General features: G+C 38.5%; 1 long non-coding RNA gene across 3 annotated transcripts; it reads right to left on the reverse strand.

Moving 5' to 3' along the window:
* Window positions 1–43048: 43048 nt before the first annotated feature.
* On the reverse strand, window positions 43049–60524 carry LOC148127418 (uncharacterized). 3 transcript variants are annotated; one of them, XR_015742377.1, is made up of 4 exons: window positions 59937–60524; window positions 50885–50972; window positions 47740–47977; window positions 43049–46382 (listed from the first exon to the last, which is right to left on the reverse strand). It is a non-coding gene; the product is annotated as an uncharacterized LOC148127418 (long non-coding RNA). The 3 variants fall into 3 exon arrangements; XR_015742376.1 differs by lacking the exon at window positions 50885–50972; XR_015742375.1 differs by lacking the exons at window positions 50885–50972; window positions 59937–60524 and adding an exon at window positions 56396–56551.
* Between the last annotated feature and the right edge of the window lie 3254 nt (window positions 60525–63778).

Consider the following 63778-nt stretch of genomic DNA (forward strand, 5'->3'; position numbering starts at 1 on the left):
GGTGTCATTATTGCATTTTTTACAGTTAGATCCTATTGGGGGTGGGATGGACCTTGAGTCTTTTAGTTTGTTGTTTGCAAAATTGTAAAAAGCATGGATGGAATTGATAAGTAGAAGGTTTTCCTCTTGTTTAATGTGATAATTGGCAACCTGACCAGATTTGTTTTTCCACCAAAGTGATCTCTTTTTGGATTGAAGTTTCCTTATTGTTATGGGTAATCTGTTTTTTTCTGGTTTTTGGAGTTGTTATTGGTACATATAGTTTGATGACTCTTTTGACTTCAAGTAAAAATATGTTGTAATGGTCTTCAACAGTATTGCATCCAGTGAATAGAAATTGCCAATCAAGGGATGAGAGATTGTTGTCTATAAGATCATAGTTGCCTTTTTTGAAGTTATAATTGGGGATCACATCATTGTGTTGAGACAAAAGTCAATCTTGCTGTGGTCACTGTTGGAAAAGGGTTCTTTAATTTGTATTCCATAAATTGAATTCAAACTATTGAAGAAGATGAGATCAAGGCAGTTGTTAAGTCTAGTATTGTTGGTTTCCAGTCCCAGGTTTGTTACGACATTGTAGAAGGTTGCATGTATGGGTTCAGTTTTATATTTGTTTAGGGTTAATGTGAGGTAGATTGTTAATGTGAGGTAGATTGAAGTCACCAATAAAGATAAAATGTGTGGGCAGGATGTTGCCCATGTTAGTAGTGAATTTAGCTTGTTTACATGTTCGATGCCATAATCAGGGGCTCTGTAACATAGTAAGAATCGAAATGTGATATTTAAGGACAGTTCACAGATGACAGTCTCAGGAAGAGCAAGCTCCTGGGTAACTTGGATGTTTTTTAGGCATAAGAACTTTTTATAGAAGATAGCAACACCACCTCCTCTATGGATTTCACAATCTGATCGGTAAACATGATAGTCTCTTACTGTGGAAATGGAGTCAGGGAGAGATTCATTGAGCCATGTTTCACAGACAAATATGATGTAGAATTTAGCCATATTTAGTAAGAGGAGAAATTCAGGTATTTTATTTACAAGGCTTCTTGCATTGTGTAGCTTGCATTTAAGGCCAGTTGTAGTTGGAATTGAGGTAGTTAGGGGCATGCGTGCCTAGTTTTGAGTGATGGTGGGTTGGATGAGGTAGGGTTGGATGTGAGTTGACAGTAGTGAGGATTGTATTTGCACAATGCTGGAAAATGAAGAAAGAAATGCCACGAGATGAGGAAATAATGAAGAAGATACTAGAGTGTGCAGAAATAGACAGACTGGCATTAAAAATGAAAGAAGGAAGATACAGAATATTATCAAACATGGAATCTATTTTATCAGTGGTTGGAAAAATGGGGTGGAGATTAAGAATGTAATATGTATTGGTAAGCAAATTTAATACCCAGATTACACTATGTTTATTAAGCACTAAGAAATATAACTAATAAAAATTAATAATAAAACAGAAGTAGAATAAAACCTACAGTAATGCAAGGAGGGAGGGAGAGAAGCTGTAGAAAAAAATGAAATATTCAAAAGTAGTTGGGGAAAAGATTTACTTGATATCAAAAATAAACAATGTAGACTTTGGACAAATATCTCTTGAGATTATATTCATTCGGGTGTAGTTGTATGATTCTGAACATTATCTTTAAATTGGAAATAACTAAATACAATTGAATAAGATATTGCTGAATTTTTAGGCTATTGTGCAAATTCCCTGCACATTGTTTACTTCAATTTAAAAAAAAAATTGTTTAACATTTTTGACAGATAGTTGACATTGTGTATATCATCATTCCTTTAATTCTCTTCTCTTAATTCTCTCTATATAAGATATATATACACATACAGATGCCCATCCGTGGGCTTGACAAAGTGGTAACTGATCTCTGAGCTTCACTTCCAGGATTCCCCACATTTCATGAAGAATTTGAAGAGATCATGCATATGTTGCTTCACTAATGGTCTCACAACCCTTAGGCTGTGAGCTGCTGGAAATTGAAGATCTGCAGCATATGGAGAGTCACATATGTTTTAGATCTATGTCTAGTAATATTTGAAAAGTGATATTTGACTTGGAAGTAAAGCAGAACATAGATTGAAAGTCAATCCAGATCCTACATTACACACACACACAAATACATAGGTACCAATCACACTGCTAAACACCTACCTCCCATTGTCTTATGCCTAAAAATATTTACCCATGTAGTAGACTCTATTAATATTTACAGGGGTGTCAAACTCACATTGTCACATGACATATCAGGACTTTACCCCCAGTTCACTAAACTCGGCATGGTTATGGCCACTGCATGACACATCCAGCCCATGGGCCATGACTTTGACAACGCTGCTATTAACCTTGTCATCTTTTCATTTTTCTCACCTCGCCATCTTTCCTACTACCTTCTTCCATTGATATCTTATGATTTATCTTATGATTTATGATTGTATCTTATGGTTTATGATCTAGACTTATCACTTCGCATATACAATACACTTAGAGCTTATGCATTAGGGACAAATTCCTTGTGTGTCCAATCACACTTGGCCAATAAAGAATTCTATCCTATTCTACTATTGGAATCTTCTCTGAATATTTAAAGAGAAATCATGAAGGATTGTTTTTCTCCCAGCATTTCAAGTGAATACTTAGAAACCTGTTGTTGTATGTCTTCCTTATAAATGTTATAGAGATTAATGAGGCATATTCCCAAATTACATAGACAGCATAATGCTGTACTTACATATTCGTCTGAAATAGGTAGGATAATATAAATTACTTTACAATATTTCAATATGGATGACAAGTATTTGCATTTTGAATGTTCCTAAGCATTTCTTTTTGTTTTATATTTTTAATCCTACTTTTATTATTTTTATAAAAAATTGAAGATCAACAAACATACTCTGGATCCTCCTATTTTTCTTACAACAACAAGCTTATAAAAGAGTCACTGGCCCAATGTCACCCAGCCAGTTGTCATACTAAGGCTTTCATACCTATGTCTTCTGATTTCTAATCTGTTAGCAATAGCACTTATATAGCATTGCACAGTGCCTTACAGCCTTCTCTAAGTGGGTTAAAGAGTCAGCATATTGCCCCAACAATCCGAGTCCTCATTTTACCAACCTGAGATTGATGGAAGGCTGAGTCACTCTTGAGCCAGTGAGAATCGAACTGCTGGCAGATGGAAGAATTAGCCTGCAATGCTACATTGTAACCATTGCACCACCAGAACTCTTAACCATTGAGGCTGCAACTGTTACAGTTCTTTCCAAAACTGATTTTCCATTGCTGAGGTTTGACAAGGATCTTTGACCTCATTGTGGGTGGAGGAATAACCGGGTTTCTGTCTCCCCTATCTCAAAATGTGGTATTTGCAACACCAGAAGTATGTAAAAAACGATAAAAGGAGGTGTTCCATAGGAGAACCATGAATCTCCTGGATGCCAGGGGCAACTGTGCCTACAATGTTCCCTCAAAGCTCTTCAAAACTAATACATGTTCTGAAGGTGGTGAACATAAATTCATTTTCCCCATTCGTATTAATACTGCTCAAGACAGAGAGAAAATAAATCACTACAGAACATTTGCAATACATCATAACTTCATATACTTGGAATAGAACAAAGCTAATTTTCCATTCAAATTTGCATAATGATATTAATATCTGATGCTGAGTCATTTGAGAGAAGTATGCCATTCCTCAATAAGCTCAGATGGCATAGATGGCACTAAATCTAGGCATATTCTTTTTTCCAAGATTTTTAAATTAAACACAACGTCTTCTCCAATTTTAAGACCCATATATTAGATCAATAATATTGGGGGATCTGAATCTAGGAAGCAAATTCTTCCACAGGGTGGGTACCTTGGCAAAGAAAGCACATTATGTGAATCAGGTGACATTGATTGACAGAAGGGACCAGTGGTGGGATTCAAATTTTTTTGCTACAGGTTCTGTGGGCATGGCTTGGTAGGTGTGGTGTGGCTTGGTGGGCATGGGTTGATGGGCGTGGCAGGGGATGGTTACTGCAAAATTCCTTCCCCACTCCTGGGGGAAGGTTATTGCAAAATCCCATTCCCATCCCACCCCACTAACCTGCTTTCCAGCTCCATTCTCCTGTGCAGGGAAGCAAAAGAAGAGCCAAACGATCAGCTGGGACTTGGGAGGCAGAGAATAAATGGGGGTGGGGCCAGTCAGAGGTGGTATTTGCTGGTTCTGAAGTACTCAAAATTTCCACTACTGATTCTCCAGAACTGGTCAGAACCTGTTGAATACCACCCCTGGAAGAGACCCAGAGCTTGCCAGATCAGGTGGGACAAACAAAACTAATGGAACAAACAGAACTAATCAGGCATTGCACAGAACTTTGTGCAATGAAAGTCTTCATAGGTGTTAATTTTACCCAGAAGCCTCTGAGGACCTAAACCTCACAGCCACTTGGTCTTAACTAGCATTGAGCCAAAGCTTGTACTTTCTCAATCACACCCCTACAATCTACAGATCACTATTTTTTTTTACCTTGACATGCTGGATTGGGGAATTCTGGGAACTGAAATCCATGCCTCTTAATGTTGCTGGTGTTGAGAAACACTGTCTAGACAGGCAATAAAATCTTTATGGAATCACTTGATTAACTATGGTAGAAAAATGAAAGAGGGAAGGAGGGAAGTCTAAAATTAGACTAAAGCTGCCACACTGAAGATGAAGCAAGCTCATAAGCAGTATGGACAACAGTTAAGAAAATATTATTTAGAGAACTAGTTAAGAAGGAACCAAGTCATTAAGGAAACAAAAGGGAAAATTTCACCTAAACCATACAAAAGAATTGTGTACTAGCTGATTAGATAGATAGATAGATAGATGATAGATAGATAGATAGATAGATAGATAGATAGATAGATAGATAGATAGATAAAGAGATATATAACTGTGAATCAATGGATAAGAATATAAGCTGACCACATTTTATGAATTTTTATATATTATACAATTTTAGGGAGTACAGAATTTTATTGTCTCCAGAATTAGGGAAAGAGAAATGGATTATTAGTTTCCAGGCATCTCTGTATTTCAGCATAATATACTTTAAGTGATTCCTGCACAAACATAGCTTCACCTAAAGACAGTGTGAAATGATTGATGGAAAGTCAATGACTTGTGTGCATCTGCAAGCAAAAAATAAAAAAACCCCATCCACAAATCATATCCTTAGCACTAAATAGCCACGATATGATTGCAAAGTCAACCAGAATGATACCAAAGATGGGGAATGCCCTGTGACTGTTTCTAAACTTGCAAATTGTTTCTTGCTTCTTGAAGCATCAGTTGTTCCAAAAAAATGAATAAAATATGAGATGGCAGGATAGTCTAAGGAGAAAAAATTCCAATCATGATTTCTTGAAAGTTTAAAAATAGAAATGATGTTGTGATTCAATATTGATAACTGGAAGGGATGGGAAAGCTGAAGCATCTGTAGAACTATAATGCTTTCTTCTTCTTCTTCTTTTAATCATTTATTGGAACTTCTGTAGCTTCTGTAACCTTGCCATTAGCAGCCAAGTGCAGAGTGTTCCCAATTGAAAAAATGAGGTAGTAACACATTTGTTCATTGAAATAAGCAAGTAATACTGCAGGATGACAGGCAAATGTGCAGAAATTAGTAATGAGTAAATTTTCTACTTCCCGGAAATCTCAGGGCCAGTAAAATTAAGGCATATCATTGAGCTGAAACCTGGAAACAACTGAAGCTGCTGATTCTGCTGCCAATATGTGTATGAAGACTGATAATTTCAAATGGTTTTGTATATAATAATAACTGGAATACCAATTGAACACCATTGGCACTGGCAAAATCAGCATCAGCCAATTTCAAAAGGCAGCTTTATTCAGACCAGCTTACTTCCTGCGATGACATTTTTAACACCATCAGACAGGAACATCTACTTATCCCAAGTCCTTGGAAGGGCTTAAAAGTGGATAAAAATGCCAAATACAGTCTAAACATCTGGATGGATGTGCAACAAACCATAATTCCTCTCCCTTCTCCTTCAGATTAGTCAACAATAAAATAAAGAGCAATTTTGCTGTTCTGATACACTAACTACTGACTGTATCACTCCTGTCCAAAGACCTACGTCTGACCACATTTTATAAAATAGAAAACAAAGAAAGAAGGGCTAATCCAAAATGGTCAACTTAATTTAGCCCTTCTCTCTCAAGAGGTAATTGGTGTGTCTACTTCAGTTCCATGCTGTTAGCTGTGACCACTCAACTGGTTTCAGGGGGAGGAGGAGGAGTACAATTTATTTCAAGGAATTTGCTTTTTCCTTCTATTTTTTTCTTCCCTTTTCTCATGAAATATTCCTATCTTCTATATGGCAGATGCCATATAAATTTAAATGGGGTAATAGAGAGTAGCACCCAAAGGATCCTCTTTCTCTGGTTGAGCTGCAAGTAACAGTCAATCACTTATCATCATGGACCTATATCTCACTGGCAAAAAATAGCCGTAACAATAGCACTTAGTCTTATATACTGCTTCACAGTGCTTTTACAGCCCTCTCTAAGCAGTTTACAGAGTCAGCCTCTTGCCCCCAACAGTCTGGGTCCTCATTTTACCCACCTCAGAAGGATGGAAGGCTGAATCAACCTTGAGCCGGTGAGATTTGAACTGCCAAATTACAAGCAGCCAGCAGGCAGCAGAAATAGCCTGCAGTACTACACTCTAACCACTGTGCCGCCATGGCTCTTCTCATTCATATAATTCTCAAAGACTCGTAAAATTGTCTAGATCATTAGTAGATCTTTAACTTATAGGGCTGAGTGAGGATGGTCCAGATGTGAAGGTCTAATTAGAGAACTTTATTGCTAAAAGGCCTATGCACAGGAATCTTCTCAACAAATGGTTAGCACCTGCTGGAGCTAGTTAAGGCTCAATGGAATCCAAGGGGGAGAGGTTTGGAAACAGAGATTCTAGGCTGATCCCTTTTTTAACTCCACTGCCAGTTTTTGTCACTCCTCCCACATAAAGAACTTATCCCATGGGGGGGGGGGGGGGGTGGGGGGCTGAAATATGCTCGATGGTTGGTTCACTGCTATACACCTATCTGCTATTCTCGGTTTGGCCATTTGAGTCACTGTTGCAGGCCTGGGCTTCTTGGTTGAGATTATGGCACAAGACTCCAGATTGATATGTGACCGTGAAAAAGACAATGCATATACCAGCTTTAAAAGCATCTAATCCTACAAAGGCATAATTCGGTTGCTCAATCAGTTCAGTTGCTTTGACCTATGTCAGGAAAACTGTTTGCAGGAAGAAGCAATGGCACATCAACAGTCAACAGTGCATGCCAACCAGGGTTGGGATCCAACTAGTATAACTACCGGTTCTGTTGCTCTGCATACCACATGCATGCACGAGTCGTGCGAGTACAATTTACGACCTGCTGAGGAGCCCAGACAGCTGAGCAGTGCTGTGTTCAAGTGCGCAGTGGTTGGAAAAGCTCTTTTTTCCTGCTTTTTCAACTACAGCTGTGTCGTGCAAAGCAGCTGCGATTGAAAAAGCAGGAATAAAGGTCAGGTAAGAGTCCAGGTGGGCGGGTAGGCCAAAACAGCAGCAGACATTGAACCGGTTCTATGCCTCCTGCTCTTCAGAACTCCCGGTTCTACAGAGGTGGACAGAACCAGTAGAATCCCACCCCTGATGCCAACCCAAATGAAAGGATGCTAATGAACTTCTCTGCCATTTTGTCTTCTTCTAATAGAGTGTGATACAGTCCATTTTCATCTTCCTGTGAAAATGTGTTTTCTTCTTTTTTGTTGTTTCCTTCCTGCGAATACAACAAAAATATATTCTGTATGTTACTGAAACAAGGAGGAACATAAATGTAAACTAAGGGGGAGGAAAGAAAGAAAGAAAAGTAATGGAGGGAGCCTATAATAACAAAAACCCCACCGGTAAAATTGTTGCCTTCAACTATGATGCATTGCCAGTCCTTTGTACTGCAAGTCATTCTGAAAATAGAAACTTTATGTTTAATTGATGGATCAGTAATGATTTCTGGCTGAGGGTAACATCTCCCTTTGAAGCTGATTGATCACTGTGATGAGCTTAAAATTTTATACCGCAACAAACCTTTTGTACTGATAAACAAGGAGGAGGGACAAAAATGCTCCAGACTGTTCCCATTAAAGGGAGGATTAGAAACTTAAATATGTTTGGGACATAGTTTATGTGCTCCCCAGAAGCTGGCATAATGAACTATTTCTTTTAATGGCAGATTATCCCTGTTTCTATTTCCTGGAGTGAAGACCTTGCAAATTGATGTATCTGTCCTCCGAGGTTTACAGAGAAGCATTATGGCATTTTAAAATATTAATATGAGAGTACATTTAGCTGAAAGTAGCTAGGCTGCTAGTCTCTGGTGGCTCTCACACAGGTCACCAGAGACTGCTTGTCTCTCAAGACAAATGATTTGCTCTAAGTGTATCATTAAGAGCTGCCCCCTTTTTTTGTTTTTGGGATTTATGAGGATGCTTACCTACCAAGTTATGTCTTTTTCCATAAAAAATAGTATTTTTTTTTCAGAGGATGGGTCTTCCTTTATTCCTTTTATCTACCCCATCAAGGTGCCTAGTTTTGCCTACTCTTTTACTTTAAAATACTGGTCAGTGTAACAAAAATATGAAGGCAGTGCTGTTCAGATCCCTGCAGAAGATGAATTTGGTATATATATATATATATATATATATATATATATATATATATATATATATTCTGTAATGGGAGGCTGTAATTCTCTCCCCCCCCCCCCAGGTGTAAAAAAATGAAGTTATCCTTTTAATGAGCTCTATCAGGGAAGGAATGAGGGGAGGAAGGAAGGAAAGAAGGAAGGAAGGAAGGAAGGAAGGAAGGAAGGAAGGAAGGAAGGAAGGAAGGAAGGAAGGAAGGAAGGAAGGAAGGAAGGAAGGAAGGAAAAAGGAAAGGAAAGGAATCAATACTCTTAGACCACATAGAATCTTCCAATCAGGGAAAGCAAAGCTCAGTAGTATTTCCACAACATTTATTTGTTTAACATTTTTCTTTTTGTGACAGATGACATGATGAATTAGCCTCTGACCTTTCAAATTCCATTCCTGAGTTTTACCAAGTCAACTAAATATTAATCAGAAAGGCATTAGGAAGACAGAGTTCATTTATGCTGTGTGATCTATGCTTTTCAGCTTGCCATACCATCTATCTTAGACCAGGACCCTTTTCCATTTTTTTTTTTTTGAGAGAGGAGATGTGAAGGACACTATAGAGGTTCAGTTGTGGTACAAATTGTGTGGGTTTCATGTTAGCTTTTGTCAGGAACAATTTGTAGTAGTGGTGGTGGTGGTGGTTATCTGTGTACAATTTTGATGGCTGCTCCTATTCCACATTATGCTACAGTGGAAAATTTCACAGATCCAGAGAAAGTGTTTTATTAGGTACATTTCTCATTGGATGAGAAAGTGCATTTTTAAAATAATATCAATTTATATTATAAATCAAATGGGAGCCAGTTTTATTTAGTGGTTAAGGCAATAAACTAGAAAGTGAGAGATTGTGAGTTCTAGTCCTGCTTTGGAGGTGGAGAGTACTAGAATGACTGGCCCAATTGGATTAATTTGGGCTAGTCACTCTTTCTCAGAAGAGGCAATGGAAAACCATTTCTAAAAGGCTTTGCCAAGAAAACTACATGGATTAAAAGATCGATATGGAGGAGGAGGAGGAGGAGGAAGAGGAAGAGGAGGAGGAGAGGAAGAGGAAGAGGAAGAGAAGAGAAGAGGAGGAGGAGGAGGAGGAGGAGGAGGAGGAGGAGGAGGATGTTACAATCTTTCCAGTTCTCTTTACCTTGATAAATTGATTTGTCTTGACAAGTTGCTCCTGAATCATGTGTATGCTATTGTTGAATACACTTTACTCTATAATTGACTTGATTGTAGTACAAGGATCTCACCTGATTTCAAGACAAGATACTGAAAGGAATCAGTACCTTTCTAATATATCTATAATAAATATAGGATGGAAGTGGTTCAGATCTGTCAAGCAGCCAATATTTCAGCATTTCTATTTTGTTGAGATCTTAGGGTTTAAAATTTCATTCTTGTTGGTGTATCATTTCCCCCCACAAACTAACCATGTCATCACCTGAGCTGTCAAAATTCTTGATAAGATATTGCCAATCCCCAATTCTTTGCAGTTCTTGACTGATAATAGCTAGCTAAGGAAATTCATGGAAGAGATGACTATCTCTTTATCAAACAAAATTGTTTCAGTGGCTCTGTAAAAAGCACTGCAAGTCATGTAACTCCCCTCTGAAATACTACTATGCATGCAGAAAAAACTGTGACAAATCTCTTCTTTGGAACAAGGCACAATACCAGCAGTGTATATTCATGGTTTCTTAGTTGATGCACAGCCCATAAACTCATTGCAGTCAGATCCATTTAAGACTGGTTCAACAATAGAGACTGCCTGTATCACAAAGTACGTGGTCCTCTTAATTCATTTTGAACTCTCACTAGGATTTCATAAAATCAATCATGGTCTCTAGAAGTCAAGTGTCTGATGACATTATAGTTCTCTCACAATATCTGTGTGAAATAACTGGGAGGGCTCATCTGGATATTTAGTAGGAAATGTCAGGAAAAACCAGGCAATGTCTCATTTATTTCTGTATGCTTCCTAATTAAATGAAGGCCTGGAAAGACTGAATCATTGTCAGAGTCCAGTAATGGGCTTGAAAAGAATTTAAAAAATGAAACAATGAAATGCTTCCTTGTCCAGGAAGGCTGGATTTAACCGCTACCTGTTAAAGATGAGCTAGAAAGTTCTCACAGTGAATTTACTGAAAATAAAATATATGTTTAATGACACAAAATATTTTCACTAAAATTGGGTGAACTTGATGTTATTTCTCCTGTACAAGGACTGCTATTAAAATATGTTTTAGTAACATTCTGTTTAGACTATATGTGGCAGAAGAGGTTGTTATAGAGAATAGCAACAATTCAGATGGCTAAGTGTCTTTAGATGAGGAAACCTAATATATTCCAGAATTTTGAACCCTGGTTGCAATCAGCCCTTGTCGGCATCTGGTTGACAAGGAGTGGTGATAATTCTCTGCAAAACTTTTCAAGGACACCGGATTGCCTATTCATACCAGTTACTTCAAAATGCTACCTTTAATCTTTAAAGCCATTCTTTGTTCTCAACTTGCATGAGAGACATGTTTTAAGAACTATTTTGTACAGAAATGCACTTCTCAGAATTCATCAATATCACAACTCAAGGTTATTATACAAGTAGCATCCTCATTCAGAATATCCATCAAGGTTGCCATTATTTGAGTATCATATGAAAACATTTTATTTGACATCTAATGTATATGAAGTCACTGGGAGAGGTCAATATGATACCATGTCCAATTTGACCAAGTGAAAGAGGGGATGTGGGTAATCCAGGTCAGATTAATATTCCACGGTATATTCTGTTCCACCTTTTACAAAGTTAGAGAAGATGATATCACTATTCTCTTGTTTTATTTATTAATTTATATCCCATCATTATTATGTTTATAAATAATTCAAGGTGGCAAACACACACAATATTCCTTCCTCCTCTTATTTTCCCCACAACAACAGTCCTGAGTTGGGCTGATAGAGAATGACTGATCCAGGGTCCCTCAGCTCGCTTTCAGGATTAAGGCAGGATTAGAACTCAGGGTTTCTAGCCTGGTGTTTTAACTACTAGACCAGACTGACCCTTCTTTCTCATTTAGTTTAATTTGGAATACATTTACAAAAAACATCACCCCAATAATAAGATTTTTTGATGTGATTATTATAACTATCACAATTGTGCATTTCTGCATCATTCTTAAATCCAGTACTATCACTACTTTTGAGAATGTGTATTCTTGTAGTTGTCATCATCACCTTGACTCTGGAACTTTTTGTTCAATGGTTAAGAAGTCCTTAATTTCAGATTATTTTTTTCTCAATCACTTTACCAAGGGCTTAAATATGTTTTGAATATGTTTTGTAGAGTGTTGGTGATAACACAAAGAATAATTTTTATTTTCGCTAAGCTTTCACTTACAGTAAGCCTTTCCACAATGCTTGTGTTAATCTTTGATCAATACTGACCTTTGTATCCATGTTTTGAAAGAAGGAACAATACCCTCTGAAGTATTCACATCCAATTTCTCTAATTTGAAAAGCAATTGATGCTTTCCATTAAGTGTAAAGTGGGTCACCCCATTCTGTTGTCTTACATTCTGTTAAAGTATTCTATCCAATTTTCCTTCAGTGAAACAATATGTGTGAGTCTCTATGTTTCTCTGTCTGCTCCAAAGGCATACAGAAGATCAGTTTTGCTCCTAGAAGTCACTTCGTCCCTTTCTGAAACTACCGGATTATTAACACAACAGGTATAAATTGATTCAATAATACCTACCATGGAAAGGCCCAAGGCTTTCTTACCACTGATGAAGATTAGGCAAAAACTGCACCTATAGTGGTCTAGTAATTAAGGCACCAGGCAAGAGAGCAGGAGATCATGAGTTTAAGTCCTGCCTTAACCATGGAAGCCAGCTAGGGAATTTGGGCCAGTCACTCTCTCTCTCAACCCAAGCCACCTCACAGGATTCTTATGAGGAAAATCAGAGGAAGATGTGTTTGATATGTTTGCTGCCTTGAGTTGTTTGTAAAAATAATAAAAGAAAATAGGTATACAACCTGAGCAGACAGACTCTTTAAGAAATCATAAGCAGGTGGTGCAAATTTCTTTGCTTTTAACTTCAAACACACAAAAAATAAAATCATCTTTTAAAGCAATAACAGTGGTGCTGGGAAGCTTATGCCTCAGCAGTGAAAACTGAGAATAATTTTAAAGTGTGTACAGAGCTGCTTTGTAAAAATTCATATTTCCCAGATTTTGAATATTGCAGTCTCCAGAATTCCCAGCTAGAGTAGCTGTGAAATTCAGAAAACTTTTTCAGAAAAAGCCTGAAATACAACCAAGTTTTAAAAAAGAAAAATGAATGTTCAAATTTTTAATTAGTAGTAATCAATGTTTGAGGAGATTAATGTTTATAAAATAATTTCCAAACTTTATCTAGCCCTGTTTTTTCCAAGCCTCTTCCTTTTGCTCTGCTTCTGTTTCGAGAATCCTGCTGCATATTATTTGTTAGTTAGTTTCCAGAAAGAGGATATATAGATAGCTCCTTTTCCACAATGCTTGTGATCCATGGTCTTAGGTTTTTAAAAGTTGCTTTGTTCTTTGTTATCACCATCACTTCAGTGTTGTAACCCATATCATATTCATATGTTTGTATTTGAATTGAATTTGATGTGTACTTTTAATTTCAACAAGAGGAAAGAAGGAAAGAAGGAAGGAAGGAAGGAAGGAAAAATTAATGATTTGATATATTGCAACACATGTAGGATCAATTTATATAGTACAAAGAGAAGTCACCAAAAATGATGTTAAACATGCATATTTGATTTAGAAAAAATATTTATATGTTTAGCTTCCTAATCTGAATTTTTACCAACTGATGATAACTTGTCAGTTATGTAAATTAACCATAACCAAGTGACCAATGCAATTTAAAATGGTTATTTGCCTCTTAGATCTAATATCATCTTTTCATTGCATTCTTATGACCAGAAAGCAAAAATATTTACATTTATTTTCTTTTGCTTATAAAAGTTTTAACTTCCACTAGTGTTGGATCTGAACATAACAGCACATTGGTTAACCTTATTAAACTTCATGTACTAAATAGTTCTGGATGTGGTCATTCTCTTTTAGACACTGCAATGCATATCTGTTTGTCCTCTTCTGATTTTTATAACAGCGAGCACCTAAGAATCTTAACATGTATAAATATCTCATTTAGACTAACTATTATGCTAATTTTCCTGCCTTTAAAAAAACTATTCTCATTCAATTTGATGGAAATCAAATTATCCTCCCACAGAAGAAAAATCCAGTTAAATTTTATGGATGCAGAGTACAGTTCTTAACAAGGTGGTTAAATTATATGGGTAGATCTTTCAGCCTATCAACTTTCAAAGGATCTGCAACCTCCCTAGTTTTCCAAGCTCAAATAAAATCCTAAAAGAAGACAGAAAGTTTATGTAAACGTTTTAAATAAATAGCAAGTGCCTTAGTTATGAAGTATTTGGGGGGGGGAGGAGGGGAGGAGGAGGAGGAGGAAATATTGTTGTGTACCCTTCGATATAATCTACAATTTAGTGTATCCTTTTGGATTAAAATTTCTGGGATCTGTTTAACAGCTCCTGCTCGCCCGATGTCATGTTTTTATCTCTGTTGCCACAGTCAGTTCTACATCAATAGCTGTCATTTCTGTTAACATACTCAAGTACTAAGAAGATGTTGATATCCAGCCTACACTATTATAAGTCCATGTGATTTAAACACCCACAAAAACTCAACCTTTCAAGATTAAAAGGCAGCAGTTCAAAAACATACTGATAAAAATTATTTCACCCCAAATCCATCTACACTATTCTTCTGGACAATTTCTTGTGATCTGATCTGATAGAGTGCCATTGAATTGCAAGCACAGAGCACTGTAAATAGGTCAGATTTTATTGTTTATTTTAACAAATGGATCAGTGTGCATTAGCATTAGACAAAATGCATAAATATTGATTTGAAAGAATGGTGCATACAATAAAAAAGGAGGCCTCATAACCCTTTTAGAGAGAGGCAGTCATAAAGTCAATCTCCCTCCCTCCTTCCCATACAGAAGAAAACAATTAATGCATAATTCATCACCAGAATTATCATTCCCTCCATTGCTACCTGATAGAAACTGGAATTTCTCAAGACAAGAAATCTGTAGATTAATATTTATTTTCAGACTGAACAGAAACTCATCATCAGGCAATGGAAGGATTTCCCCACTTTATTTGGAAAACAACTCTTTGGTTACAACATGCTTAAGGATGCAGCTGACAAATGTTTGGATTATTCTAAGCATAATGAAAACAAAATCAATATGTTGACATGGGGGGAAGGGTATGGCTGGAAAAGTGGCAGTGAACTTTCTTCAAACAGGCCTTCATTGCTGACTGCATATCCTTTCCTTGTTTCCACTCTCCATCTGACAATATTAATGGTAGACAATTGTATATAATTAAGGACACCAGACAACGTGCACTTTTTAAAAAGGATGTTAAAATAGATGAGTATTATAAAAACTCATTAAATAAAACCCACCTTACGAAGCCTTTACAATAGGCTTCTTGGACCTTTGGGTTTTTTTGTTTTATACTTTGGAATTAAAAATACTAGAGGCTGTACCGGAATGGAAAATACATTAGCCATTAGAGAAAATGCAAAAAAGCTTATACCAACCAATCAATAAAACAAAACTTGTTCATAACTATTGTTATACTGTAGAAGGTGAAATTGACAGATTACCAAGCAAAGTCTGTACAATAAATAGATATCAACATGAAGGAAGGGGCAAGGTACAGGTTTCTGAGATTGGCTTCTTAAAATACACTTTTTTTGTTTTGTTTTCTTTTGTTTTGTTTTGGTCTGGTCTGGTCTGGTCTGGTCTAGTTAACGTTTTTTCCCCAAAGAGATTGAAGTCCACCAATTTTTCTCTTTAAAAAATGAGAGAAAATATTGTTCTCTTAAAAGCAGAGAGTCATCTCAGCTTTTAAGCCAGAGCTGATTGTCTATAAAAATTTGGATGTAGCCTATGGAGTCCATCCTGTGTAATGTTAATTTTTGATTAATAATAAATTTATTTTTTATAAATTTAAATATAAGGGATCAAAGTAATGGTCTGTATGTATTCTCATTCATCCAGGTCATGGTCCCAAAGGTGCTCTGAAAAACTAGAAAGTCCAGTTGCCTTCTGAAAAAGCACCTTTAGGATCAAAGTAATCTTTGCTTTTGTCCATATTCCTTTTTTCTAGTTTAGCCTGTTGTTTGGAGAGCTTCTCCTGACAAGTTACTCATTTTCCATCTATGATCTTTATGCAACCCTGGGTTAAGGCACCATATAGGAAGATAAGTTAAATTAGATGTTAGAGAAATCTTCTCTTTTACCATATGTTTATCCTGGGAATTTTTGCCCAAGATAGTTCTCTCTTTTCTTAATATTGATAGTCTTTAACATTATTTACAGAATTAAGCATGACCCTGACATAGAATTGCCCAGGAATTGTCACGTATGAGAAAAGGTAGGCAATGATTTTATGCCTTCATAAATATGTTAGCCTTTTAAGGCATAACCAGACTCTCCTCTTAGTATTACACAAATTGTTTCCAAAAAATGTATTAAATTAATGCATTGGAGTAATGTACATTATAAGAGTAATATACATTAATCCCCATATTTTGTGCAGTCTAGTTCTGTTGTGTGAACTTTGCTAAATGTGGATTACTTAATTACTTAGAACAAAAAGTTACCCTAGTCTTCACTAGCTTGTTCTCCCAAACTAGAAGACGGTTGTGCATTATAAATCTAAATACAATAGATTTTTCATAATGTATATTTTAAAAAGAGAAAAATATGTTGACCTTCCTTAGATCAACTAGCCACACACATATGCTTTTCTCTTTCTCTTTCCTTTTCCTTTCCTTTCCCTCAAATTCTTTGTCCACTACCATAAAAATTCTGCCAGGAAGACAAGCACCTGTTCAGTGAACCTCAAAGTGACAGAACAAGAGCTTCTTCATCCCAGCTGATCATCAAGCCTTAAAAAGGGCATTGTTTTAATGGAGCACAACAATATCTCTGTAATTCAATATAGAAATATATGTCAAAAATATAGCCTGACTCTTTGGGGAAGAAGCGATGGATTCGGCTGTTTCTATTATACTTACACATCACTCTCCATTGTTACATATAAAGAGGAGGAACAACTAAATAAATGCCAAACGGCTAGGCAATACTGAAAAATATATAGAATTTCCTCAATCTTTTGGCTACCATCTAGTGTTCATCTGAATTTTTACAAGCCATATATGGTGATCATAGAAGATACCTTCTTTATGGGTCTATAGATGCTACATTAAACATTCGCAGGCTGAAGTTGAACCATTTGATTCAAATTAATCCAAAATTTATAGCAATAGCACTTAGACCTATATACCACTTCACAGTGCTTTACAGACCTCTCTAGGCAGTTTACAAAGTCAGCATATTACCCCTAACAACCTGCGTCTTCATTTTATTCACCTCAGAAGGATGGAAGGCTGAGTCAACCTTATCACATATTTGAGTCAATATATGCCAAGCAATGTCTATTCTTTGTGGATTTTATAAAGTGCTTTGTAATTTTTGTTCCCTTTTTAATTTAAATTCTGCCATAATGAACTGAGAGTTGAATATAATTTTAATATTAGACTGGTGACTTTTTTTAGAATTTCCAGTGTCATTTGCCTTATATCAATCCCTTTTAAAAACACTAATCTATTTGTTCCAGGTTTTTTCCACCGAGAAATATAAACAAAACAAAACAAAACCAAAAATGATAAGGTTTTGTTTGTTTTAAATAAAATTTCATCCCAGACAGCAGGAATGTGGTAAGAGATGCTGAGAGTTGGAGTTTACTAATTTCTGAAGGGCTATAAGTCCCCATAATAAATCATAAATATGTATCAGTAGGTTCATATGGATGCATAGATATTTGTCCATAGCTGAACAATAATTGCAACACTTGCTTTTTTGCAAGTTCTTGACTCATCCATTTACAGGCTGAAGTAATAGATGGGTTTTATTCATACTTATTTTACACATTTGGAGGACAAAATTAAACAAGGCTCATACTTACACTTTAGTTTCCATTCCTTTTCATACTACCATGAGTAAAGTGTAAAACATGGAAAATTGGAAACATTGTTGATTAGGGTTGGCATGAATAACCTGTTTGTTGTACAAATGTTATCATGTACTAGCCAATATAAAATACAATATACCTATTGCTTCAAGGAGTTTAAATGTGGCTTTAATTGGAAGGTTGTCAATTAATCTTCACTAATTTTTTTTCAAGCAAAATGTGCTGAGGTTGCTTTAATCTGATTCCTAAATTGTACAAGGGTGGACATAATCATCTAAGAAGCCTCTGTTACAATGATAATAACCTTAGCATTTGAGTTTTCATTGTCCCAGTACTATTACTTAAGTAATAGAAATTAGCTTGCCTTTAAAATTTAATCAATATTATCTCAATACCTGTTACATTATAATTTTGCAATAGTTTCTTTAGATTGTTAAGGTTACAAATTGCTTGAGCTTCTTTCATATTGTTCCAAGTGTGTTTAATGAAAATCATAACAATTGAGCTTTATTGTGCTATTTGGTTGTGCAGTTGCTTGATAATAGCATGCAAGATTGGGATCTTACCATGACAATGGCAAAAAAAAAAATTCAAGTGTGACCTTCAACACTGAACAATCAGCCTGAAAAATGGACCAGAACTGTTTCGTATATAATTAACACTATTCTATGTCAAATCGTTCAGCAGAGATTAAAATACTATTGGGAACTAACTGAATGCTGACTAGCATTACTCTTAGAAAACAGATGGGAACAAACAATAATATTTGAAAATGGTTCATGTATTTCCACGAAACTACTGTACTTGCGTACATAATTTGCTTCAGAAATTATAATAACCAAAATACCCCCAAATCAACAATGATCAGGTTCCAGTAATGTACATGGTCTGTAAATAAGAATGTGAATTCTTTTTTCCGGTAAACTTTGTGGCCAGACCTCTGTTCTAAAATATCTGGATATTAAATCCCTGGTATGTTCAGAAGAATAGGGTTGCATTTACTTCTGAAAATGTATAAGGGTGATTCTTTCTAAATAAAGGGAAGATAACCTGCACACTTGCAGGCACCAGAGAATATTCCCTATTCAGCATGCTGCTTCTTTGCAAAGCTTTATGCATGGATGATATGATTAGTATATGATCACAAGTTCATTCCTGGAAATGCCACAGAGGAAGAGTAGCCTCTACCAAGCGTCTCACATATACATGAACATGTAGAGCATTTTCCCAGGGAAGTGAAAGAAAATGCTAAGTTGGATTTCTTCTCCTCCTCCTCCCCCCCAATCCCCCTCTCCCCCAAAGAAGGACAAATACTAATCAAACTTTATTCCTCTTACTTTCATTCAGCCATGGACTCACTGGAAATAAAAAAGAACCAATTCTCCCCTAGCAGAATCAATGGCAAAAGTGATTTATATTCTATATTTTAAAGTAATAAGATTTTAAAACTTAAATTCTTGATTTAGAAATGCTTGTCAAATATACAAAAGATGTTAAATTGAAACCTGACTATGGCCAAAATAAACGTAAAGTTTGTGTAATATAAATATTTTTGGAGTTTCATTTCAAAGAGATCATATTCAGCAATCAAATATGTCGATTTCAGAACCCTTATTCTTATCCTAATATCATAATAAGGTACAAAAGGCCTAAAATTTCTGGCAGAAACATAAGTTCAGCCACCCTAGAGGTACTAAAAGAAATCAAATCGCCTTTTGCCTACACACTGATTGGTTTTAACTGATTTCACTGAGATTTCTGGGTAGGATAACAATGGCACATTAAGTCCTATTATTCCATACAAATTGGAACATTTCAGATTAAATGCAAAAACACAGATAATCTCTCTATCTCTACATGGTACAACAAAAGACTATACTGCCAATATTATTGTGTAACCATCAAAGTGTCCGCTGGCAGAATGCAATACAGGGGTTTCATTCTAACTGCCGATGTCATCAAATCACTTCAAGACATAGAAATTATTTTATTTGTCCATCCTCTCAGATGAGAAATGGCAGAATTGACAGAATCTGGGCATTCTATTTATTGATTTTGCAATTTGTAAACTATTCAAGAGGATAGTTTACTTTTTTAAAACAAAATATTTTTACAACCTCTTTATAAATATATCGCTAACCAGATAAGCATGTTTACTGTTCACAGTCAAGGTACAGTTAATTTTGCTTTTCTGAACAATGTATTTCTATGCTGTAAGATCTGCAGAGAAAGTTTTCATTTCTCTGCTGTTTTTAACTACAAAAGGCTAAAGCAGAATTCTGAAATAGCTGTTTCCTTCATAGACATTGTTCCAAATCTCTTACTGTTGTCATTTGTGGAAGATCAGGGCATAAATGAATTGATTAAATAACAAATGTGGTTCTTTTAATATAATTTTACTTGGAAGAACAGTTTCTATTCCAAACTTGAATTTTTGTTCCATCTTCATGTCGTTCTGCTTCCAAAGAATAAACCAAATTATACTATCACATATAAAAAGAGAGAAAAGATTTGCATAATATTCATTTGATTTTGATACCAAATTAATTTAATCATTAGCTTATCATTAAATCTAGATCACATTGCATAGATAGAGTGCTTAGTCCTCTCATTTTTAGAACATAAGGATTTTTCAAAAATAGGCCACAAATATCCTGAATCCATTGCTTCTTGAATGCATGGAATAATGTTTATCTTGAAGAAAAACTGCCCAATTCATACAATGTATAACTGGTTCACACTTGTATTTAAACCTATTTTACTTCTAAATTCAGATCTTTTTGATACATAGAGGCTCAAGGAATGAAAGGTCTGTTCAGTTATATTATACTGAGCCTTCCATTTCTACAGGAAAATATCTGAGCAGACTTTCTGTTTTAGGTAATCAATATGTAGAAGATGCCACATATTATCCTGTTAACTATTCATAGATTTACTGGTATAGGCTGGTATAGAATCTTAATAGATTATTTTGAAAAATCATTGATAACTAAAACAGAAATGGGCATTTTCAAAATGCTGTGATTTTTAAAAAACTTTATAATTTAAAGCATCCAAAAACTGTACAAAATACTTTTTAATACCATTTATATTTTTCTATAGCAGCCACATTAATGAAACAGGGTTTACCTATAAGAGCTATCAGCTCTTTAAAAATCAAATAAGGGCAGGTTACATTCCTGCATAAACAAATATTTATTTTTGAAGTGATAAAATATCTTGCCTGATATAAAACACAAAAATTAGTGATTTATATTGTCTTCTCCACAGCAAAACACATAAATATAAGCCACAATCTGAAGAACTTTAGAAGATCTAATTAGATAATCAAATTATTGTGTTATAGCCACCACACGTATGTAGCATACTTAAGAAGTGAATATCAACATACTATGTTAACAGTAATCTTTAGTCTTCTCTTAAGGTAAGCACATATTTTCAAAGTCTGATTTTGGTTCTAAGGAGACATAAAAACATATTATGAGAACAGGAAATTATCTGCCCACATCTCTTCATTTCCCCCATGGACATCTTTAAAGATGATTGATATATATATATTCTTAAGTTTTCGCAGGTACTTACATGTATGGCATTCAGCTTTGGTTGGGTATTTTCCCACGTCATTGTAGTTGTGCTTTTAAAGTTGTAGCAACATTTTGGCAGAATCTCATCTGCCATCATCAGGCTTCTACAGAATGAACACTATACAGAAGCCTGATGATGGCAGATGAGATTCTGCTGAAACGTCACTACAACTTTAAAAGCACAACTACAATGACGTGGGAAAATACCCGAACAAAGCTGAATGCCATACATGTAAGTACCTGCGAAAACTTAAGAATATATATATTATTATACCAAGGTTCTCGTAGGTATTTGTATGCGGATCTTTGGTTATTTGGGTTTTCTCCCACGTAAGATTGGAAGTATCTAGGCAACGTTTCGATGAAGTCTCATTCATCATCTTCAGGCTTGTGTCTTCAGCTCTGTGCTTCTCAGAGTAATGTGAACTTGCAACTGCTTCTTCCTTTTAACTGCTAGTGGGGGTGTGACTTGATTAGGTGGGGGCTTGGCTGTCTTCTGATTGGCTGGGGGGTGTTCTCATTGGTTGGGGGTTTTGCTGTGTTCTGACTGGCTGGGGGGGTGTTCTGTTCAGGTGGGGGCTTGGTTGTGCTCAGGTTAGTCTCAGTTGCTGGGGGATTTGAGCTGGTGAGCTGTGATCCTGTTGTTTGGCTTCGCGTTCGTGGTCGTGCCACATCTTCATGGTGGGCATCCATTCGCTTCATGTATGGGTCGGAGGGGTTTGAAGCGGGTAGTGATATAACTGCGGTATGGCTTCTGGTCCGTGGTCATGTCTCATCTTCTGTGTGGGTGTGAGTCTGCTTTCTACGTGGAAGATGCTACTGCTGCTAGTGATTAATTACCTTGTCAACTACCCTGCATATCAAAATATTCTCCAGATTTCAATGATATTCTCTCTTTTTTTTTTTGCAATCCAATTGGATATGTATATTTTGGCATTGTATTTATCTCTGAATATCTACTTGCATCCTGCATCTTTCTGGTTAAGCAGAAGAGGTGTAAGTTCCCAAGATGTTTTATTTTAATCAGCTATCAATGTTGACTTTGGGCCTTCCTACTCTGATATACATACAGAATCTTTTCAGAGTATACAATATAGTAGCCTCAGTTACTTTACTATGAAGGATATTACAAGACAAACACACAAGAGAGGTACTGCATTTTAATAATTTGCATTTCACACTTGAATTAACACTTTCATTGTGTGACTCTTGTTCCTGAATTTTTTACTTTTATAATAATCTGCAGTGAGAAAATCACCACTTGCATCTTTTTTTCTGTTTCTGTTTCTATTGAATTCTTCAAAATCACACTACTACTGATTCATCTGACCTTTCATTTAGAAGATGAATGAAGGGTAGATTTATAGATACATAGATAGGCCATCTCTATTATACGAAAGGCCAATAAGTTGCCATATAAAAGCTAAACAAATCCAAACAATAGTACATATTGAAGGAAAATAGACAGTAACATAATAGACAGCAAGAGAAAAGAATGGGATTGGACTTCCAATCACTCTACAACTCCTTGTTATTCTCTGTCTCGTTCTGTGTGCCATCATACAAAGTATAGCTACACTGTAAATATTAGGTTGTCTGCTCAAACAAGAGAGAGAGACTGGAAGAATTCATCTGTGTGACCTAGGAATTTTACTAAAGTGACCATAATGAACTTAGTAAGACAGACTCTACAAAAATGCACAGTAAAGAAAATGCACCAAGCTGTTTTGATTGCATTTTGCAAGAGGAAATTATGTTTATTTCTGTTTATTTATTTATCTATCAAATGCATATGGCTGCCCATTTCACATAAGGCAACTCTGTCTGGCGAACAACAAAACTGACTACTAAAACAGAATATAACAATTAATTAAACAATTAACATAAATTGAAAATGAGATTGTAAGAGGGTTAATTAAAGGATGTTTTTAATGTTGGAATTAATGTTCCTCATAACAAGAAGGAAGGAAGAAGACATTACAATAGGCCTAAGAAGAAATTCTTCAGGGCTTGGGCAGTTCTAAAATAGTAAGTTATGTAAGTGCCTCTTTTTGCTATTGATAAATAGCAAAGAGAACAGAGAACAGGTATAGGCCAGCAGTTTAGCCAATAAAGTCTTCTTCCAGGGCAAATGAAATCTATCAATAATTATTATAGGAGCACACCCACTGGCAAGAAGTTAAGCTTTAGCTAAAGATTAAAACTTCTGAATATCAAGCCTGCAACCTACCTTCAAATAGATTAGTGGCATCAGGCACAAAACTGCCTCCTTTTCAGTGAGTACTTTATAAATACAATAATGAAAGAGGATCCTCAATATTTTCCCTCTATGGATCTTATATGGACTTTTATTTATTGCTCCAGATCAGTGGAGGGAAACTTGTTGTCCTAGAGCAGGGATGTCAAACTCAATTTCATTGAGGGCCACATCAGCACCATGGTTGCCCTCAAAGGGCCAGTTGCAAGACTATGAGGTGGGTGTGGCCAAGGATCCCTCAGCCCAGCCTCTATGGGACACCGGACACACTTATCTCCTCAGGGCTGCTGCTGCTGCTGCTGTTGCTGTTGTCAGTGCTGTTGGGGGGCAAGGCAAGGCTGGGCAGGATAAGGCAGATGAGAGCCAGTGAGCTGCAGCTGCTTCCACACACTAGCAGCAGGGGTGGAATTCTACCGGTTCTGTCCGGCTCTGTAGAACCGGTAGCTCTGAAGAGCAGTATAGAACTGGTTCTATGTCTGCTGCTGTTTTGGCCTACCCACCTACCCGGGCCCTTACCTGACCTTTATTTCCTGCTTTTTCAACCTCAGCTGCCATGCGAGGCACAGCTGCAGTTGAAAAAGCAGGAAAAAAGTGCTTTTTCAAATGCTGCTTCCCTGCATGCAGCACTGCTCAGTTGTCCAGGCAGCAAGCTGATGAAGATTTACACACACGCACAGCATGGAGGGAAGCACATCGTAAATCACTGAACCAGTAGTTAACCCTGTCGGATCCCACCCCTGAGCAGCAACCCTGCATGCTCCCTGCCTCCTGTGTGGCCACCTAAGGGGAGCACCCAGCTGGGCAGGGCCAGGGCAGCAGGGGCCACCAGTGGTGAATGTCTAGAACTCACTACCTGATTCTGTTGTTGCCTGCTCAAACCCCCACTCCTTTACCCTCAAACTAACCTCTATTGACCTCACCCCATTCCTAAGAGGTCTGTAAGGGGCGTGCATAAGCGCACAATCGTGCCTACCATCCCTGTTCTATTGTCCCTAATTATTAGTTCCTGTTTCTTGTATTTAAACTTATGTTTATTCTTGTTTCTGTTATATCGTAAGCTTTTGACAAAAATAAAATAAATAAATAAAAAATTTCCAGGGCAGATCCATGAGCAAATCTAGCCACATTGCAGGCGGGATCCAGCCCAAAGGCCTTGCATTTGACGCCCCTGCCCAGAGTCACATGTTTGATATCTTTTCCTCTCGATTTAAAATCATCAGCACCACCATCATCATTCTGTTCTCTGTTATTATTGAGTTACTTCTTATTTGGTAGTCCTATAAATCAAATTAATAAAATAATAAATATTAACTGGTTTTTTTTGCAAACTCCATTAACTTAGTGATGTATTATCGTGAAGTTTTTTTAAGCAACTTGTCATCAAGAAGAGTCATAAATAAAAGTCACAGGATCTCTATGACTGCCAAATGTTGTATTCTCATACATCTATGCACATTGCTGAGCAGATGTTCAATAAGCTTCTTATTTCTATTTTCAGTAATTTTACACAAAAGATTTGTGGATCTAGCCATCATTTGGATACCACATAAATTTCTTATTATTTCAGATCATGAGGTCATCTTGACATACTTTTTTAAACTTTTGCTTCTGTAATTCTAATATGTCTTCTAACTGCTTATGACCTAACAATTTTGCCAAAGTAAATGCTTAGTTGTGGCTTACTTGTACAGAGGTCTGCCTTTTGAAAGGGCACATTGACTGAGTTTGTCTTTTGGGGCCCTAGCAATGAGTCCTGAAATTGGATTGAATAATACATACAGTATATAAGTGCAAGGCTTTTTACTTTTAAAATTTTTATTGGCAAAAACTCTTCTAAGTATGTAATATGGAAGATATGAGGCTACGTTGCCAGCTTAGTTGGTGTCTTTGAGATTCATGACTACATCTCAGCTTTAATATTCCTTCAGCAAGATAAACCCGTCCTTTAACACACCGTACTGATTGTTTAAAGAAGATCTTATCACTTGTCAGATAACTCAGCACTCCAGAGTTAATCCACCAGCCTTTTGATAATTTTTTTTCTGTGTAGTTTTAAAAATTCAGCTTCACTCATTAGTGACTTCCACATTGATTGTCACTTTAGCTTTTTTGTCTGGTGCTTGAAAATTTCTCTGTCTGAATTTAATTTGGTGGGGGTCCTGAAAAAGATTCCAGTCTTCACTCTTTGTGTTTGTCTTTAATGTATATACATGTCCCCAACATCATGCTGGTAGTTTAGAGAGCCTGTTCCCTGGTCTTTGATAAGGATGAATGGACCATCTTCTATTCTTTGATTTTATCAGTATATTATTTCATACAATGTGTGTGTGTTCTGGATGTTTTTATCTGTGAACCACACGGAGTCACTGGAAGTGGATGTTTCAAAACGTAATAAATAAAAATAAAGTTGTTAAATGAAAGTAGTTATTTCTATGAATTTCATCGCTGGTCTTGTATTTTTATAATTACTGTTTTGACAGCAATTGAAACAAATTGATGAGTCTTTCATCAACTAATTTGAATGGCCATTTACTATTTGGTTTCTAAATCATTTATAAGTGGGCTATGTCTCCAGTAGATTTTATAGAAATAAAATGCTTGGGTAGTCTTTATCTTTTCAGCAGTCCGTACAGTTTCTCAAGCACTGTAAACCAAGCATTTCTCTGTTGTTGAATAATTTTACTTTTATTGTACCAGATTTTATCTTATACAACAACAATATCATGGCTCTGAGTAAGGCTCCCAACCAATTCAGGACTCTGAGGCCTTGACTTCCTCAAAAATCCTGGTTTTTGGGGTACACCATTTGACACAGCCAAATGTGAAACCAACATTCAATAATTCCTGCATTTTTGGTATAATTAAAGAATAGATACTGTCCACCCCCTTGTGTCACAGGTCATGTTAGCCAACCAAGTAGGTAGTAGATAAACTTCTCAGCACTCCCTTATGCCTTTGCTAGGACAAGCTGATCTGGCTTTGGTTCTCAGCAGCCTTATCGTTGTTATGACTGGCATATTGGAGGAAGACATCCTGCATTCCATAAGTCTCTCTACCCCCACTTAAATATGGCAACTAAGAAATGAAGCAAGAAAAATATGGCTTCAGCTAGAGTCATTTTGACAGTTGACAGTCGGTCCTTTGAGGTAGTCTAGGCTAGATAGCAAAATCCTGGGTACTAATGCTACCTTTGTGTAAGATTTCAGTAAGAGGATCTTGCAAGTTTGAAAGCACTTTTCCCCTCCTTCCCCTCCAGGAAACTAGGGAGATGCCTTCTGAGATGCTTCTCATGTCCCCATTCCTTCTCTGGGCAAAGATATCTCTTGTCAATTGTTGCCTAGACTGTAGCTCCTCTTCCTCCTCCTCCTCTTGTCTCCCGAGGTTATTCTCACAGGCCATTCCATGTAGTTATTCATGATTCTTTCATCTACAAGTAGTCCCTGACTTACCATCATTGTTTTAATGAAAGTTCAAAGTGACTACAGCTTCTGAAAAAGTGACTTATGACCCATCCTTGAAGTTATGACTGTTGCACCACTCACATGGTTACATGATTACAATTTGGGTGCTTGTCAATCAGATCATATGCATAGTAGCTGGCTTCTGACAAACCAAGTCAATTGGGAGGCCAGATTCACTTAATGACCACAGTCATTTGCTTAACAACATAATAAAAATGGTCATAAAATCAAGCCCAGTCATGAGATGATTTGCTTTACGATTGCACCAACTTACAATTATAGTCATAACTGAAAGACTACCTGTTATTACACACAAAGCTTCATGTTTTATCTTTGCTGAATTTTCACTTCCTTGGTATCATGCTAATCTTCAGGAGTTTGCATAAATCATTTCAGGTTAACCAAGTCCCATAAATCATCCTTTGATAAGAGTATTTCCACTATAAAATTGCCACAACTGATTGTTTTAATGATTTGGTTCCCTTAGTAAAACCTTCCATTCTGTATTATTATTTGCATTTAATTAGACTAGACCCATTAAGTGTTGGGGGAGAGTGCTTTAAAATAGGGATGACAAATAAAATATATTACATAAAACTTTTAATTGATGTAGATAATTGGTACAGAATATGCAAGAAAATGGAAGACAAATGAGGAAAATAGCTACTGACTTCAGACATTATATTTGAGGGACTGGAAGGTAGAATATTGTTGCCTAGCGACAAAGGGAGCATTTCCACAGTACTACTACTGTCTATAAACCCCCACTTCCAACTACCACCGACCCCCATACAGGACAGCTCCACCATTCATTTACATATAGTTTATAGCTACAATATATGCAACTTTTTATGAAATAAAATATCTCAAAGAAAAGAACTCCTGCATTTAACATGAGTTGTCTTCCACAACACCAAATAATATGTCAGAAATCAGCAGGAAAATCTTAGCTAGTGTTCATGGAACAGCATCATAAAAGACAATAAAGAACTGTACCTATCACATATTCTGAGAAGAGGAAAAATCTTGAACATCTTTAGTGACCACTATTGCAAAACCTTTGTTCCCCTCAGTCAGAAGTCTTCAGAGAAAGTGCTCCCTACCACAGTACAATTATCAGAAAGTTATTCATATCCATTTGAATTGTATATCTATAGGAATGAGCTAGGAATATACTATTTTAGATTTTACATTGAAGACATGCACCAACATTCTCATGATTTTTTTCTGAAATTTTGAAAATATGTGGCCTCTGCTTTATCATTATTCTATGAGAAGTTTAAAAATGACAATCATCTGCCATCTGGAAAGCTTGAATCTTCCTCAGCATTTTATAATTTAATTGTTGTTGCCCATGCAACGTAAGTAATAGATGTTAGTCTATGTGGTCCTCCAAATCCTGTTTAACTCCACTCCAGTCAATTCTCAGCAGAAAGTCGGTAAGAATTAATGAAAGTTACAGGTCCACAACATCTGGAAGGCCACATGTTGTCCATCCATGATCTGCCTGATGGGCTTTTAAATCCCTTTCCAGTTTGGGTGGACTGCAGCAGAGGTGCTACAATTTGTTATGTTTACTGTGATCATTAGCAGCTATGCCTTACAGTTTCTCATACCCACCTAAAAAATAATTATTTCAGGGATGTAATTTGAGAGAATGCTTTGTACTGAGAATCAGTTGCTAGCTAAGTAGAAAGTCTCCAGAAGGCTGTTGAAAGGGCAAAATTACTTTTTGCTACTGTAAAATCCCCCCTGCCCAAGGAAAAAATAATAATTATGGGCCTCATTTCCTTTCAATAGGCATAAAGTGAGAATAATTTTAATAATAAGTCATTAGTTCAGGATCCATAATATCCAACTATTTGAAATGTACCCTAGAAAGTCAAGAAAAATTAATCTTTTCTGTTGCATTGAGTTATTAACATTTGTAAAAAAATCTTTGAGAAAATCAGCCAGGTTCGTTTATAGCTTCCAAGTCTACCTAATCAATCCTATTTTTATTATTTTGTGAGACAGATTTTATCACACTTAATAGCACACAGATTTTATCTAGTTCTGTATTAAGCAAACTCAAGATGAAAATGAAGTGTCAGACAGGAGATTTCATATCTATTTGTATTCTGCACACTGTTATTATAGGGAGTGTGAAAATGTGCCATGCTACTAATAATATAACTCTTGGTTCATCATGTAAGGAATGTTTATCTTTGATTTATTCTTCTAAAAAGCTGGTTCTCCCTTCAGGCTTCTTTCTGTACACCCCCAATCTTTTTCATGTCTAAAACATTACTTTCCACATATATATTCCCTTCCTCTCAATTCACTTTGCACAATCACCTGACCAAAGGTAAGGGAAACCAACATTCAAGGAAAACCATTCACTCAAATAAAAGCAAATTTTAAAGCAGCCCTACATCATTGGCTGAAAAAAGACAACTATTCTAATGAATAGCAGAAGTTCTAGATTCATGAAAGTTCTGAAGAACATCTTCTAAATAATGTTTAAGGTATACATAACCTTTCTAAATAGTGATTTTTCCTGACTTGAGGGTTGTATGAATAACATGATGCTATAGTTTCATCATTAGGTAGCATTAGGTTTAATTATCTCTAGTGGAGTCTTTGGGTTATGATTGTAATAAAGTCTTCCCATTGCAGTCATAACAGTCCTAAGACAGGTCAGTCATGTGAACAACCCAATTTTATGTAGCAATCGTTAAACAAATAGTTGTAAATGTAAACACTTACAGTAGGTACTAAGCAAACATTGCAGTTCTTAAGTAAACCCTTTGTTTGTTATGGTATGGTTTGCCCAAAACTAGATGTAATTGTTGAGGTTTTCAGCAAAATCATCATAAAACATGATCACTTCAAACAGTCCTATTGCCAAAAACTCGAAGTGACTGTGGGGAGGGGCAACCATCAGAACTTTGTACATATGTCATAAGTCCCCTCAGATGGGTCATAACTTCAAATGGTGACTAAGCAACCAGTCGTAAGTTGAGATCTACCTTTAAGAAGTTTCCCATATCCTTTTTGTTCTCGACAGAAGGTAACAATAAAGGACTCAACTTCCTTGTTTTCTAGCTCTAAGATTTCTGTGAAGTTTAGTCGAAATTCCTGTATGAAGAAATGTCCTGCAAATGAGACCGAGAACATACATATACATATGTACTTGAGAATATGTTTCTCCTGCAGTTACTTCTATCAGTAGAGGTAGGTGGGCTGTTTGCAAACTTCTGTTTGGAAAGACTGTCATGTGAAGAAGCCCTGAGACCCTTCCCCAGCAGTCTTTTTGCACAGTGTAAATATTAAATAATCTCATTTGCCTTCACTTGGGTTGGTAGGTTTTGAATAATTTAACAATAGGTCACTTGAGCTCTGTTGTGTCATCAGCTAATTACAGAATTTATGTCCGTCAATAGTGAAGCTGCGGTAGTATTTTAAATTCCATTTATTGCACTTGAGCTTAATGCTTACTGTTACTCTTCTTCTGCCTTTTTTTCCCGTCATGAAAATTAACCCACAATATATCTTTCCTCCCTCCCTTTCTAGAAAGAAAATAAACCGCTCTCTTGCCAAGCCCTTCATTACGCTGTTGCTTTCCCTCATGAATTGTGATATAAAGCAGCAGAACAGAAAGACTCAGCCCTTTGATGTGTTGCACTAATTGGATTAATACATAGTTACATCCTGTTATGATGCACTTTGCTGTATAAGTTTAAATGGAAAATGCAGAGTGAATTTCATTTGTGTGTGTGTGTGTGTGTGTTTTTAAAGGAGAGTGAGAAGGAGAGAGAGCACACAGCACTAAACAAGCAGCACAGAAAGTAGTCTTTAAGAACAAATGGGGCTGGCCCTCTCGGTACATGGGAGGACTCCGCCTGGCTGCTTAATTTGGATTGTGTCCCAAAATACATGCTGTTGTAAGTAATAAGCAACTGAGAGAAATGTGAGTGAGGAGTAGATAGTAAACCTTGTGAATATGTACTTGTTAGATTATTTTACAAAATCAGAGAAATATTGGCATTTTACTTGCACACATATTTATGTATTCCATTAACTATTTGGAAGACTAAGCACGGTCAATTACAGCAGTAAAGCTGTTTACAGAAATATAGCCATAGTAGATATAATGTGAGGCTTGGAAAACATTCTAAGTATGCATTTCTTCAGTGTTTGTGTGTGTGTGTGTTCCTATGTGCACGGACACCCACATATAAACACACCCTATGCAGAGTTTAATAAAAATCAGCAGGCCACTCACAGTATGTTTAATAAGTAATATTTTTTTCAAGAAAAATGTTACCGTACCTAGGAATGGTCAAAGCTCATGATTCAAACGAGTAAGCAAGAAAAAGAAAATGGCAAGCAAATTGAACATTTAATACACACACACACACAAACATACAAACAAACATATTAAATTAAATTCTCTGTACATAGAATTTGTGAGGCTAACTTCTTAGCTTAATGTTCATTAAGCAGCTTTGGTAAAGGAAATCCATTCCTGTTTACATAATATATCCTAAGTCATTTAAATGAACTGAATTGTAACAAGAAAACACTGGGTTTAATTCTTGGTTATGAGAGAGCAAACAAAGAAAAGCAATGTTTATTTTCAAAAGATGTTGTGCAAAATTAATGTGATCCTAACATTGAACAAATCCATTCTGATCCACATATCATCTTCCAGCATTTTCTTCAGGGTTTATAAAGGCTTCCAGAATAAGAAATGTTTACCAGACCCTTATTTCCCATTTTTATTTAATTTGAAATTATTTTATAAATAGTGTTTAGTTTTATTACCCTATGACACATTTAGTTATCTGCCTTCTATGTTAGTGAATCATTAGGTCCCATTCTTACAAAAAAAATGCATATCTTGGATTTCCAAGCCAAGTTTATCTACTTTTTTTATACCGCCTGACCTATCTTAACAATTCCTAATTTTAATAGATCTAGGCAGATAGCAATAATAGGAGGCCTTGCCAATCACTTGAAATCTAAATTCCTGTTTTTCACCTTGTAAATGGTATTCACTTTGGCAAGACATCCATTCTATAGGCCTGAACCTATATATAAGGTTATATATAGAATATAACATTCTTATATTTGTTATTTTGGGGAATGTGGCAATGCTTACCTTTATGATTTCAGAAAAAAACCATTTCCTAATTCTGAAGAATGTTCTTGATTTTTATTTTTATTTTAAAAAATACTTAGGGGCATGATTATTTTTTTTAGCTTCTTGGGAAGTTCATGTTACCATTGATTCTACTAGTTGTAGCGATGTTAAATAGGACAAGTGAAACTCAGAGTATTAGGCACAATGTGGGAAGCTGGATTATAGAAGAATAAGGCAATAACAAATAAGCACAGCTTGAGCCAAAAATAACTAGGGGGGAAACATCATACTGCATCCAATACTGCATCCAGGATTTGAAAATGCCAACCTGCCTATGGATAATATAGAACTGAAGTTTCCAATTTCCTTTTTTGCATAGCTCTAAGACAGGATTGTATAATACAATAAAGTAAGACTGTGAACATCTCTGAACCTCCAGATGTAACATCGCTACATCTCCAGACATATCCATTAAATTGTAATCTTTAATTTGGCAACTAAAATAAATGATTAATATGTGTGCGTATGTGAAATATTGATCTAGATATAGCTATAGAACTAGATCTAAACATAAATATAAATATAGATATTTTATCCCCATCCTACTAACTTCCTCATCCTGGTCCTATTAATGATTTAGACTCAGATTGGTCCCTAGCACATAAATTAAGCAATAATTGTGTGCCTTGATTTAGAGAAATATAAAGTGATAAAAATTATCTTGCTTAACTTAGTGAATATTAACCACACTCTTAAATTTTGTGATACAGTTCATCTCATCTTTTAAAAAAAAATAAAAGAATGCACAGTTAAAACAATCACTTATATAAATGCATTAGTAAATATATGTACATACAAAACTGAAGATTAATGAAAAATGTGTTCAATATGGTACCTATTAGGAGGAAATTGCATGAAAACATTGTCCAAACCTTTTCACAGAAGAAAAATAATGAAGAAATGGGTGAAATAAGGTAAGACTAAAAAAATGAAAGATTTGTCCATCCCAAATCCTAAAGATGAGCAAGATGGTTTAAGTGAATAAACCAGGTCTCTCCTCTGACCTTTGATCTTCAGCCTAGCTATTATTGCCTCTGGTGGCAGTTTTGCCTTCCAAATGAAATATGGAGGTAGTTGTACATTCTGAGAATTTAAAAAAAACACATTAATTCTATTGCTGTCTGCTCGCTTACAGCAATAAAGTATTTAAATTCAAGTTTTCAAATTCAATGTAAATCCTCTCTTATGGTGCTTTAAATAAATCTAATATTTTAAATCAAAATGATGAATCACTACTATACATTAGAAGAAACAGTTTCAGCAAATATGGTACAGAAAAAAAAGTCTTAGGCAAATTCTTGATTCTTCCCATCCCATGAGTAATTCATGAAGCTTTAAATGTTACAGCTTTATAGATAGCTAAATTGACATTTATATTTTCACTTAGCAGCCTGAATAATTGGAACGCTGCGAAAGTATGCATGCTAAAGTAATCACTGCTTTGAATTCATCTTATGATGTCATAGCAGCCAATGACCGACAGAATAAATCTGAAAAAGATGAAAGCCAAAGAAAACACAGAAAATATTTTTGGTTTCTTTTGCTATTTAAATACAACAACAATTAAATGATCTATAACACAACCACTAAATTCTCATGTTTTCTTTAATGAAATGCACTTTAAAGAATGATGCATTGTTATTGTTAATCCACTTCTGGGCAAAGAGTGCAGGATCATTTAAATTTTTCGTACACTTTCCTGAAAGTCAGAGAAGAGTATTGTGTATGAAAAGAATATCAAATCTCATTAATACCCTGACAAAGAGCTACTAAATACTCAGTACTCAGTTGGGTAAATAGAGGAGTCTTCTGGAAGGTGGGGAAAATGTACTGTAATCAGTCAAAGTCAAACAAGCAACTGTTTATTTCTAACGCAAGCTGAGAGGTTCTAGACAAATAGGACTTTCTAAGATAGATAATCAGAGGTGAGAGTAAAGTAGATTTGGAGACAGAATTTCAGGTCCTAATTATAAGGGTCTTAATACCAATAAGGGAGAATATTTGCAGCTCAGTTGAAATTGCTGGAGAGTTTACCCCATTTTGAAATAAGCTAACTAAAAAAATATTTTTCAGTTATTGAAGGCAAGGGGGTTACCCTAAAACCACAAAATCACTGTGAAGTCACCATTAAACTCTTAACTGTGGTTCTTAGGTTAAGCCTGTGCATTACGCAGCACATTTGAACATAATTGAAACTATAGCCTACATATAATTCATCTTCCCCATCATCTTTATTATTATAAAAATCCTGAATTACATCTGCTGTAAGAGCACATGTACATTTTCAATGCTTGTTTTCTTTTTTAACCATTATTCAATGGAGGGAAAGAAGAAAAGAATGCATGATGTACAAAATCAATATAAACATAAGCAGAACCAAGAATGGGAATAAGCATTTAAGCAAAGAGATGGAGCCAAAGATCTTTCTTTTTTTCTTTTTTTTTTTCTTGTTTTTGATGCTACATCTTATGTTAGAATAATGTCTTAAGCAAAATAAACAAATAAAGGATTTTAAAATTCTATGGGCAGACTACATGTTCTATCTCCTTCCCTCTGAAGAACATCTGTGCTTCAAAAGCTATACTCTGTTCAATTAGCATTAGTTTCAGGGAAGATAATGGGATATATGCATAAGACAGAAGTTGGATTCTGCTTAGCATAAGCTTGTAAGGTGAATTCTTTAAAGTTAGGATGTAAGTATGATGGGATCATTTCACTCAGAAAAGTTGCTGTCTGAGCAATCTTCAGATGGTGATTCATATAACCAGCCTTCACCCTTCTTGAGGCCCCTAATTCTACTATGCAGTCTATAATTTTGGGGTCATGCCAACCTTTCTTTCAAGGCTTCATATTATTTTACAAGTTTTAACATTACATCTAATCACTTCAGTTAGGGAATATTACCAGTATAGTTAAATCTTAAAAAGCAATTAAAGGTATTTGTTTTTTTTTGTCAATTAAATAATTACATTTGAATAAATTTGTACAGAATAAAACAAACGTGAAGCAACCTACTCTGGTAACTCTTTGGCTCATTGTTATGAGCCACCTAGAACCCTGTTCTTAAGCTGCACAGCCATACAAATCTAAATGCTAAAAACTAATTATCCTACTAATTGGAGATGGAAGCAAAAGAAGATAAGGGGTATCCAGGGACATAATGAATGTCTGGTGATATACAGAAGTCTGGTTTTATAACTATACGGGTAGTTCTCAAATTACAACAATTTGTTTAGAGACCGTTCAAAGTTATAACGGCAATGATTTATGACGAGTTTTCATATTTACAACCAATGCAGCATCCCATGATCAAAACTTGGTCACTTGCAACTGGCATATGACATTTGCACTGTTCCAGGGTTATGTGATCACAATTTGTAACCTTCCCAGCTGGCTTCCAACAGTCAATGGGATATGCCAGATTTGCTTAGTGACCATGATTCACTTAACAACTGAAATGATTCACTTAACAACTGTGGCAAAAAGTTTGTAAAATGGGGCAAATGTCAGTTAGCAACTGCCCAGCTTAGCAACATAAACTGTAATTCGAGAACCACCTATAATTTTAATTTTTGGTTGTTTCTAGTTATTTGAAATAGAGATACCTTTATCTTGCTGCTTGTAAGCTGATTAGTCTGAAATGGTTAAAGAGGCATAAAAGCACTGATAATTAATCACCTTGCATGTCTGTCTGTCTGTATCTCTGTGGGTCTCTCTCTCTCTCTCTCTCTGTGTGCGTGTGTGTAGGATAAATCCATGCATATTGTTTATTTATTTGTTTAACTGACTGGTCTCAATCAACAATTACCCAAAGCAATAAGGAAGCTTCAATCCAAAAAGAAATCACTTTGGCGGAAAAACAAATCTGGTCACGTCGCCAACTTCAAAAACCGATACAAAAATTTATACCACCAGATAAAAACTGAATGCACCAATTATCACATCAAACAAGAAGAAAACCTGCTATGCACCAATTCCACCCATGCTTTCTACAATTTTATAAACAACAAACTAAAAGACTCAAGGTCCATTCCACCCTTGAAAGGACGTAATGGTAAAGACTGCAAGGACGACACTATTAAAGCCAACCTCTTCAACACATTCTTCGGCTCAGTATTTGTAAACAGCAATGGATCATACCCAGTATTTCCTAGTCGAACCACAGATAACTACAATGATCTAATACATATCGATTTTACAGAAGACAATGTTGAAAAAGCACTATGCAATTTAAAACCATCTCTATCTATTGGACCGGATGGAATACGTGCCAACTTCTTAAAAAAGCTATCCACTGCCATAGCTGAACCTCTAAGCATAATCTTTAAAAAATCTTTCAGGACCAGCTCCTTGCCAAAACTATGGTCACAAGCCACGGTCATCCCCATCTTCAAAAAGGGAGACCCCAGCCTAGTTGAAAATTACAGACCAATCTCTTTATGCTGTGTCACCTGTAAAGTCATGGAATCAATTATTAACCAATCCATCATCCTCCACTTAGAAACATACAACCTTTTCTCTGGTAATATTACACTAATAACTAAAGCATGCAAAACATTTGCTAGACCAATACTTGAATATATCATCAGTCTGGAACCCACATTCCTTATCTGATATTAACACAGTTGAGAAAATCCAGAAATATTTCACAAGAAGAGTTCTCCACTCCTCTACTCGTTGCAGAATACCTTATGCCACCAGACTCGAAATTCTAGACCAGGGGTGTCCAACCTTTCACCTTCCCTGGGCCACATTAGAAGATGAAAATTTGGTTTGGGCCGCACATAAAATAAAATAACAGTAACAATACCTGATCATCCAAAAAAACCATAGAAAACATAGTTAACATATTAAATTTATTTGGAAATGAAGTTAATGAGATGTTTTTATTATTAATTATTTATTAAAAATTATTTATATTTTATCACAGTTTTGTTATCACGGTTTTTTTATCATGGTTTATTTTCCGGCCAAATTTTGCGGGGGTCGGGGGAGAAAGCTCGCCCGCCTCGCGCCTACCTCTCCTCCTGCAAATGGCCTGGCTGGATGAGGCAGGACTGGAAGGCAGAAGCAGCAGCAGCGGCGGGGGCAGAAGCGGCGGCGGGGGCAGAAGCAGCAGTGGTGGCGGGGGGCAGAAGCGGAGGCTGCGGGGGCAGAAGCGGCAGCGATGGCAGGGGCAGAAGTGGCAGCAGGGGCAGAAGCGGTGGGGGCAGAAGCGGCGGCGATGGCGGTGGTGGCAACAGCAGGAGGTGGCGCTCTGACGGCGCCTGCTTTTTCTGTTGCTCCTTGGCCTGGCGCTCGCCTCGCCCTGCCTCGCGCCTGCTTCTCCTCCTCCTCCTCACTGGCTCTGGCACAAAGGTTGGGGTGGGCACTGGGCCGCATTACAAGGTGACCTGGGCCGCATGCGGCCCTTGGGCCGCAGGTTGGACAAGCCTGTTCTAGACCTAGAAAACCTAGAACTACGCCACCTTCAGTCCGATCTAAGTGTAGTATATCAAATCATACATTGCAATGTCCTACCTGTCAATGAATACTTCAGCTTCAACCATAACAACACAAGAGCACACAATAGATACAAACTCATGGTTAACTGCACCAAACTTGATTGCAGGAAATATGACTTCAGCAACAAAGTGGTCAATGTCTGGAATACTCTGCCTGACTCTGTGGTTTTTCTCCCCAAAGCCCAAAAACTTTAACCTTAGACTGTCTACTATTAATCTCACCCCTTTCCTAAAATGTCTGTAGGGGCCGTGCTTAAGCGTACCAACGTGCCTACCGTTCCTGTCCTATGTTTCTTTTATTTTTCTTATATGTATCCATGTATTCATAACTATGTTTTTACTTATACCTATTATCTTGTAAGCAATTGATAAATAAAAATAAAATAAAACATATCTGGAGGGCATCAGGATGGAAGAGACAACCCTGTGTAGGACATAAAGTATATTGCCAAGCAGTTTAAATTTAGAAATCTATGTATAAATCTTGTGGGTTCATTAAGCTCAGATTTCTCCTGGTTTCACCATTAATTTTCATTCTCTCTATAGACAAGCAGAGCTTTGACTTGAATCTTTAAATAACAAGAGCTTATTTTGGTTCCTTTCCTTGCTAATGTAGTTCTGCTCGTGTAGTCTGAAGGACTTTCTACTCAGGTCAGTATGCCCCTCACATATAAAATCAAATGATGACAACCATTGATTGGACTTGCAAAGTAGTTAAGACATTTGTCCATGCCAGGTAATGAGGAAACAAGTAGCATAAAAGACTAATGAAGTACAAGATGGAACAATTTTGTTCCTGGATCTATCACTTTTAAACTTAACAAAGGAGTCAAATTGGGGGGTGGGAGAGGTAAAACCCTAAAACACTTTTAATAGCAATTAGAATAGATAGTTCAAATCCTAATTATGAGGGTGCTATAAACTCTGCTAGAGAGGCACTGATGATGTTACCTAGTCCAGTAATGAATCTTCTACAAGTGAATAACCAGGTTCCGAGAACACCAAGGACTTCACAGTAGACATTTTAACACTAGACTGAAATTACTACTTACCCAAAATCTTCAGCCTACTCCAACTCCAGCTGAAATTATAATTTCAAAATTCACAGTAAGGAATTCTAACTCTTGTGTGGGCTTAATATTCTAGGAAGTTGTGATCCAAACATCTTGGGGAAACCTCAGGTTGGACAAGATTGCTTTTAATGGGCAATTTGATACCTATTTCCTCAGAAATAAATATCCTATATTGAAAGGAGGGAGTTTTTTGGCAGGAAAATAGGCATGGTATTGTTTTATTTGATATGATGTTAATGCAAGAGTATGGGACTTCCTCTGTGTCAGAAAACTAAATATGGAGGAAGTTATACTGTATTAGGAAAAATGTATCCGGGTGATTTAATTTTTCTCTCTGCCATAATTCAAGAACTTGTGACTAGCAAGTGGTAAGCTGATAAAACTTTCATGGCAGCTAAAAAAAGACATACCTCTGGCCAAACCACATCTAATTATGAACATTTCTAAAAATACAGGGAGTTCTGTGGTTAAGAACAAGTTCTATTCCCTAATTTTGTCTTTAACCCAAATTTGTATTCATATCAGGACAGCTTCCTGTATCCATCTTTCTGCATATCAGGATGAGCAACAAAAACAAATTTTACATTTTAAACTTATAACTTTACATTTTATGTATTTAAACTAAGTTACAGTAGGACAGATTTCCAGCAAGGATTCAAGGAGAACCATTGGAATTCCAATCATTGGAATTCTCCCAATTCAAGGAGAACCCATTGGAATTCCATCTCTCACCATCTTGACCCAGCTCAAAATGGCAGTCAGTGCTCTCCTTCCTTGGACTGACAAACCACTGAAGCCAAGCAATGTTTCCTGAACTACTTCAAACAGACCTTATACTACATTAAAAACATGTGCACTACTTTGTGACACTCATAAAAACATTGTGCAGCTTCAGCGATTCATCAGCTCAAGGAAGGTGAATGTTGTTGCCATTTTATGTCAGATGGCATTGCCAGTCAGCTGTCTGCCATTTTAAGTACTGTAACAGATGAGTCATCTGCCATTTTATAACAAACAGCCCTATTCACATCTAGGGATAAGAAAGATATTCTTAATCCAGGGACTGCCTATAAAAATAATGCTCATTTAACTGGCTGCTTTTTCTACTTTGGAATAAAATGGTACCAGCTTTGGGCCTATATTATTTTCTATTACAGGAAAATCAATATGATGCTCCAGAAGGAGGTTTTCAAGTAAACCAACCATCATTCAGGATCAGCCCCAAGGTGGATTTCTTGCAGATCAAGATCAATTTGAGAGGAAAACACAATCAAACTGTTTTTGATCTCTTTTATATGGATTGTGAAAAAGGAGTGGAAAGAAACATGGACCATCACATAAGCAGGCCTCTTTAAACTCATTTCTCCTGACTAGCCCTGATACAAGCCATTCACCCCTTTTTATATGTCTATAGCTTAATCACTAAACATGCTGTAAAGTAGGTGGTGGGAAGAACAGAGGCAACGCAGAGCAACATTCAGCAGTTACTTTATTTAAAAATAAAGGGTTACCATGGCTGCTATGAGCTAACAGGGCAGCCGGCTGACAGGCAACAGCTGATGCCATTTGACAGCTCCCTTTTATAGTCAGCTGTCAAACAGCATCAGCCAATAGGAGCGGTCTGTGTTCCCGCTGGAAATGCGGACCTGAGTGAGAACAGCTTCAGCAAAGTCTCAGAACGCAATACATGCCAAGAGTGTTAGCTCTCAAAGATGTCCCACAACATTCAGCAAATGCTACCTTACAACCTATGAAGCGAATTATATTGTAAATAGGGGAACTACATAGGGCTATATTATGGTTGCATTATTCCCTTCTTTTGCTCTGATGGACCATCTTCAGTTACTTTCTGACTCTCCAGTGCTCCATGGGCAGCCAATTGGGAATCATTAGTACAGGAAAAGAAAAGAAGGTTTCTTTGTTTTCCAGGCCAGGGCACCTCCAAACAGCAGACTGTGAGCTTATCTTTGGATTGGAAGATCCAATACCACATACTTAACCTCCTTCTCTCCAAAAAAAAAAAAAGCATCTACAACAAACAGGAAAAAATGGTTATTGGGTCTTCTAGCCTTGTCAAGTTACCAATCAGACACAATACTGGAAACAATGGATCCTGATTGAGATAAAGAAGCACAGCCTGTACACTCAGATCTCTATCCAAATCCTATATCTTCCTGAGAGCTACTGCAACATTGATCCCCCACCCCCCTAAAAAAATTATTAAAATATTACACAGAAGGCAAAATTATTAAACACGTGGGGAGGAGAATGACCAGAACTGCATGAAATGAAGTGAAATGAAGCACTGCCCTTAAACCAGCCTACTTAGGTATGGCACGTGGTACACTGTTCAAAGACCAGCAAGCCCCTCTGCTTGAGCAGGAGATCCTATACCATTTCAGATAAATGGTTCCAGTCTCTTTTTGAAAGCCTCCAGTGATGGAGCACCCACAACTCCTGAAGACAAGCTGTTCCATTGGTTGATTGTTCTCACTGTTAGGAATTTTCTCCTTAGTTTTAGGTTGCTTCTTTCTTTGAGTATTTTCAGATGACAGATTAACAGAGTTGGAAGGGACCTTTTAGGTCATCTAGTCCAACCCCCATTCAAGCAGATCCTACACCATTTTTGACAGACGGCAGTCCAGTCTCTTCTTGAAAGCTTCCAGTGATGAAGCTCCCAGAACTTCCTAAGACAAGCTGTTCCATTGGTTGATTGCTCTCACTGTCAGAAAACTTCTCCTTATTTCTCCTTATCTTTATATCTCCTTATTCATTTTCCATCCGTTATTCCTTGTCTGGCCTTCAAGTGCTTGGAAAACAGCTTGACCCCCTCCTCTCTGTGGCAGCCTTTCGAATATTGGTACACTGCTTTCATGTCTCCCCTGATCCTTCTCTTCACTAGACTAGCCATGCCCAACTCCTGCAACCGTTCATCATATGTTTTAGCCTCCAGTCCCCTAATCATCTTGGTTGCTCTTCTGTACACCCTTTCCATCCATTGTGTCTTGCTTTTTGATGCTTTGGAAAATAATTTGACTCCTTCTCCTTAGTCTTTGTAGCAGCCTCTCCAATATTGAAACACTGCTCTCATATCTCATCTAGTCCCTTCTTTGGACTAGACATACCCAATTCTTGCACTCCACCCTTCATGAATCAAACATTGCAGAGCTTCCCATTTCAAAGAAGACAAGAGGAACATGCTTAACCATCTTTAGTAAGAACTAAACACCATGAAACTTTGACACTTGACATCAACTGGACTATTTCCTAAATAAGTAAGTTTATCTGACTGAGTCTTGAATACAGAAAGCTTTTTATATTTTGTATTTGGTTTTTTTCAGTGTTCTTGCTTTGTTTTTCTCCTTTGCTATTGCAAATGTTTCAAGGAATCTGTTCCAAAATTCCAGCTGTAGCAAGCTGGCCTGCATTCAGCCAGAAATCCAGTCAGATGAAGATGCTCTGTGTCCACAAACTACCATCTGCCTCTCACATTCTGTCTTGCTATAACTGTGCATCATTTTCCCCACTGCTATTATCTCTACATTGCTTTCCCAATCTTGTGAGGAACTTGTGAGATAAAATGCTGCTGTAATGGAAGCAGAAAGTGGGGCACATGTTTACTCTTTGTAAGAGGCAGAAAAAGAGGAAAAACTTTTTTTCTCCTGAGCAGCAAGCACAGTCTTCATTGGAGGAAGGAAAAAGGAGAAAGGGAAGTTATAAAATACAGCTCTCCCTCATTGTTATCTTTTGGGTGGGTTGGACAGCAATGAGAAAATAGATTCTCATCTGAAAGAGTCAATATCCACTTCCTCAAGGAAATAATTATCTCATAGAAGGAAAGGAAAGAGAAGGGAAGGGAAGGAAAAGGAAGGGAAGGAAAAGAAAGGGAAGGAAAAGAAAGGAAAATCTAACACAAGCACAGACAACATTTGTGGGCTAGAAATTTCAGAGAGCATGAGGCTTTCTGATGAGGATGCGCCATCACTGGAAAAGTGGTGCTGATTTCTTGACCCAGTTTGTTCGGATTTGTAGAATTAGAATTGTAAAGGTTTAGTGTTATGATTCAAAGAACACACTAAAACAATGGCTAAATTCACACTGCCTTGTATCAATTCTTTTTTAGCCTAATTTAACATATCCTAAGAACTCAGCCACTGCTTTAGATTTGGAATTCATGGTAAGGGTTTCCCATGACTGCTTTCAAGTAACTCAATCCAGCAAGAAATCAAATGAGGCCATGAATCATCTAATTCATAAATCTTAATAAATGGAGACTAATCAAAGAACATAAAGGCAGCAGCCTTTCCTGAATTTCCCCCAAAATATAAAATTGTTATTCTCTTTGAGCATGGAGGTCCTATTTAGCTATCGTGACCAACAATGCTGTACAGTTTTTCCAAATATTTTTAAAAGTTATCTAAGATAATAGCCATCACCATATCTTGTAGCCCTGATTTTCCTAAGCTATTTAGTAGTTGCCCAAGGCCACCCACTGAGTTCTTTGCTAGGGTGGGAATTGGATCCCGGCAAATCTCCAAAGTTTCACTATATTGTTTGTGAGTATTTTGGATAATGGAATGGATAAAGTCTGAAGACACTTATTTCAATTCCACTAGTTTTGTAGTTAAGGAACAATTCATCAACATAGCCACTTATACAAAAAAAAAAAAAAAAAACCCCAAACCCCAACCCTTGGAAGAACTGAAAGAGTGCTGCAAACATTTACACAAAGGCCTTAAGATCACATTATATTTCAATTACTTATCGTCATTGATCAGTGCAACAGTTTGACACATTATTTATGAGCTACTGTGATGGATCACATCCGTTTCTATGGTAAAGTAAGCAAAATCTTTGTTTATATCTGAAGGTCATTTTTGATTATATTTTCTACCACAGCAATATCAGTTGAGGTATTTAGACTTGAGAATTGGCAACCAGACATAACAAGATGCTTTTCTACTTAAAAATTGACCACAGAATAGGAGTATGACAAGTTCTCTGTCTAAGATGTAGGTGAACCTATCAGAGAAATGCAGCTGAAATGAGCAAAGCCCATTCATTTTATACTTCCTAATCCATTATTAAATATTTCTACCTCACAAAGGCCACCAAAGCCTTTACAACCTGTTTTGAGTAACAGGAATAACATTCCACTTTTCATTTTTAGAGCATTTTCAGGTGCCAAGGCAGTTTATACATATTATACCCTAAATTTATAGATCTTCATATGAAGCTGGCTTATACTACAAAAATACTAGTCCTTCTAACCCAATCTTAACTACTGGTTAAGAGAAGCAGCTCTCCAAGGTCTTAAGTCTCATATTACTCAATGCTGCTATCTGAAGAAGGTAAGTTATGGATTGTGATCCGGATCCTTCTGCTTTTGAACTGAACTGTATGCATGCTGCCTCTGAATACTTTCCAAATATTAGTACAGTTCTCACCTCTTCCATTTTTGATGTTCAGGCTATAAGGTCCTCATCGCTCACAAATGACTTTGGGGCCAGTCACTGTCTTTCAGCAAAACTCACCTAACTGGTAGGGAATATGGAAGGAGAAAGGTCTATTGTGTGTGTTTACCACCTTGAATTATTTATAAAAATAATAAAAGCAGAATGCATATACATATATGTATATCAGATAGCACTAGGCAAGCACAACCGCAACAGAGAGAGAGAGAGAGAGAAACCAAACGTAGAAATTACAAAGTTGGTAAATAAACAAAATAAATTAAAAGATGAGAATCAGAAAAAGCCAACAGGTATTGGGTGGAAGAGTAATGGATTTTAGAGAACAAATCAGAAAACAAGAGTGAATAACAGAATTAATAGCCTCATATCCTGGACAGCATCATTCTGCACTGTGACATTTGTTGCCGGTGCCACTTATTATCCCAACTTTCAAATGTGAGGGTTGAGGTGGTGTGACTAAGGCCACCTACTGTGTTTGTAGCTGAGGCAAGATTTAAAATAGAGACTTCCTGGTTCGCTATTCAGTTTTTTAGGCACTGTGCCGTGCTAGCTGTCAGAGTGTTTATGATGGTTAACGTGTCAGGACGAGAGCTGGGAAAGTACTAACCTTTCTGCGCTTCACTTGTCATGTGGTATTTATCTAACCCTCTGGCCCTCTGCTGTTGAACTTCTACCAGTGTATATTTATCAGTAAGCCATTGGCAGGTGCAAATGAAATTCTGCAGGGTCCAGAAATATAATGTATAAATATAATTTAACTCCTTCCCTAGTGGTTCAAGGAAACCCCAAAATAAGTGGTCTCCAAGTTCAAGCAACATTTTCCAGTGCTAGATGAATCTTGATGATCTCCTCTTCATCTCAAGGCCCATCTAAACAGTAGATCAGGCAGAATTGTGTAATTATCACAACCTTAGGATAATAAAATTGAAGGGAACTAGAACAACCTCATATGAGTCTCTGGACCGATCCAGGAATTTTATAAGTATAGCATCTGAAGAAAATGCTATCTGGCCTCTGCTTAATTATTTTCAGCAAAGTTGAGGCCATTTTCTCCATTACATTCAGTTCTATCATTGAAAGTTCTTGTTCCAATTATCCAAGCTGGCTTCATCTTCTTCCATGATAACTTCTCAGATCTTTGAAGACAGCTACTAATATACATTTCTTTGCTCAGGACTAAATATACCCAGACCTCTAAATTTTTATTCACACAGCTGGCTCAGGCCATTTTTCTCATGTAATGGGAGATAACACACCACCAATTATAATCATTCATTTGTTGAATCTTATTTCAACAATGTTGATAAGTCAAATTCATCTACATGGCTGGAAAGCAGCAAGGAAACTTAGAGGGAGTATAACATGTTGATAGAAATATGCAGCTAAATTGTCCATTCATTAATCCCTCCAAACCAAATAGCAACTGCCTTCTCAAATTATTGCTTCACTCTAACCTGCATAAGGCTCAGTATTAAGACCTATCAATCTAATTGTCCTCTTCTGAATCCTTTTTTTTTAAATGTGACATTTAAAATGTTAATGTTATAGGTGCAGCTTCACCAACAAGAAATACAACAGAAGTATGTAATATTGAGAAGTATCCCATTGCTAATTCTTCACAGGAAGACATTAACTTAAATTCAGGAAGGGTCCACATACATATAGCCATCACCAATGTAACATCCTATATTGAATTTTATGCAAAGAATAGCAATCTCAGATCAATTTCCATATGCAGAAGCTATCTTCATTATACAACACCACACAGGAAATATCAATCAGTTAGTCCAGATGGAAAGCACTATCAAGTGATAATATGTGTGTGAGAGACAACTGTTTCTCTGTGAAAGCCAGGAGAAATAGGCATCAAGAAGTACAGGAGTTTGGAATCTGCCCTTGAATCTTATCACCAATCCTGATGGCTTGAGGTTCTGCAAGAGGATGGGAATTTATCTCTCCAGGGATTCCCCTCTGTGGAAAGGGGAAAGAAAGAGAGCATGACATCAGAAGCTAAATCCCTGTGTATTGTAATTCTGTTCTTCCACAGCAGATAACTAGAAAGCCCATCAATAGGATAGCAAACTAATTTATTTTTTTCCTTATTACTACTCCTTAATGACTGCTATAATGTGTTACACTATGTTTCTAATAGTTTTAAAACTAACAAAAGATCTTCCCAAATTTGTTCTTTGTGAGTCATTTTAGGGCAATTTTCCTACAGGAGCCATGGTGATGCAGTGGTTAGAATGTAGTACTGCAGACTACTTCTCCAGTTCGACAGGTCAATTCTCACCGCCTCAAGGTTGACTCAACTTTTCATCCTTCCAAGATTGATTGTTGGAGGCAATATGCTGACTCTGTAAACCACTTACAGAGGGCTGTAAAACACTGTGGAGAGGTATGTAAGTGCTATTGCTATTTTTTAATCTATTTATATTTACCATAGTCACTGGGAAAATAAAAATAACAGGTTCCATAAACCAACGATGAAACTAAGCAAGGAAAAAAACCTGTATGTATAAAAAAAGCCAAACTGTGGCTAGAGCAGAAGTCTTTGAAGCAGAAATCTAGATCCCATGCCAGAAAATGAACAGGACAGTCTTTAAGATAAATTGGACTGGCTTGCCATGTTTTAAAGTAAGCAAAGTAATACAAATCATTTTCTAAAAAATTCTTTCTCTCATAAATGCAGAATAAAATATTTCAGCTACTTTCTACTGATGGAAGAAAACTGAAATATTTTGAAGATGAGAAAAATAAAACTAATGTTTGTGAGCTTTTCAGATATCTGGGACAATAGGAGGAGCTCTCTGCTCCATAATATTTCCTGCTGGTTTCGTGCTAATGGAAACAGGATTTCTATCTCTTCTTAGAAATCCAACTTATCTGAATCCAAGTTCAGATGCTGCATTCTCTGGAAGAAAGGGAACCTAGCCCCACCAACAAGTTCTAAATCAAAATCTATTAATCGTTTTTCTTTAGCTTCTGGCTCCTCCAGACTAATTCTGTCTAATGCATGTACGCTTTAATTATTCCCAGTATTTTTTAATCAGCTAAAAGCAGTCTTCATTGCTCCTACCATATTTCATTGCTCCTACCATAGCTATACCCAGATGTGCTATTTTTGGTCTTGGATGGTTACAGTTTCCTCCCTTGTTACTATGGTGATTATCTACCCAACAGTTTTGCTTACCAGCTCCTATGCTGTCATCGTGTGGTGTTTAATTTATAAAACTGATACAAACCTTGGGGAGTTGCCAATATTTCTCACACTCTGTTTGATTTATTTCTCAGTGTCAGCCAAAGTAGAGCATTTATTATGATTCACCTTAGCCTGATGACGTTCCATTTTTCATATTGAAGATGTTCCTGGAAAACAAGATCAACTTCCCTTTAGACTTCAGGAGATCATATAATAAATGAGAAGTCTGGTTTTCCTCAGAGCCCCAATAAGAAGGAGTGTTTATGTTGAAGGATCAAGCCCCATGGAATATTTACAAAATTTGTTGCGAGGTGTCGAACTATAAATCTCCAGCTTGAAGCCTACATCAAATAGAAACCAAGACCTATAAAACACAGTGTAAAACAAGATGTCAGGAGACAAAAATGTAAATATTTTAAAGAATTATTTAAATCCTTAAGTGTCTGCCACATAAATAGCACAAAATTTATGTTATCAAATGGACTTTGGGGCTGACATTCAAAAATTGTAAATGAATTAAATATTTTCACTACAGCAAGCCAGCAGAGAAAAATAATTTTAGAATAGGAGGGTAGTGGTGCTATTATTATTAATAGTTGTTATTATTATTACCACTATTTTCTTGATAATGGAACATAGTACATCTAAATTCACAGGGCACTTTGATCATTTTAAACCCATTTATCACCAAATAGTCATACAGACCAGGTCCTTAATAGCCCCAATTTATAGATGGAGAATTGAGGCTAACAGACAGTGACTTACTCAAGCTACAGAGAATTTTGATGGTTGAGAAGGCCAATTAGTGAAGAGCCAAAGAGGAACATTTCTATCAGGGCTATATGCCATCAGGAAATCAAATAAGCCAGTATTGAGAAGGGTCAACATTAAATATGGACAATGTTGACCTCTGTCTGTCTGTCTCTTTCTCTCTTTCTCTCTCTCTCTTTCTCTCTTTCCCCTCCATCTTTTTTTCTCTATTCTTCTCTAGTTCTTTCACAGACTTTGAAATCTTTGAAGGTATATGCCAATAAAAGATGGAAGTATATAAAAACAATTGTTATAAGTGTATGAAAATCATTATTAAAAATGAAAAAAAAATCAGAATGTTCCTTCTTAAGACTTTCACTACTTTCACAGTCTTGCCTGCACAACCTTGCATTGATTTGGATGTATGCCCTGTTTTATTGCTGATCGCTTGGTGCAGTGGTAAAGGCTAAAAATCAGGAAACCATGAGTTCTGATTTTGCCTAAGGCACAAAGCCAGGGCCAGTTTGTTTCTCTCAGTCCTTGAAAGAAGGCCATAGCAAACCACTTCTGAGAAAGCTTGCCAAAAAAATATACGTGGACAGTCTCCAATCAGATGCAATTGAACAGAAGTGGGAAAAGTGTTTGCTTGTATTAAAAAATGTTCATGGAAAGTTGACATTTTAAGACAAAAATTAGGATATTCTAATTCAGGAAATCTTTCAATCTCATTTTTTAGGAAAGCATTTAGTGCATCTAAGTGAAGAGTAGTACATCTAGGAAGAAAATATTTTGTTTTTTTTTTAAATTAGAATAATGACAAATAGGGATTTTTTAAATAGCCTTTGTGAATAGAAGTACAACTATGCATTGTTTTAACTACTCAGCAGCCACGCACAGGAGACTTGTGAAATTTGGTTAATTATTGATTTTTGCGATCAAGCATGGATTGGCTAAAATCAAATCAAATATTATTCAAGTAGCAGAACTAGTTTAATGAATCACTTTATATCAATTATTTCATTTTCATTAATCAATTTACTAGTTGGAAATTCTGGCCAAGAAATCTAGGAGTTGAGGCCCCAAATGTCTGGAGAGATGGAAAACATTGGTTTACTATATGTATTATATAATATTCATGTAAAAACATAGACTGAAAAGAAATCTTAGTGAAAGTCTTAAGAAGGAACATTCTGATTTTTTTTTCATTTTTAATAATGATTTTCATACACTTATAACAATTGTTTTTATATACTTCTGTTATTACTGATTGTTGGAAATCCCCAGAGATAGACAGACAGACAGACAGACAGACAGACAGACAGAGAGATAGATATAAACCACTCTTCCTTTCAAAAAATTAACAATAGAGAGTGGTGTATATATAATGTTCAATGCTAAACACTTTTCAATACATTACATTATTTGCCTTTAGATTTTATTCCTGTTTCTCCATTCAATCATACTTATGGTCATCCCACTGCATCTTTCTTGCAGTTGGCCTGGGCTTCGTGCTCAAACTAGCTTCCTCTGGAAATTATGAATATCCAGATTGGGCAACCAAATAATTTTGTGCTGTTCTGTGTTCGTTCCTCCTGTCAGTACAAAGTGCCTAAGCTGGAAAGCTAATAAGATCGTGTGATTTGGTACACAAAAGCAGCTGCTACATGACAACAATATCTCCACAGAGAGGCAACCTGCATGCTTTAATGGCGCAAACAAGAAGCCAATGGAAGATGCTTTCTAGATATGCACTTTCAAAGTTGCATTTTGTACATAGGACATGTATAAGCTTCGGGGGTTTTCTCCCTTTCCTACAACCACCATCCTTGAGGAAACTTGTTATTCTTTCTTTTCAAGTATGCCCAGTCTTTCTCCTTCACTTTTTTTAAAGGTAAAGCAATAATGTTTGCCACTTTTGTCAAAGAAGATTGGAGGGGTGGGGGAATTATTTCCATGAATTTTAATAAATACTTTTTCTTAATCCTTGAGCTAGGTCAGTAGTGGCTAACCTTTTTGGGCTCCTGTGCCAAAAATTGCATGTGCGCTCTCTCGCGTGCGTGCCAGCACCCAGAAGGCAATGCGTACAGCTCCCCCATGCCCCCTGTGCATATGAGTGATTTCCTCCCCCTTATCTGCACTGCATCTCCTAGCTGATTTTCAGCCTGTTTGAGGCCTTTTTCGGCCCGCCAGAGGCTTGAGGGATGCCTCTGCAGGCTTTGCAGGCCGAAAAATGGGCCCATTTAGTCACTTCCAGTATTTTCGGAACAGGCGTATTTTTCAGCCTGCAAAGCCTGCAGAGGCATCCCTCAAGCTTCTGGCAGGCCAAAAAAGGCCTGAAAATCAGCTGGGAGGTGCATGTTTCTACTGGCCACTTCTGCATTGTCCCAGGGAATGATGATTTACTTCTTTTGCTTCATATGCAGAACTGCAGTACAGTATCCTCAATTGACTCTTATGACAACAATCTAGAAATCATTCCAAATCTGCAATGCAGTATCAAGTACAGTGAAAGCCAGCTGACCAATATTCTGCCCAGCGCTCTCCCAATACAGTTAATCAATTCACACAGTTGTTTTCAGTTTCCCAAACTTTCCCAATCTGCACAAAAACTGGGAGAAAGTGAGTAAGTTCAGTGCAAAGAAGTGGGCAGGATCAAGATAAAAAAAAAAATGGATTTGTTTTCTTGTATTTATTTGTTTTCTTGTATTTACAGCAACCCCCACTCCTTACTGGCACTAATGATGTTACTGCAGAAAGTCAGCACCCACCCACCCTCCTAGAGAATGAGAATGAAATATTTTGGGAATATTAAAAAAGCAGGGGAAAGAAGGGAAGGGAAGGGAACGGAAGAGAAGAGAAGAGAAGAGAAGAGAAGAGAAGAGAAGAGAAGAGAAGAGAAGAGAAGAGAAGAGAAGAGAAGAGAAGAAGAGAAAGCTTTGCAGTTCTGTGAATGGTCAATGATTTGCCAGTCAGAATAGAAATCAAAGCGATGCCCACTGGGAGATGTAAAAGTTGAATAGACACAATCTTCTAAAGGTAAAAAAAATCATTATTTGATTTAATGGGCCATTGTTCAATGAACTGCAATATTATTTAAAAGGCAACTACTGTTCAGTAGAAAACATAGATCAGTTTCCCCAATTGAAACAGCTATGCAGGGCAGCAACCAGCTCTTGGAGGGGTGGCGCAATCCACAATTTTCAATTGAAGCTGAATGTTTATTTATTTATTTGATTAATCAAATTGATGTACCACCACAGTTAAGAAAAAAAAACTATTATCGTTTTTTTTATAACACAAAACAAGCTCCAAATAAAAAAAGATGATTCTATTTATTGGTATGAGATCAGTTTTCCAAGTATTTAAAGGTCATTATGGTTATGATCAAAGTCATGGATTTGCTAAGAACAAGCCTAACCAGTCTAAGAAAGAAAAAGATCGAGTGAGGTGCTCAACATTTGTATTAATGAATAAGTGAAAGGAATTGTAATCAAATCTGCAAATTTGGAGTATGTTGATGAGAAACAAAAATAAGATAAAAAGAACAGCTTCTTGTTTAATACAAATAAATATTCTTTTATTTGTTTAGGAAACAAAATCAGAATGGTGGGTTCAAATTCAGATTGAGGGAATAGGGTAGCAATAATGAAGATCTTGGAATAGTATTTGATTACAAATGGAATATGATGGTAAAAACTGTTGACAGGGAATCAGCCAGAATGGTGTGGAATTTTCTTCTACATTGAATATATTCAAGAATCCTTTCCGCCTTTTATGATCTAAAAATTACTCATTATCAATTAAGCGCGATAAATAACCTGGAAGCAAAGTAGAGTTCAAAAATCTCTAGGAGAAATAACAAATGTCAAAAAATAAATAAAAATAGAATGGGTCCTTGAGGCTGGGATGGAATCGTTTCTGTCTGCTAGTTCTACCCACTGTGTAAAGTCTCCAAGTAGAACATATTCTTTGGATTAAAAAAAAAAGAAAGAGATTTCCAGGGTTGAAGAGGTGTGGGAAAGAAGAATTGAGAAAGACCAAAATTAGCATCCTTCCCCAACTTGTGCAAATGGACTTCAGCTTGCAAATTCCATGTTGGCTGCGATTTCAAGGGGGGTGCAGCACATCTGAGAGCACAAGGTTGAGGAAGGCTGCAATTTTTTTTAAAGCTTTGCACCAATCGGTGCAAATCACGGAGGGAAGGTTATTCTCAGAGGCAGGAGTGGCCTTGGCTGACTACCCAAGAGATAGCAAAATGGTGGACTAGCTGTTCTAACGTAACAAGTCTTCAAAACAACTGTGGACTTTTAATATAAAAACCATCATCGCAAAAAGTTGTAGGGGTTTTCCCCCCTCACAAGCTAGACCCCTTCAGACATTTGTTATTTTTGTTAGATTGATTTACTACCTTTTCCTACCTCATCCAACATCATTAAGTGAGCTTCCGTAGCTGAGACTGGACCTGTTGTCAGAATAGAATAGAATAGAATAGAATAGAATAGAATAGAATAGAATAGAATAGAATAGAATAGAATAGAATTCTTTATTGGCCATGTGTGATTAGACGCAAAAGGGATTTGTCTTGGTGCAAATGCTCTCAGTGCATATAATAGAAAAGATACATTTGTCAAGAATCATAAGGTAAAGGTAAAGATTCCCCTTGCACATATGTGCTAGTGTTGTGGTTCGCCAGCAGCCAGTGCAGACTGCAGCAGAATCGGACAGTGGGGAAGAATAAGGACCAGTCAGAAAGTCTGGAAAGGACTCTGCATCCGATACAGAGATGGGGCCAGGACCATTTGGGAGTGGGGTGCTGCCTCCAGAGCTTTCAGAGTCTGGCAGCAGCGAAGCAGAGGACCCGGGGAGCCGGTTCCCAGTGTGTGTGTGTGTGTGTGTATACACAGAGTTGCTAGAAGGTGAGAGCAGCTGAAACAAAAGGGGTGACTCGGAAGTAAGGCTGGGAGGTGATTGCTCCTCCCATAAGGTATGAAAGTCAAGCCAAGATGATGAAACCTTTGCAGGAAGCAAAGTAGTTCAATTGGTTCCGAGTCATCCTTGAAGCTCTTTGTACTTCAGTTGGTTTTTCTTGTACTTCGGTTGGTTTCTTTTCAAGTTAATTTGATACTTCTGTTTTGGGCAGCACTTCACAGAACTGAAAGGTGTGTGCTTATCTTGAGGGACTGTTTGAGATTAATTCTGGCTGGGAATGAAAACAATTCCCAGCATTGCAATAAAATAGGTTTTGTTTTTAAAACAAGTTCGTGAATAATTATGGTTTACGAAGCCTGGGTCAGAACAGCTAGTCATTTCCAGCTATAGGGAGTGGTGCTCATCTCTGTTACAAAGCCAAAGAGCCAACACTGTCTGAAGACGTCTCTCTGGTCATGTGGCCGGCATGACTAAATGTGGAAGACTATGGAACGCTGTTAACTTCCCACCAAGTTATCACCATAGCGATTGCTTTTCTACTTGCATTTTTACTTGCTTTCGAACTGCTAGCTTGGCAGAAGCTGGGAAAAGTAGCTCACTCCGTTACATGGTGCTAGGGATTTGAACTGCCGACCTTTCTAATCGACAAGCTCAGCCACTGAGCCACCACGTCCCTCAGTCATAAGGTACAACACTTAATAATAGTCATAGGGTACAATAAGCAATCAAATCATACTAGGAAACAGTCAATAAAAATAGTAAGGATACAAGCAACAAAGTTACAATCATACAGTCACAAGTGGGAGGGGAGGGGTGATAAGGAGTGATGAGAAGATTAATAGTAGTGCAGACTTTGTAAATAGTTGGACAGTGTTGAGGGAATTATTTGTTTAGCAGAGTAATGACGTTCGAGGAAAAACTGTCCTTGTGTCTAGTTGTTCTGGTGTGCAGTATTCTATAGCATCATTTTGAGGGTGGGAGTTGGAACAGTTTATGTCCAGGATGTGAGGGGTCTGTAAATATTTTCACAGCCCTCTTTTTGACTATTGCAGTATACAGGTCCTTGATGGAAGGCAGATTGGTAGTAATTGTTTTTGGTTTTTTTTTTGCAGCTTCCATAGCTGAGAGTGGACCTGCCTTTGGGTCTACCAATTGAACCCCCTATAACTACAAGTACTAGATTCTGCGGGCTGTTATCAAATGGCTCTCTGAAGGAGTATTTGAGGGGCTACCACAAAGAATAAGGGGATCAACTTATTTTCCAAAGCACCAGAAGGCAAGACAAGATACAAGGAATAGAAACCAAGCAAGGAGAGAAACAACCTGGAATTAAGGACAAACTTCTTAACAGTGAGAACTATTAACCAGTGGAATGGCTTGCCAGCCGTGGTAGTTGTAGGTGCTTCATCACTGGTGGTTTTTAAAAAGATACTGGACAGACACTTGTCTGAAATGGTGTAGGCCCTGGCTTGAGCAAGAGGCTGAGCTAGAAGACCGCCCAGGTCCATTCCAGCTCTATTATGAATTTGTCAAAACTGTCCTGCAGCACATCCTAGATTACAGCAGCACTGCCATCTTCTCTCTCTCTCTCTCTCTCTCTCCTCCCTCTCTCTCCTCTCTCTCTCCTCTTTCCTCTCTTTTTCTCTCCTCTCTCCTCTCCTCTTTCTCTCCTCTATTTCTCTCCTCTCTCTCTCTGCTCTCTCTTTCTCCACTCTCTCCCTCCTCTCCCTCTCCTCTCTCTTTCTCCACTCTCTCTCTCTGCTCTCTCCCTCCTCTCTCTCTCTCCCCACACTCTCTCCTCTCTCTCTGCTCTCTGCCTCTTCTCTCTCTCCTCTCTCTCCCCACACTCTCTCCTCTCTCTCTGCTCTCTGCCTCTTCTCTCTCTCCTCTCCCTCTCCTCTCTCTTTCTCTCCTCTCTTTCTCTCCTCTCTCTCTCTCCGCTCTCTCCCTCCTCTCTCTCTCTCTCTCCTCTCTCTCCTTTTCTCTCTCTCCGTCTCCAGCTTCAGCTGCCATCCTTCCTGCCTTCCTCAGCATGTTTTTCACCTCTAGCCTTTTCCAGGCTGCAAATCCGGCTGGCAGAAGAAGGGCAATGGCTAATCGGATTGGGAGGTTTCTTCTAATTCGCCGCACTCTCTCTCTCCATCCACTCCACTCGGCTTCCTCTTCCCCTCTCTCCAATATCCCTAATGCCTTCTCTATTGGCTGCATTAGACAGATGTTTGAAAACTCCCCCTTTGGCTAAATCTGATCTCACCGTAATACTTTCACTGCTATTAAAGCCGCAAGCATGCTTTCTACTTCCCCATCCTCTTTTTCTTTTCTTTTTTTACATTGCCAAGTGGACTTGGGAGAGGTTAGATTGCCTTTTTCAGGGCAGAACAAAATCTGCTGGAAAAACAATGGGATTTCCGCCCCCTCCCCCTGACTCTCCCACCCCACCCCAGCCCTTTGCCTCCATCTGTTGATATCTCAGACTTAGAAAATACTTTCAAAGGCACAACAACTGGACATGAGCAGAGGGGCTTCTGCTTTTTTTTGGGGGGGGGGTTTGCTATTCCCTTGCAAGATTAAACTTGAAGTTGGGCATCCTCTCCTTCAGCTGATTTTTAAAAGCAATCCCGGGAAAAAAGGGGGCATTTTATTAGCACCTTTTAGAGCAGGGGGCTCCAGCCTTGACAACTTTAAGCCTGGTGGACTTCAACTCTTGGAGTTCGCCAAGTGTAAAGTTGCCAAGGTTGGAGACCCCTGTTTTAGAGCACTGTTCCTATCAGAGGTGTTAGTCCAGGGGTCTTCAAACTTGACAGCTTTAAGACTTGTGGACTTCAACTCCCAGAATTCCTCCTCCAGTCATGTTAGCTCGGGAATTCTGGGAATTGAAGTCCACAAGTCTTAAACTTGCCAAGTTTGGAGACCCTTGTTCTAGAAGAATCCACCCCTCTTTCCTCGCCAGTTGCTCAGTTATTGATTCCTCCCACCCACCCGTTTCTCAGCCACTCTCTTTGGCATCCGCGTCGATTTCCCCCGCCCCTCCCCCTTCGGGAGCTCCCGTATCTCCTCGGAAGCCAAGGCAGCCCGCTCGTGGTGAGAAGGTTTGCTTTTATACCTCCGCAGAGCTAGGATCCGCTCCGCCCGCGCCACCAGCTTGGCTCAGGACTCCCGTGCCCTCGGCTTGCTTCTTTCCCAGATCCCAGCGGTTCGAGAGGATGTGGTGCAATTTTCCCCACCCTCGGCGCACACTGAAATTAGGCTCTTGGAAAGAAAGGAGGAGTGGGGGGGGGGAAAGAGAGGGGAGCGAAGGGTTGAATTGGGGTGATTTATCGTCACTAAAGCGGGGGCTGTGGGAGGCAGAGCTGCAGGGTTAAAAAAAAATCATTGTAAATATGTGTGTGTATTTATGTATACATATATGTATGTATACACACATATATGCATGTACACACACACACACACACACACACACACACACACACACATATATATAATCCCTTTTTATTCTGCACATCAGATGAGAGAAAAAAAGAATGGGCGGGCGGGTAGATGGGAGTTTTCCCCCTCTTTTTCCCTCTTCCCAGTCCCGCTGATTTGCCCTGGCCTTGCCCAACGAAAGTAGAGGCTCCAAATCATGACTCGGAACAGCTCCCAATAATGCCTTGTTTTTGTATCCATCAATGATATAATATGATACAATAAAGCCCCCAATGATTTTAACCCCCTCGGTGTATTCGGGTTTGGCGACCGGGTGGAGCGACGGCAAGGAGACTTCCCGGGCACTTGGGAGTTGGATGGCGCAGATTCTAAGGGGGGCTAGATTTGGGGGTGGAGGGAACCCTGATTTAATCAGATAGATATGGATGGAGGGAGGGATGGATGGATAGACGGACAGACAGACAGGGAGAGAGAGAGAGAGATGTCTGTCTGTCTGTCTATCTATCTATCTATCTATCTATCTATCTATCTATCTATCTATCTATCTTTATATCATTTATCCACTCATCCACCCACATACGCACACACATATAGTCTCACACACGTGTATGTGCACGTCTGTTTGTATTCCACCCGTTCTTACTTTTAGCTAGGGAGAAGTCGGAGAGTGAAGAAAGTTGTAGGCTCGGCTTGGGCGAACAAGAGGGTCGCCTCCTCTGTAATCACGTCAGGTCGCCCGCTGAGAATGAGCGGTGCGCGGGGTGGGGGCTGCCTCTTAATTCCCTACCATTCCCGGTCTTTGTATCCGAACAGCAGGTGCATTTGGAGGTCACTAATTGATCAATGGACCTTCCTCCTCCTCCTCCTCCTGCGCCCACCCACCCCTCCCACCGCAAGAGAGAAACGGGGTTTGTGTGTGTGTGTATGGTTTAAGCTTGGGAACCGGAAAGATCGAATCGGCCGGTCGGTCGCACTGGGGCAAAGAAAAACTACTCTGAGGCCGGCCACCTCTTAATTTTTAATTCCGAATGTTCTCTTATCTTTGTGGAAGGAGGCGCGCCTTTAGTTGTGTTTGCACAGCAATAAAATAAAATAAAATATAAAAATCAGCCGGGGGGGACCAGTTTGGGGTCGATTCTGTTCGGCATCCTCTGTACAACCTGGTGCCTTGCTTATTTATAAATCCCTCTGCATAAGTCCTTTGATAATTACAGTAATAACAATGAAATAAAAGCTGCTCCTTTGTTTCCATTGACCATGTAGGGCTCCATCTGCACCCTATAAACGAATCATCTTGGTCGGTCCAAGCCTTAATCCATTTTTTTTTCTCCACCTCCCGCATATTTTTTTCCAGGAAAATTACGCCTGGAGAAAAGGATTAATACTCCTTAAACAAGGGACCGGTTCTGCTTCCACCTTTTTTTTTTTAAAAAAAAGTAATGATAAATAAGGATTGCTTCGCTTTAAACAGCTGCCCTTTGCTTATTCCCTGCGGATAGTTTTGTAAAGGAAAAGAAACAAAAAAAAGAGAAAAGAAATGAAACCGATAACCCGCTAAATCTTCAGCCGCTTTTCCTATGCTGGGTAGACTTAGAATCGCTATAAGGGCGAAAACGGGAACCTCCAAGTGCTCCGACTGAGTTTTCTCCGATCGGTCTATTCCTGGTCAGCCTCGCCCATCGCCTTCAACGTGGGGATGTTTGTAGGAAGGAAGATGCCGTCCCAGAGTGCCTGATCGGAGCCGGTCGGTTGATTTAATAACAACCCTAACCCAGCTTGGAGTTCGCCCGCTTGCAGTTCGTCCGTCCCGAAGTTGCTTTTCCACGGCGCCGACTTTCCCCAAGGCTGAAGGACCAGAAGGCGGCAAAGGATGCTTTAGGCGTAGGACCCCCACTTGGCGTTCCTCCAAACTCGGTTGCCGGCTGTCAAAAATTCGTGCCTAGAAAACCGAAGCGCCTATTTCTCTGCCCGGGGTGGTGGTGGTGGCGGAGGGGGGGTTAAAAAAAGAAACCCTTCACCCTCCTGTCCCGTTTCCAAGAATCCCTTTCCCTTGGAACGGGCAAACACTTTTCCACGCTCCCTTTCAAATGGCTACTTTTTTCCTCTTTCATTAAAAGAGCCGCAGCCGTTTGTGTTGGTGTGTGTGTGTGTGTGTGTGTGTGTGTGTGTGTGTGTGTGTATCCATTTGTGTGGACATGCCTCCGCGTGTCCACACTTAGGTGGATCGGAGGAAGCCCGCTTCACCAATTCGCGTCTCTTTGAAAAGATACAAAGTCTATATGGCAGTTTTCTTATCACCAATCTCCCTCCCCGAGTATTTTTCGTGGTTACCACCGCCACTATTGCTAATTCTATTGCTATTGCTAATTTAATAACTAAAGGCTGGATTTTTTTCTTTTCTTTTTCTTTTCTTTTTTCTTTTTCTCGGCTCCTGTTAGGGAGAACTCAACACCAGTTGGATTGAGCGAAATAAAACGTCGATGTTTTTTTCCCCCCCATTTCCTCAATAGAATCCACTTTAAGCAAACTCCGGGCCCGTTGTTTGGGACGTTGAGAGAAGGGGAGAATTAAAATGGGAGACATAATTTAAATACTCCCCCCCCACCCGACGAAAGGTTGCAGAGTTGGACTTTCTGGCAGGGGTGAATCTCCGGATTAAGAGGGCCCAAAGGCGATGGAAACGAGCGATCAATCCTGCCCCGCATCACTCTTCCGTCTTCATTTTAGTAGTTAGACCAACCAGAACCATAACAAAGGCGAACGTGAAGAACCTGAAACAAAATTTTAAAACAAATCGTCATATGTGGGGGAGGGGAAAGGCGGCTGGGGTGGGGTGGGGGGGGAAGAACGCAAACTGAAACATAAACGCCGTGGCGACGCTTTAAAAATCTTGGACGCGCAAAGGGCCTTACCTTCAGACAACCTCCATAATAAAGCGTGATAAGCAGGGCTTTTGCAAAGATGATCGGAAAAGAGCTCCCAGCGAGAGAGAAGCTAATTTTATTCGTTTGTGACTTTTGTGTTTTAACCCGGAATTTATTTATTTTTTTATTTTTTTTTTCATTTTTGGTCTCCCAGCCTCAAATTAATCCCGGCGCCTGGAAGAAACACACACACACACACACACACCACAACGTCCACTCCCTTGGCTGAGTCTTTGAGACGCAACCTCACGTTTGGAGAATCCCGAAGTTAACCCCGAAACCAGAGAGACTTACTTTCAAGAACTCAGAGAAGTAACCGAATCAGACGCCGTTTTCGCTCGGGAGGAAGCCCCCGACGATTTCCGCGAGATTTCGCTTTCCGGGAATCAGGAAATACGGTCGCCGCGGCTCTAGCAAGACTCGCAATGTCTCCCTTTAGAGTTTCCTATTTTTTTTTTTCCTTCTTCTTTGCTTCTTTTAACAGAAGCCCAGATATGGTTGCCCAATTCCCGCCCGTAACCCTAGAAGGATTTCTGTTTTGCGGGGAGGGATGGGGAAGGCGAGGGTTGTTTTTTGGAGGGGGAGGGAGGGAGGGAGGAACATTTGGGAAGGTGGCACAAAGTCTATAATGGATGCCCAGTCACCGACAGTCCAGTCGAGCGCCAGCTCTTCCCGCTCGACTCCTTTCCCACCCACCCCCTCCATAATGTCAAATTGACTTAAGTGCTGGTTCATCCGCGTTTCTCTTTGTCCGCACCAGTTGTAAATAAGGGTTTCGAGATTAGCTAATTAAGGTGCATTAATCACTGGTAGAAAGAGAATAAATCAAAATCCCTGCTCTAAATTTACAAACTCACTCTGCCGCCGCCTCTTCCTACGCCTCCCCCCAATCCGCCAACACCCCCAGAAGGGACTCTCTGTGAGGGATGAAGGACTGCCAGTTGAAAAAGGCCCATGTTGAGACTGTCAGATTATCCTCAACGCCGAAGCTCTGAAAAAATACCTACCAGTTGCGCAGCTAAAAAAGAAAAAAAATCACCCGGAATGGGATTGGGGAGAGGAGAAACATTACATAGGATCGGGCGAGGAGGGCCAGAAAACTAAAGGGAGGGAAGAAAAGGAAAGGGAGGGAGGAAAGGGAAGGGAAGGGAAGGAAGGAAGGAAGGAAGGAAGGAAGGAAGGAAGGAAGGAAGGAAGGAAGGAAGGAAGGAAGGAGAAGGGAGGGAAGGAACGAAGGGAAGGAAGGAACGAAGGAAGAAGGGAAGGAGGGAGGGAGGGAGGGAGGGAGAAGGGAGGAAGGAAGGAAGGGAAGGAAGGAAGGAAGAAGGGAGGGAAGGAAGGAAGGGAAGGAAGGAGAAGGGAAGGAAGGAAGGAAGGAAGGAAGAAGGGAAGGAAGGAGGAAGGAAGGAAGGAAGGAAGGAAGGAAGGAAGGAAGGAAGGAAGGAAGGAAGGAAGGAAGGAAGGAAGGAAGGAAGGAGAAGGGAGGGAAGGAAGGAAGGAAGAGGGAGGGAGGGAAGGGGACGGAAGGGAAGAGAACGGAAGGGAAGGGAAGAAGGAAAGGAAAGCATCCAATCTGCTTGTTGCGTTGCCTGTGCTTCTTACAATTCGCCCCCCCTCCGTCCCAATCCTACTTTCCTTCAACTGTCTTTGACAGACAGACCCCTTTCCCTTCAAGACCGCCACCCTCTCCATTAGTCTCTCCCCCTCCCCCGCTCCTTGGAGCCTCCCGTCCCCCTTTCCCATCCACCCCGCAGTCCGGCGTCTGCATCTGATTCGCGAGGCCTCTGTTGAAGGGGCCGAAAAGAACACGGACTTCTTCCTCTGCTCACTTTTGGGCGGACCGGGGTCCGCCCGATCTAGTTCGGAACCACAGCTCAGAGTTTGGCCAGGGAAGTCCACCCCCACCCCCAAACCATCCCCCTGTACAACAACGCCGACAAATCCCAGCGGTTTAAAAAGGCAACTACCCCCACGCTTCCCCTCCGTAGTTAAGCCCGGGGTGGCGGAGGGGATGCGTCCCTTCTCTCCTCCCAGCCCTCCCCGCCTCCCCGGCTCTCTCGGCAGCCTCCTTGCACAGCTGTTCTCGGGCAGGAGGCGAAGGCGAGAGGCTCCAGCCGGACCACCAGTTTCTTCTCTCTCTTCCCCCACCCCACTCCTTTCCCCCCGCCCCAGCCCTCCAGGCTGCAGCACAATGCCAGCGGTTCCCCTGCGTTTGGCTAGGCAGCAGCCCTCGCGAAGTGCAGGTGGCTCAGCTTCTGAATGCCCGCTGAAAAAGCCCAGCCGGCCCCCTGCTCCACCTGCTTCCCTCCCCTCCCTCCTGCGCGGCCCCGTCCCTCCTTCCTTTCTTTTGGTCAGGAACCTTATAATTAATTTTAAGTTGGTCAAGGTACCGCATCATTAAAAAAGAAACGGGGCTGGCAAAACAGCGACAGAGACGCGAGAAGGAGGGTCTGTGTGTGTGTGTGTGTGTGTGTGTGTGTGCGCGGGGGCCGGGTGGAACACAGGAGAAAGGGGGGAGTTAAAAAAAAAAGGACAAGAGGGGTGATTTGCATAAAGCTTTGTCTTTTTAGCGTCTTGTAGAGCTGCCAAGGGTTATAACGCTAATTGCGCAAATCAATGGAGCTATTGTTGTCCACGGGTTTCTAGGATTTTATTTTATTTTTTCAAATGGTGTGTGTGTGTGTGTGTAGGGGGAGCGGAATGAGAGAACGACCCCGAGTTGTAAAATCCCAGCTCGCGGGCGATAGGGATGAACTCCTTCTCATTTTATGAGAACAGGTGTTTAAAATGTGCTTCTACCAGTAAAAGAAGCGACCTTCTCCCACCCCACTCCAACAGGCACCGGACAGATTAATTTTATTTTAGATTAGACCGGTATTCGGGCAGTGCTCTGCCAACTTGTGCGGCAGTGCTTCTCAGCGGCTGCAATAGGTATTTCAGGGACCAAGCAGAGACTTTGGAGAAGCCACCCTAGCGCGGGACTCTGCTGTCCCTTAGTGGAGAGAGAAGAAAAGGAAACCATTCCCATCCGTGGCAAAATGAAGGTGTGGGGAGCCAGACTGTGAAATTATGCTCCACCAGGGGCTGAATGAAGCTGAGCTGAAAAGTCGGGAGAAACTTGTTTCATATGCATTGCTTCATAAGAACCAGCACGAGTTCATCACAAATAAATCACACTAAATCAATTTGATCTTGTTTTACAGAAAAAGATCAGGAATAGAGTTGGAAGGTTCCTTGGACGTCTTCTAGTGACTAGTCCAATCCACTGCTCAATCCAATCCTCTGAAGGCAACTTCTGTTCCACTGGTTAATTCATCTCAGGGTTCGGACGTTTCTCCTCAATTCCAGATTGCTTCTCCCCTTGATTAGTTTCCATCCATTGTTTCTTGATAATCTGATAACCTGATAAAGTTATCAGTTGATCTTGAGATGGGATGGGATAGTCTTCAGCAAAGCAGCAATAAGTGTCTCCATGAGATTTCAACAGAGAAAATGCAAACACCTGGACTTGGTTGTGCTATTTTTAGTTGGATGCAAAGCTACAACCAAGACCCAACCAATGTACTGTATATTAACTGCTGAACGAGAAGCCAAGAAAGTAGTGACATTTATCTATTTAAATCTTGTACTGTTCAAAATATTCATAAATGACGTGATTGGGGCGTTAGAAAATATTATATCTATATCTATATATAAAAGCGAAATATCACTCATGCATCATCACAAAATCTCCAGAACCATAAAGCCTATAAACTTGAAATTTGGCATGCATGTTCCTCTTGGCTTCTAGGTGCTCACTAAGAAAGGATTTTTCAAAATGACCATCAGAGCATTCGTATTTCATGTATTATTATTATTAACATGGTCTGATGCTAAGGAGTTCTATGTCCCTCTCCACTGAAAAGAAATCTGTTCCAAACAGGGGTGGGATTCAACTGGTGTTACTGCCAGTTTGGTGACCTCATTTTACATGCGTGCTGCATGCGCATGTAAAAAAGCTTAAGCTGTGCCGCCCAGATAGCTGAAAAGCGCTGTGCGCGGGTGCGCAGCATTTGAAAATCCTCTTTTTTCCTGCTTTTTCTACCTCAGCTGTGCCGCACAAAGAAGCTAAGGTTGAAAAAGCAGGAAATAAAGGA

Source organism: Pseudonaja textilis, chromosome 2 (assembly GCF_049901715.1).
Source record: "Pseudonaja textilis isolate UNSWEBS1 chromosome 2, rPseTex1.2, whole genome shotgun sequence".
In the NCBI taxonomy this organism is placed as follows: Eukaryota; Metazoa; Chordata; class Lepidosauria; order Squamata; family Elapidae; genus Pseudonaja; species Pseudonaja textilis.